We start from the raw sequence: 71,239 nt of genomic DNA, 5'->3' as shown, positions 1-71,239 counted from the left end.
CTGAGCCTGGGCCTGCTCGCAAACACCAGCGACAACAGGACTGAATGTGTTAGTCTTAAGGGTGCAAATGTGTTTGGGAATACAGAGGCTCCTCTGTGGGCCCAGAAGGAAAAAAATGAGTCTGCAGATAGCACGATAAATCACTGAGCAACAACTCAGAACCCATAAAACAGGAACCCAGAGAGGCGGGCAGAGTCCTGGATCCATCTTGCACACCTCCCCAAGGGAGCTCAGAGATGCCTTCCCCACCTGCACTGTTCATCTCCTCCCATGTCCCCCTACCACAGTAAAAGACAGCATCTCCTCCCATGTCCCCCTACCACAGTAAAAGACAGCATCTCCTCCCATGTCCCCCTACCACAGTAAAAGACAGCATCTCCTCCCATGTCCCCTACCACAGTAAAAGACAGCATCTCCTCCCATGTCCCCCTACCACAGTAAAAGGCAGCATCTCCTCCCATGTCCCCTACCACAATAAAAGATGAGGAAGTGTTGACGAGAGAAAGGCCAAGTCTCGTGCTCTGCAGAGGCCCAGCCAGGCAGCAGGGGAAAGTTCAAGTGGCTGAGTTCTTCACCGCTTTCTCCCTTCCAAGCTGGAATCTCAGCAGATGATGTAAACCTCATGCTTTCTGTTTAATTGTTCAAGCATCCTGTGTTTAAATGCCGTCTGCCTGCCCTATACCTCACTGACATCAAGGACCCCTCAAAAGAACCTGCCTGCGGAGCAGAGCTGACATCCAGATGAGGAAGCGGTCATTCCGCTCTTTCCCAGACTAGAGGATATGTTAAAGACGCAGGGATCAGGAAGCCCTAGGTTCAAATCCTGCTTCCCCCCCCCCCGGCCCCCACCACTGCCCAGCAGAAAACATTTAGGAAAACTGAGTCTGGACTAAGTCTCAGTGTCCTCATCTGTGAAACAGGAGCGATAGAGTGCCTTTCAGGGTTGCTGGCACTGAAGGAGAGCTTGGCGTAAAACAGCACACAGCAGTGTCCTCCTCCGTCTGTGTTCTTTTCTCTCGTTGCTGTGACGGAAGAAACTTGAGGCAGGAAGAATTTGTTGTGGCTCTGAGTTTGTGAGGCCACTGTCCACCATGGCCCGGCACGCAAAGCTGAGGTCCTGGCGAGGGGAGCATGCTCCAAGCATGACCAAGCAAGAAACAGCAACAAGCTGGAAGCAGAGGGGCTTGGAACCCTGAAGTCCCATCCCTGTGGCCCTATACCCACAAGTCAGAGCCCTTGTCTGAAAGCCTCCCAAACACCACCACCTTCTGGGGTCCCAGTGTTCAGACACATGAGGCCATGGGGACATGTCACACTCCAACCATTAACAGTAACCAAGTGCCATATGCACGGCACTCAGAGAGAGGCCTAGGCTTCCCTAGTGTCAGATGCTGGAACCTTCTGATTCTCAGGCCAGGTGCTGCTCCTGAGGATGGAGGTGTGGCGGCTGATGAGGGATGGAGGTGAACGAGGTGAAAGCTCATTAACTTGTACCTGTGTGGCTTGATCCCTTTCTCTGGTCCTCAGTCCAAGTCTGCATGGCACGGACTGCCTGGCATTCCGCTGAGGATGATTAGAATTGCAGCCTCTCATGCATCCCCATAGGTTTCTGTTAAAGACCAGTGTGTGCAGAAATGCCTGGGGCAGCCTGGAGATTGAGGCAGGAGGATTAGGAGTTCAGGGCCATCTTTGGCTACAAATTGAGTTTGAGGCCAGCACGAGCTACATAGCAAAGATCTGAGAGAGGCAGAGACAGAGAGACAGAGAGAGACAGAGACAGAGAGACAAAGACAGAAAGACAGAGACAAGGAGACACAGTGAGAGATTGCCTAAGATGGACAGGATCTGAGGTGGGGGCAGTGTCTGAGTGGCCAGCAGGGTCTTAACGGACCCATTTAATGGAGATGAAGAGCTTCATCCACAGCTGCTTAGAGACTGCACACAGAGCACCAGACTGCCCTGCACAGTGAGGGTAGAACCAAACTTGAACTGTGCAGTAAGGCGGCAGGAGCCTCAGCCTGTGCCCAGGGGAAGGTGTGGGGACGGAAATGTCCTCTGCAGACACACAGGCAGGTGGCTTTCCAGACTGAACTGAGTGAGCCAGGCAGGAGACAGCTCCATGCACCTGGGGAGGCCCACCTGGGCCCCTCTGTGCCCTTCCTGTGCCAGACAGGAGCAGCGACAAGCACAGACACGACCTTGGATAAGCCGGCTGTGTACAGAAGAGGAGGTCGGGGACCACAGCCTGCAGGGACTGCCCTGGGAAGCTGTAACAGTGACTGCTGTCTGGAGATGGCTCTGGACACTGCTGGCTCCTTCACCAGGCAGGGATACACACACACTCACACACTCTCACACACTTACATTCTCACAGCATGCACATACTCACATTTTCACACACATTCTCACTCACACATACTCACGTGCACACTCTTACACACTCACATACACTCACTGTCACACACACTCTCTCACATATACACACTCATTCACACATGCTCCCATTCACATTCATTCCACACACTCACATCACACACTCACATGCTCACACACTCACATGCTCACACACTCACATGCTTACACACTCACATGCTCACACACTCACTCACATGCTCACACACACACATGCTCACACACTCACATGCTCACACACACATACATGCTCACACACTCACATGCTCACACACTCACATGCTCACACACACACATGCTCACACACTCACATGCTCACACACAGACTTTCTAGCTCTTTGCTGGCCCTCAGGATGTCGCCTTGGGCTGAGGAGATTTGATGTTAGCAATAAAGGGCCGGGGTGGGGCAGGAACGGCCTTTAGACTCTGGTCCTTCCTGCCTGGCACCTGTCAGGCTCTGCCCCAACCAGAACACTGACTGGATCATTTGTACCTACAGAACGTCACCTGAGCCTGCATCCTCAGGCTGTGGCTCACATGGCCCCTGGGATAAAGCCACTGTGGGGGCCGACTGCTGGGTCTCACGGCTGCTGGACTGTGCAGCCCCTCCGGGGTCATCTGACCCACTGCATGCCTCTCCTCCCAAACTCCACTCATCCCCCAGCTCAGCTGTCTCCCCAAACCACAGCTGCTCACTCTGCGGGCTTGGTGTTCTTCTCAGGTAGATGGAGCAACCCTATTAGGAGCCGGTCTCCAGGACTCGAAGGTTGGTGAGGGCTGAGGAGGTGGGAACAGAGGCCACCCTGGGGCTGTGTGGCAAGAGTGACGTCGCTTTCTGAGACGGGAAGACAAGTTGAGGAGCGGATGGGAGCAAGTCCCAGTTTTGAGTATGCTGCATTTGTCAGGCCTGTGGTGGCCTGTGGGGGATGTCCCGGAGGCCTTAGGGTTAGGGCTGGGGTGAACACCTCATCCTGTGTTCAGCACCTGCCTCAGGTGTCCAAAGCCACGGGAGACCTCAGTGCTCTGCCTCGGGTGTCCACAGCCATGGGAGACCTCGGTGCCCTGCCTCAGGTATCCACAGCCACAGGGGGGCCTCAGTGCCCTGCCTCGGGTGTCCACAGTCATGGGAGACCTCAGTGCCCTGCCTCAGGTATCCACAGCCACAGGGGGGCCTCAGTGCCCTGCCTCGGGTGTCCACAGCCATGGGAGACCTCGGTGCCCTGCCTCAGGTGTCCACAGCCATGAGAGGCCTCAGTGCCCTGCCTCGGGTGTCCACAGCCATGGGAGGCCTCGGTGCCCTGCCTCAGGTGTCCACAGCCACGGGGGGGGGGGGGCCTCAGTGCCCTGCCTCAGGTGTCCACAGCCATGGGAGGCCTCAGTGCTCTGCCTCAGGTGTCCACAGCCATGGGAGGCCTCGGTGCCCTTCCTCGGGTGTCCACAGCCACGGGAGGCCTCAGTGCCCTGCCTCGGGTGTCCACAGCCACAGGGGGGTCTCAGTGCCCTGCCTCAGATGTCCACAGCCACGGGAGACCTCAGTGCTCTGCCTCGGGTGTCCACAGCCATGGGAGGCCTCAGTGCCCTGCCTCGGGTGTCCACAGCCACGGGAGGCTTCGGTGCCCTTCCTCGGGTGTCCACAGCCACGCGAGGCCTCAGTGCCCTGCCTCGGGTGTCCACAGCCACGGGAGGCCTCGGTACTGCTGTGAGGCCCCTGCTTTCTTGCCCAGCACCGCACATGTCCACCAGACATCACCACGTGCTGGCTGAAGCTTATGCTGGTTGTATCCAGAGTTCCCCAAAGACTACCAAGAGACCAAATCCGATGCAAAAGCAAAGAGTCTTTGTATTGTTACTAGTTAACTTGGGACTCTCCATCTGTCTGACGCAGCAGCAGAGCAGGAGAGACCCCGAGTAGCAATGGGACAGGGTTTTTATAGCAAGGACAAGTTCCATCCAGGCTTTGCTCTTGAGCTGCCATGGAGGCTGGCTGGCCTAGCATGTACTGACCGTGGGGGTTGACTCAGTGGCCCAGGCTCTGTCCTTGACTCATGCACGTAGCTCTAAGTTGGTGAGGGGTCCCAGACAGTAAACAACTGGCTGAACCTTGAGCAGTCAGAGTACGTGCAGAAAGGGAGCTACTGCAAGGACTGTGTCTTTTGTTCATGGCCCTCCCAGAAACGGCTTGCTCAAGTCTCAGGAAACTGAAATTGAGGCCTGATCTCCGAGAGAAGACTGGTAGCCTGTTATGGCGTCTGCCTGGTCTTTTCAGTGCTGTGAGCCATCCCTCCCCGACTGCCATCGGCAGAAAGGCACAGGAAGGGACCCCACGTCTGCCGCAGTCTCTGGTCCTAATCTTCAGAGCCTGCCCTGCTGTCTGCCTCTGGTGCTGGGGCCTGAACTCTCCTCAGAACCCCACCATGCTGCTGTCTGCCTGCCCATGGCATTAATAACTCTTCTAATAAACTTACCCCCAACAATCTGCCCCAGTGTCCTTCTTGAACCCCCATCTGAGACCTCTCACTGAGGAGTGTAACACATCTTTCTCTGTCCCACCAGCCAGCTCCCAAATAATGACATGGAGACTTCTTATTAATTATGAAAGCTCAGTGGATAGCTTAGGCTTGTTCCACTAGCTCTTATAACTTAAATTAACCCATTTATATTAATCTACGTTCTGCCCTGTGGCATTACCTCTCTTCCGTCCCGTACCTCCTGTTTCCTCTCCGTGTCTGACTGGTAACTCCGCCTTTCTTCTTCCCAGAGTTCTCTCTTTGATCGGAAGTCCCGCCTACACCTCCTGCCTAGCTATTGGCCATTCAGCTTTTTATTACACAGATCACAGCAAATACATCCTCACACAGTGTACAAATGTCCCACAACAAAGGAGACACTTTCTGTCACCCCAGACAGGGAGGAAGGGCACCAGTCATCCAAAGAAACAATCCCATCAAGTCCAGCTTGGAGAACCAATTGGTTCCTGGGATCCTTTACCAGGAGCATTGGTGACTCAGAAGCTGAAAAGCCCATGGGGGGGGGAGTGAGGGGGTTCTCAGGAAAGCTGTCTCTCTGGGACTCCTGGCACAGCTCGCAAACAACGCCACCACAGAGAGTCTCCTCTCCCAGCTTGGATAACTGGGGGTAGGGGGCTGGCTCCTGGTGCCGTGAGTTTCTGGTGAGTCTCATGAGCCTTGTGAACCTCCCTGCTACAGGAGAGAATGCTTAAATCCAGGAAACAGCCACACAGCACCCACCCTGAGATGCATCTGACTGATACTTCCTGCCTCGTGCATCTACTCATCCCACCGGCAACTGGGAAGCCCTGGTCATGGAATCTGGATTTCTCCATCTCCTTTGTTGCTATGTTCCCACACCTGGAGCAGACAGGAAACACTCCAGGGCCTCAGGAAGCGTCTCCTTAATGAAAGATGAAAACACTTATGGACTGTTTTCCTAGGGAGAATTTTGAATCCTCTCGAAGGGACATGTACCATAAATTGATCAGGAACCACACAGATCAGCTGACCCCAGCATTTGGATTCCAAGGGCAAGGAGCATGTCCTCCTTCCTGTGACCCCAGTGCTGGGGAGTGAGGGAAGAGACAGAAGGATGCTGGGCTTGCTGACTGACAGCCTAGCTCGAGGCTCAGTGAGAAACCCTGTCTCAAGGGACAAGGAGGTGAATGATAGATCAGGAGGATACCCAACAACCTCTTCTGCCTTGAACACACATGCACAGGCATGCACATCCTCACATGCATGGCACATACACCACACACACACACACACACACACACACACACACACACACACAGGGCATATACACTCACATCAAAAAAAAAAAAAAAAAAAAAAAACTTTTTTTAACTTTATGATAGATGTTTCCTGAGGAACCACAGCCAAAGTTGGCCTCTGGCCTCCTCACACACACCCATAAACACATACCGAAGCAGAGAGTAGATTCACCAGACCCGTGTACTAGCACTGTGCATATAGCTGGGGTAGAGCCTGGATTTCTAATGAGTGGATTAGCGGGTGTGACTGGCAGCCGTGGAACTTGGGTGGGATGGGTCTCCATTCCTCTGGTGAGTCTGTTTAACTGGCTGGCTCAAAGCTTGACTTAAATCAACACAGCCATGGGTGTTTGGAAAAGTGGCTTGGCGTGACAAATGGACTACAGAGAGGCTCATCTCTGCTTGGGTGGCATCCGAGCCTGACCATGGTTATCAGCCAACATTTCCAAACCAAGTGGATTGATCTCCTCCAATTGGATAAACAGAGCAAGGTCTGCAGAAGTCTGCAAGCAGAAACCACTGCAAACTGGAGCTTGCCTCTCCTTCCTCCAGGCTGAGTTAGTTATTGAACGGGGTGATGGGAGGTGTTGGGTGTCCCTGGGTGACTGTCCGCTGATGGCTTCCTGGGATCACTAACAAAGTCAGCTCAGAAAACATGCAGAAACGCCACCACCTCCCCATCTCCCGTCACCTTTGGTAGATGCTTTCTGTGCAAGTTTTTACCCTGAGGTTCCAACAGTTCCTTGTGGGTGGCTCCAGATGCCTCGGGAGTGGGCAGATAAAGGCTTCCAGTGGACTCCCCACTGTTTTAATTTTCTCTTGCAGGTGAGAGGGAAGAAGAAGAAGGAGGAGGAGGAGAAGAAGGAGAAGGAGAAGGAGAGGCACGGAAACAAAACGGAATCTAGTTTCTGGTTCTGACTATTGGTTGGTACTGCTGTTCCGATGGCTTTACTTCTCCTGGTCCTGTTAGAACAGTGTTTCTCAACTTGTGGGTTCTGACCCCTTTAGGGTTGACTGGCCTTTTCACAGGGGTCGCCTAAGACCACTGGAAAACACAGATATTTACATTATGATTCTTAACAGTAGCAAAATTACAGTTATGAAGTAGCAACAAAATTAATTTTATGGTTGGGGGTCAGCACAACATGAGGAATTGTTTTTTTTTGTTTTTTGTTTTTTGTTTTTTGTTTTTTGCTTTTTGTTTTTCAAGACAGGGTTTCTCTGTGTAGCTTTGCGCCTTTCCTGGAACTCACTTTGGAGACCAGGCTGGCCTCGAACTCACAGAGATCCGCCTGCCTCTGCCTCCCGAGTGCTGGGATTAAAGGCGTGCGCCACCACCGCCCGGCAGCACAACATGAGGAATTGTACTAAAGGGTCGTAGCATTAGGCTGGTTGAGAACCACTGGGGTAGAGAGTGAGGTCTATCAGAAACCTTTGATGACCCCCAAAGGAGCCATGTGCCATCAGACACGTCCTCTTCCAGTTGAGTTGACCCCCATCTGCTTTTCTGTGTCAGAAAACTGCAGTAGAAAAGGCCTCTTCCCGGGGAGGGACCAAAGACAACCTCATGAGTGTCCATGCAGAAACAGCCACTTGGACACACATTCTCACTGCCCATCACCGTGGTCCTGCAGCTAGGGACAAACACTACCACCAGCAGTGTGGGCTTGCTGACCTTTTACCTCTGAGCTGTTTGTTTTCTAAACAAAGCAAGTGGTGGCAGCCTCCTTAATGGCATCCACTCAGGTGACATCAGATCATTGACTACAAAGTAGAAGAGTTCTCGATAGAACGAACCAAAGCTATCGAATTTATCAAGGAGGTAAGAGAGACATGAACGCTTCACGTGGCTGTTCCCAGAGAGAGGTACTTACAAAGGGAAAAGTGGTTCACTCAGAATGTAGCTGGGGCGTCTCAGGACAAGGTTTCCCCCAAGGTCCTTTGTTTTGTTTTTCAAGACAGGTTTTTTTCTGTGTAGTCCTGGCTGTCTTGGAACTCTCTCTGTAGACCAGGCTAGCCTCAAACTCAGAGATCTGCCTGCCTCTGCCTCCTGAGTGATTAAAGGTGTGTGCCACCCTCAGGAAAGCTAGCCTTGCCTGGCCAGTGTGAGAGAGCTGACTCGGCAGGCTGACCAACTCAGCCACCACGCAGGCCCAGACCCAGGGCTTTGAGTCAGCCCACCCCAACATCTACCCCATCTATGAGCTGCTGGGAAGCATGAAGGGGCCGATCCTGTGGAACCACAGCTGCAGATCTCCATGACTCGGGACAGCAGCAGGATACCAGAGAGGAGTCTGGGTGAGGGTCCAGGATTGATGGGAAGCAGAATCCAAAGACCTCAAACCAGACCAATGACCCATTGCAATGAACATTTGCAAGTAAAAATTTGGGGCTTTTGTTTTTATTTTCTTGCAGGAGGAGAGTTACAAGGGTGGAGGGCAGACAAGGAAAGACCGAGAAGTGAGTGGGATTGGGGTACACGACACGAAATTTCCAAAGAATCAATTTTTAAAATTATGTTAAAAAAAAAAAGGTATGTGCCACCATGCCTGGCACCTAGGTGTCTTCACAGTGGCTAAATATAGGATTGTGTGTGAAATTACAGTGCTCGGAGGGCATAATTTACAGCAAGGCTTAAAGATTAGGCAAAGTTTTTTAACTAAGTACAAAAATACAAGCTAGTTTCCTTTTCTTAAATTAATTTTTATTTTATGTATGTGGGTGTTTTGTCTGCATGTATGTCTGTGCACCGTGTGTGTGCATTCCCTACAGAGGCCAGAAGAAAACCATAGATTCCCTGAAACTCAAGTTACAGGTGGTTGTAAGCTATCGTGTGTGTGTGTGTGTGTGTGTGTGTGTTAGAAATTGAACCTGGGTCCTCTGGAAGAGCAGCCAGGGCTCTTAATCTGAGCTACCCCCAACACACACACACACACACACACACACACACACACACACACACACTCATGCACACACACACACCTTTTGTGAGACAAGGTCTTGGGTAGTCCAGGATGGCCTTGAACTCATGACATAGCTGAAGATGACTTGAAGCTGCCTCAGTCTCCTGAGTGCTGGAATTACAGGTGTGCACACCACACTCAGTTTGTCCGATGCAACCTAGTACTTCACGCATGTTAGGCAAGCACTCTACCAACCGAGCTACATTCAGCCCTGTATTTTTCTTATGTTAAGAACTTTTTGTAGGAGGTTTGTTAATCCAGTTCAGGGAAGGCTGTCAACACTCTACCCCTAAACAAACACAGTTAGCTGGTCACCTTGAATGGGCTTCTGAAAGACATCTTTAGGAAAATGTGCAGTATCTCTCCATGTAGTTTTTGGCTTTCTCAGCTGTCTGGAAGTTTCTTCACTCTGGGCCAGCAGAAAATGCCAAATAGATCCCAGGGTGAGGGCCTTTCCCTTTCCACACCCCCTCATCTTACCCATCCCTCTACCCTCCGCAGCCCCTGAGGCAGCCAGCAGCTGCCCATGCGCAGACCCGGAACTGAAGCCCAGAGACTCTCTCATCACCAGGACGCTCTGACTCCCACCCTCCCAGCAGCTGCTACCTCTGAGGACAGTGACCTGAGAGCTTTGCCCTCCAAAAGTCTCCAGGGATTGGGGAACACAGATTAGAATCTTCTCTTAGGAGCATCCCACTGCCAGAGGGAAATCCTTCCGATGGACTACGAGCAGAAAACAGCCCTGTCAGCATTTGGGGATTTCATTCCACGAAAATCAAAACGTGTACTGAGATAACAAAACTGTTTTCAAATCAACATGCCATGCCATGCCATGCCATGCCATGCTGTGGCATGCATTCTTCCACACACAAAAGAATTAAATAATTGTAGTGTAAAATATTCATTGCACAATTACTGTTGTTGATTTGAAAACAGTTTTGTTATCTCAGTGTACGTTTTGATTTTCGTGGAATGAAATCCCCAAATGCTGACAGGGCTGTTTTCTGCTTGTAGTCCATCGGAAGGCACAGCACGGTGTGGAGGCATGGGGTAACTTGCCAGAGTGCGTTTTTCCTTCTACTGTAGGTCCTCAGGATCGAACCCGGGTCATCCACCAGGCTTGGTGGCAAGTACCTTTACCCACGGACCATCTTGGTGACCACATGCGATATATTTTGAATACATAAATATATAAACACCACCAGATATTAAGCAGCACAATGAATATGAAAACTGTAAGTAATAAATGGAAAGTGTTTGATATGAATTAAGTTATATAAAAGTAATAAAACATTACACGAAGAACAAATTCAAAACTGAGCAGAAATAAATTCTTTTTGAAAGTTTCTACATTTTTATTACTGAGCAAACCAATTAGCTTGTGTGGAACAGATAATAGCACATCAGACCCCCAACTTACACAACCAAGTCTCCAGCAGTTAAAAAATGTTCAGCTGCATCTGGTAGGATCGAGGACCATGGTTCAGCATAAACCCTCTGTCACGCCATTGTGTGACTCCTTACAGACCGGCCTCCCTCTCCTGCGGTGGCCCTCTTGGAGTTGTCCCTGACTTTGTTACCAAATTCCATCTGAATCCATTGAGGAATAGGATGGGGTTTCTTGGCCAGGAATCACTCGACTGTAAAAATCTTGTGAGAAAACATGGCAAGAAGCCAAATCAAGACTATGGTGCACAATGGTGAGGAACAGAAACAAAACTTTAAATAAGAAAAAATGTTAATAATTTTTTTATGGAAAGGAGGGGGGGAAACAATGGCTGAGAGGTGCCTTGAGGATCAAGGATTTAAGGGTTTAGGGGAAGGGAGCTGTTTGGAACAGGATCTCTTGTAGCCCAGGCTGGCCTTGAATTCTTTATTTAGCCAAGGATAACCCTAAACTGTTTTTTGGTCATTTGTTTTATTTTTTTAAGTAGCAAGATGCTGCGGGATATCCTTCTGTATGCTGTGATTGTATGTTGTTCCCATGGGTTAATAAATAAGCTGCTCTGGCCTATGGCAAGGCAGCTTAGAGGCAGGTGGGAAATCCAAGCAGAGACACAGGAAAGAGACAGGTGGGAAGAGGAGACACCAGCCCACCGCCCAAGGAGAAACAAGATGCCAGCAGACAGGTAATGCCATGGCTACGTGGCAACATATAGATTAATAGAAGTGCGTTAATTTAAGATGAGCTAGCAAGAAGTCTGAGCCATAGGCCACACAGCTTGTAATTAATTAAGCTTCTGTGTGTTTACTTGGGACCAAGTGGCTGCAGGACCGGGTGGGACACAGGAAAACTTCCAACTACAGCAAGATGTTTTATTTAAAGAAAAAGTATAGGACACACTGTAAGGGAGGGGTGGGCTGCTTGGGCTAGACCTTGAGCTTCTGAATCTCCTGCCTCCACATCCTGATCTCTGAGATCACAGGTGTGCACAGCATCAGGTTTATGCAGTGCTGGGGACGGAAGCCAGGACATCCGGTAAATTCAGTGATCACTTTACATACATGCCCCCGTCCCACAACAGTATTTGATTCTCAGATAAAATTGTGTATCAATGGAGAGGTAAATGTGAGCAAAGTAAAACAGCATATGCATAAATATACACATACATGCATATATGTATACATACATAAAGCTGTGATGAGACCCAGTGTTTTACATGTCAACAAAAAGAAGCTCATTGATTTTAAAAGTGTGTGTTGATGATGTCATAGATGAATCCCAAGTATCTTCCAGTGCAAATTTTTTCAACTGTTAAAAAAATATGGGCCTGCCGGGTGGTGGTGGCACACGCCTTTAATCCCAGCACTCGGGAGGCAGAGGCAGGCAGATCTCTGTGAGTTCAAGACCAGCCTGGGCTAGAGTGAGTTCCAGGAAAGGTGCAAAGCTACCCAGAGAAACCTTGACTCAAAACACACACACACACACACACACACACACACACACACACACACACACACATACACAGAAAAAAAACAAACAAACTATGGGCCATAACCAGGTGGTGGTGGCTCATGCCTTTAGTCCCAGCACTCGGGAGGCAGAGACGATCAGATCTCTGTGACTTCCAGCCTAGCTTGATCTACATATCAAGTCCCAGGGCAGCCAGAGCTACATAGTGAAACTGTCTAAATCAAAACAAAACAACTATGGGCCATCAAGAGGGTTCAGCAGACAAAAGGAGCTTGCCTCTAAGCCTGATAACCTGAGTTCGATCCCTGGGCCACATGTGGTGGAGGGGAGAACTGACTCCTAGTCCAGTGGTTGGGAGTGCATACTGCTCTTGCTGGGGTGTAGTGTAGTGGTGCACAGATGTCAGAGGCAGCTGGATCCTGAGGCCATCCTGGTCAACATAGTGAGCTTCAGGACAGCCAGGGCTTCATGGAGAGACCTTGTCTCAAAAGAGAAAACAAACAAACAAAAGGAATATTCTCCAAGAGAACCCAAGCTGGGTTCCCAGCGCCCACTTCAGGCAGCCCTAGCATTTTGTGACTCTGCTACCGGTTTCTCACCAAGACACCTCTGTCTCAAACCGCTTCCGAGACAGCCCACGTACAGAGAACTTTTACCAGACTCATGACTGAAGCACAAGCTTGGTTCCAGCGCATATAATTCTCCCCTTAGGATAATGAAGGTGAGAAAGGTGTTTTCCAAACAAGACATACTTTGTTCAGTTTGAATTTTTAATGCAACCTGAAACACTCCTGGGGTACCTCAAGATGGAGATGACTCAGCTCTCAGACTTTGGAAGATGCTAAAATAACAGTACTATATTTTTTTAAAGTTAAAAAAAAAACACAACAGTATTTTGGTGCTTAAAAATAGCCTAGTGTACCAGAATACCAAAAAGAGGAAATTTCACTGCAATCATTAGCCCAGTTGCTAGGAGACCTGTGCACAAGCCTGGAGCTAGGGCACAGGTAAGGAAGGGGAATTCACTTCAGCAGCCTCAGGTGACAGAGGGCGGCAGGCAATGTCATGGCAATGTCCTTAAGAGTTTGTATCTTAGAAAGAGGTCTGAACTCCATCAGATACTGGGTGTCCAGACACTAATCTCTAGTGATGGCTATATGACCTAATGCTGTGTGCATTCTGCAACCTCACATGGAGAGACTCCTTGTCAGTGGGAAGACAGGTCTATCATCCCAGCTACTCAGGAAGCTGAGGCAGGAGGATTGAACAAACACTGAAAGCCAGCCTGGGCAATAAAGTGAAGCTGTCTTAAAAGAAATAAACAAAAACAGGGCTAGAGATGTAAAATCCTTGTCTAGAATGATTGGGGTCCGGTTCCATTCCTCCCACCTGAGCATGTGTGCTCTTGCATATATGCACACACACACACACACACACACACACACACACACACACACACACATTCTCTCTCTCTCTCTCTCTCTCTCTCTCTCTCTCTCTCTCTCTCTCTCTCTCTGCCCCCACCCCATGGGCCAGGAAACAGTGACCTAAATTGTAAGTTCCAGCCTTACACATACCAACCAACAAATCTGACAAATGAAACGGAGTTGGTTCTTGATGAAAATGGAAAGAGCGTGTGTGTGTGTGTGTGTGTGTGTGTGTGTGTGTGTGTGTGTGTGTTATGTGTGCTGTGTGTCTGTACACATTTGTGTGTATTTGGAAAGGTCAAAAGTTGGCCAGATCTGTTCTAATTGCTCTCTACCATTTCTTCCTTACTATGTTTCTCAAGTCAGGGTCTCACTCTATACCCCTGGCTGGCCTGGAACTCACTATGTAAACCAGGCTGACTTCCTGAGCGATGTGAATTGAAGTCACCCTGCCTGTCAGCCAGGGCTTTATAGTGAGACCCTATCTCAAAAATTAAGTAAGTAAAATCTTAAAATAATAATAATAAAAAAAAAAAACCTGCATCAAGACACCACACACGCTGCTCCATCGGATCAGCAGTGTGGAGGTGTGCTACCCACCTCTGCTAGTAAAGCTGTGGAGAAACAGACCCTCCAGACATTTAGAGAGATCTAACATCCTGGCCCCGAGAAAGGAGTGGGCACAGCTCAGACGCCACACGCAGTCACTCTGACTCAGCGATCCTGCCTTTAGTGACACACACTGTTCCACAAACAGCAAAAACAAGTGTTTGCAGCAGCAGCAGTGAAAACAGAATCCAGAGGCTCCTAAACACCCATACCCAAACGCACGGGTTCATATGAGCAAGTCCCCAGGACTCACAGTCCAGGAGCAGAGTAAGCTACAAAAAACTGTAGAGTGTGTGTCTGCTGTGAACATGCACGTGAGTGCAAATGTGTGTGTCTGTGTGTTTGTTCAAGTATATGGGCATGTGTGCATGCATGTGTTGCTAAAATTCCTTCTCTGGGGGAGATATAAACAAGGTCTACCCTGCATTCTAAGGTCCTAACAATAAACTAAGGTGTAATTCCACCAAGGTTCCCCCAGGGAGCCAACGTGTTGATCAGGCTTCCTTATAGCATGGGTGAGGGGTACAGGCAGAGCATGGGTGAGCTTAAAGCGGCCACAGTGGAAGGTCTGTACGCAGAGGGATGTCAGCTTCCCCAGCACTGTGTAGAAGGAGCTCTGCACCCTGACCCTTCCTAGAGCCCCGCCACACACATTTAGAGCAGAGTTGCATACAGGTGTTTGGGAGGGGCAGCTGGATACACAGGTAAGGCTGCCATAACCCTTCCCTCTCCCTCCATCCACGGGGGAAAGTCACCAGTCAATAGGTCCAGCTGTGAGGATCTTTTGCAAGCAGACCCAGCCAAATTCCTGAAGATGATGGCAGTTTGGCTCAGAGAACAGCAGGTATGACAATGTGGTGTGTGAGTGCATTGTGGGGTGTGAGCATATATGTACAAGTGTGTGCATCTATGAATACGTATGTGTGTGGCTTTGTATGTGCTGGTGTCTGTGCTTGTATGTGTGTGATAGGTCCTTATAGCATGATGCACAGGAAGAATAAACCAGAAAGTAATGTAAAGTTTTTGTGGGAGCATGTGGGAGGCAGCAGGAAATGGAAGGGGACCCTGAAGGCCACCTTTCTATACAGTTTTTGGGTTGAACCATGTAAATTAAATAAGAGAAGGGGAAAAGCCACCCCAAGACTAAGAGTAAACAGAAATAGGTCTGCCCAGCCCAGCTGCAAATACGGACTTTCTGTTCAATAGAATCACTACATCAGAATTAATTTTTGAGCATGATAATTGTGTGTGTTATGTAAGAATGTTCTTGCTTTTAGAAGCCCTGAGACTGAGGTATTTATAGGTAAAAGGATACAGTGTCTTCACGCTGCTTTCAAACACTTTGGAAAAATACAAAATGTCAAATGCCAAATGGTGAGCCCAGATGAAGGCACAGAGCGGTCATTAGACCATCTTCTGACCTTTTCAGCACATTTGAAATGTGTCAGAATAAGCGTTGGGGGATAATGAGTTGAGTGTGCAAAGCCAATTGCAGACAAGGCTTAGGGCCTCCCGAGGTGAGGGGTGAGCTTTCTAGAACACACGCTGTACTGAGTGCTGTTCATGGTTCTGCTGTGGAAGTGAGACTTCTCACAGCATCTTGGAAGCACGGCACTCTTTTATCCACTTAAACCAGGGCTGGAGGTGCAGAAAGCAATCCACAAACAAGTGATGCTAGTGAATGAAACCCAGCCCACCCTGATCCGGAGAAGCCACTCGGCAGAACTTTTCAAAGCCTGTCAGTGATCACTTGCCCTTGCCCATGTGCCCAGCTGACACATAAAGGCCATCTGTACCGTTAAGCTGCAATAAGTAGCCTAGGCACAGCACGGAGAATAAAGTTGCTTGTGCACATGACTGCTTCTCTGTACTCATAGCTGGAAAGGATTAGAGAAGTTGATGCTTTTTTTCCTAGGAAGGAAAATCAAGTTGCCACAGTCTTGGACTTACCTCTAATCCTTTTGCTCTACTTTGATTTCTTCCACAGGAATGTGTTAACTATACAAAATGTGTTTCATAAATATTGATGAATAGTAGGTGAGTGGATGAATTGGTGAGTGAATGGACAGATAGATGAATGGGTGGATGGTTAGGTAGGTAAATGGAAGCACAGATGGATATGTGGGTGGGTAAATGGATGGATGGATGGATGGATGGATGGATGGATGGATGGATGATGGATGAACAGATGGGTAGGTGGATAGATGGATGAGTCTGTGGATGGATTGATGGATAGATAGACAGATGGACAGATGGATGGGTGGGTAAGTGGATGGATGTTAAGACAGATGAGTGAGTAGGTAGATGGGTGAATAGGTAGGTAGATGGATTGATGGATAGATGAATGAGTGGGTGGGTGAATGGATGTATAGACTGATGTACAGACAAATGGATGAATGGATAAACTGATGGACAGATGGATAGACAGACAGATAGATATACATACATACATGATGGATAGATGGACAGATGAATGGGTGGAGGGATGGGTGAATGGGTAGGGAGAAGGATAGATGCTGTGGTGGTTTGAATGAGAATAACCCCCATAGGTTCATATACTTGATGCTTAGTCACCAGAGAGTGTGGAACTGCTTGATAGGATTACAAGGATTAGGAGGTGTGTCCTTGTTGGAGGAAGTGTGTCACTGAGGATAGGTTTTGAGGTTTCAAAAGCTTATACCAGGCCTAGTCTCTCTCTCTCTCTCTCTCTCTCTCTCTCTCTCTCTCTCTCTCTCTCTCTCTCTGTTTGTCTGTCTGCTTGCAGTTCAGGATGTAGTTCTCAGCTATTTCTCCAGCACCACGCCTGCCTGCCAACATGCTATCTGCCATGATAATTGATTAAGTCTCTAAAATGGTAAGCAAGCCTCCAATTAAATGTTTTCTTTTATAAGAGTTGTCATGGTCATAGTGTCTCTTCACAGCAGTAGAATAGTAACTAAGAAAGATGTTCAGGTGAATGGGTGAGTAAATGAACAGATAGTGGATGGACAGATGGATGGGTGAATGGATGGATAGACAGATAGATGGATGGGTGAGTGGGTGGATGGATGGATGGATGGATGGATGGATGGATGGGCAGGAAGATGGATGTTCAGACAGATGGTGAGTAAATGGAGGGATGGGTGAATGAGTAGGTAGATAGATGGACAGATGGATGGGTAGATTGATGAATATGTCAATAGGTGGATGGACAGATGGATGGGTCAGTGGATGGTAGATAGAAAAAACAAATTTACACCCAATTTCCATCCCAGCCATTTGCTCTTCAATGCCTTATCCTGTTGTAGAATATTATTTTAAGGTGTGTTACATTTGTTTATGCCGTGGAACATTTGTTTAATGATGCAAAGATGTGTTGCATTCTTTTATGTTGCATTTGTTTAACTCTGTGAAGCTGTGTTACTTTGCCTGCCTAAAACACCTGATGGTCTAAAAAGGAGGTGAATGGCCAATAGCAAGGCAGGAAAGAGGATAGGTGGGGCTGGCAGGCAGGGAGAATAACTAGAAGGAGAAATCTGGGAGGAAAAGAAGATGGAGCAAGAGAACAAGGAGAGGAGGATGCTAGGGGCCAGCCACCCAGCCACAAGGCTAGCCATGGAGTAAAGATGAAAGTAAGATATACAGAAGTAAGAAAAGGAAAAAGGCCAGAGGCAAAAAGTAGATGGGATAATTTAAAGTTAAGAAAAACTGGCAAGAAACAAGCCAAGCTAAGGCCAGGCATTTATAATTAAGAATAAGCCTCACGTGTGATTTATTTGGGAGCTGGGCTCCAGGTCCCTCAAAAGAGCCAAAGGAGCAAAAACAACAAACAACGCCGTCCCCTCTTCCAGTGACCAGAACCAGCTGCTCCGAGCTGCTCCTGCTGACCTAAGGCCACAGGCTGGCTCTGGGCCCCGCTCAGGTCTTCACTTTACAACTGGAAGCTTCTCTCTATTCTCCCCTCCTTGGATTTCAGGGACCTCCTCCTCCCACCCCTGCCCTGAGATGCTTGTAGCTCACTGTCCTGCGGCCCAAGCCAAAGGGACTTGTCTGCCGACTCAAACGCCCATTCCCCTTATCTGCAGAGCCAGAGCCAGGCTGCAGCAGATCTCTGGGGTGACTGAAGTGGCTCAACCCCCAGCAAAGAACAGGCTTCCGTTCACACCCCTGGCAAGTCTTCCGGCGAGCTGACACAGCCTCACCGTTCCCCCCAGAGACTGCCTGCTGACAAACTCTGTGTCTCTGTGGTGATGTGCTTTATATGGCAGTTCTTCCACGTCACAGCCCCAAGGCCCTCAGCTCTGGCTGTGGCCCAGGCAATGCTTTCCCATCCATCACTCCTGCAGAAGATGGAGAGCAGAGTGCAGAGGCTTAGGGCCTCTTACCTCTGTGGCGTGACCCCACCAGGGCTGGGAGACTCAACTCTGGGGAGGCACACTGTTCAGAGGGCTATTATAACCAGGTTAGCCTCTACCCTGGCGTGGGCCTCACCCCAGAATACAGTGCAGAGAAATAAAAGCCAGGAGGGCTACAGAGACGGCTCTGCAGATACCGTGTTTGTGGTACAAGTGGGAAGACCAGATTTCAGAGCCCTAGAGCCCACGCAAATGCCAGGCAGACGCGGCAGCCCACCTGAAATTCCACAGCGTGGGAGGCAGAGATGGAATTCCTGGTGTTCCAAGATGGCTAGCCTGGGAGCTTTGGTTGAATTCAGAGACCTTGTCACAGTGAATAAAGTTGAGATCAATCAGGGAAGGCTCTGAAGTTAAGCTCTGACCTCCACACATGTGCACACACAGCCATACACATACATGCACCCAGACACCCACATCCACACATGAACACGTAATACTCTTAAACATGCACAGAAGAAAGGAAAAATGGAAGGAAGGAAGGAAGGAAGGAAGGAAGGAAGGAAGGAAGGAAGGAAGGAAGGAAGGAAGGAAGGAAGGACAAATGAACGAGAGAGAGAGAGAGAGAGAGAGAGAGAGAGAGAGAGAGAGAGAGAGAGAGAGAGAGAGCAGTGAGGAACCTGGCTTTCTCTCTCAGAATAGTAGGACAGGTGCAGGACTATCAGTGCCCACACTGGTTACTTTTCTCACCCTGTGAGCACAGCCCCTGACAGAAGTAGCCACAGGAAGAAAGGTCTGTTTAGGTTCAGAGATGTGGGTCCCTCATGGAACGAAGGGTGTGGTAGCCCACATCACGGCAGGCCAAGATCCAGAAAAGGGGCCATGAGGGTAGCTTAGCTGGCAGAGAGCCTGCCTAACACAAAGCCCTGGGTTGATCCTCGGCACAGAATGAAACCAGAAGTCACGGCATTCACCTGTAATCTCCCAGCACTGGTGAGGAGGAGGCAGGAAGATCAGAAGTCCGTGATCACTCTCATCCACACAGTCAGTTAGAGATCAAACTGAAATATCAAGATCCTTTCTCAAAAAAAAAAAAAAAAAACCAAAACAGAAAAAGATCCAGGCCGAGGTGACACACGCGTTTAGTCCCAGCACTCAGGAGGCAGAGGCAGGTGGATCTCTGTGAGTTTAAGGCCAGCCTGGTGTACAGAGTGAAGTCCAGGATTGCCAGGGCTACACAGAGAAACCCTGTCTCAAAAAATGGAAACAGAAAAAGAAATCCAGGAAAGGATGAGGGTGAGGTCCATCCCCAAGGACACACTCTAGTGACCCACTCCCCGAAGTGGGTCCAGCCTCCCGCAGGTCCACCTCCTCCTAGTGGGTCATTTGAGTCTACTGGGGACAGAGCTAGGTTGGCAGAGTGCTCACCTAGCATGCTTGAGACCCTGGGCTGCAACTCCAAGGCCACATACTCCAGGTGTGGTGGCACACTTCTGTTAGTCCCAGAACTCAGAAGGTGGAGGTTGGAGGATAGGAGTTCAAGGTCAGCCTCAGCTGTATGGCAAGTTCAAAGCCGTCCTAGAATACAGGAGACCTTGTAGTAGTAGTAGTAGTAATGATAGTAGTAGTAGTGATGATGATGATGGTGATGATGACAAATACTTGAGCATTTTTCTAAGTCTCAAATTCCTGTGCATGCACTATACTCACAGCATATTGACTCTGAACCAGCTCTTGGCGGCCTCCCATAGTTCGTCACTACTGGGTAACAATGTTCAATTTAACGGGAAGGACCGCTGTGGTTTGGATGTCCTTTCAAAAATTTAGGGAAATCCAGAATTGGTGGTTCACACCTGTAATCCCAGCATTCAGGAGGTGGAGGCAGGAGGATCAGAAGTGCAAAGTCATCCTCAACTACGTAGCCAGTTGAGGCCAGCCTGGGCTACCAGAAAGCCTGTCTCAGAAAACAAATAAATAAATGTGGAATTCAAATTTGAATCCTTAGTTAGAAGAAACCATTGATTGGGTCGGACCTGTCCTGCTCTACCTTGAGCATCCTCAAGGATAGACTGGGGGATGCACTTTCCTAACCTTCCAGACACCTGCCAATCTAATCAAGCAGGCAAGATTAATCATGGTGCCTCATTACCACTGATTAGTGTGATTACCACTGTCCTCATGGGAAATGAGCAATGCTGAGGAGTCTGACTTTCTGGGAACCCCACAGTGGTGTTCCTGGGAGGAAGCCTGGCTTCTGGGACAGGCAGGGTAAACTCTGGGGTGATCTTTCTGGTCTTAGAGCTTGCTCTCTCCCTCCGCACTGTCTCTGCTGGCATCGATATTTTACTAACTTCGGAGTGCCTCGGTGTATGAGGGCAGACATCTTTAGGGCAACAGAACCCCTGAACAAATATGTATGATAAAAAGAATTCTGAAACAGGAGCTGGGTGGCCCAACAATGTCCACCTGCGTGCGGGAGAACCTGACAACCCAGCAGTTTGCTCAGTTCACTAGGCTGACGCCTCAGCAGTTTCAATCTGGCAATGACGGGCTGCCTTCCTGGAGAGCTACTGGTCTTTGGTGCGTGCTGGAAGCTGAAGGAGCTGGAGGCTGAAGGAGCTGGAGGCTGAAGGAGTTGCTTCTGGTGGCTGCAGCAGCGGTGGCGACATGTGAACACACTCTCCAGCTAGGCAGGAAGGCAGGCAAGCTGCTTCCTCTCAGGTCTCTGGGCCACAGAAGGTGCCACCTACTGTGAGGAAGGTCTTTCCCCCTCATCAGTAAATCCTTTCTGGAAAGGCCCCCACTGCCCTGCCCAGAGTTGGATATCTTAGTTGACTCCACCCCACTTGAAGATTCTTCCATTTGACATACAGGTTGAAACCAAGGCTCAACAAACCCCATAACCTGCCAAAGACCAGAGACAGAAACTGGCCCCAGGGGCAGTCTGGCCCCCACTCCCCAGTCTATGGCCCTCTGGTCCTGAAAGGCGGTGATGGTAATCTCCATTGTCTACTTGACAAGGTTTAGAGTGGAAACACACCTCTGGGGGTGTCTGTGAGGGAATTTCCAGAGAGATTCGTGGAGGAGAGAAGAGCGACCCTGCATGTGACTGGCACCATCTCATACACTGGAGTCCTGGGCTGAATCAGAAGGAAAAAGCCAGCCGAGCACCTGCCTTCCTCTCTATGCTTCCCAGTTGTGGATGCAATGTGACCAGCCGCCGCCACATGCTCTGCCGCCTGGCTTTCCCATCCCGATCAACAGTGGCCTCCAACTGGGGCCCCAAATAAACCCTTTCTTCTTTAAGTTGCTTTTGAATTGGGTAGTTTTGTCACAGCAAAGAGAAAAGAAACAGACCCCCCCCCCAACCCCGAGCATTGTCCAGGTCTGCATAGCAGATGACCGGAAGCCCCTGGAGGCTGAGGAGAGGGAATGGAAGACAGAGATTCTGTCCACAATGAGTATGCACCTCTCAGCTCAAGAAGCAGGCGCCTCCCACCCGGCCTGCAGGAACATAAGGGATGCAGCCAGAGTGCAGGCTGCTTGCAAGCCTGTCCGCTTTTTCCACGTGAAGAGAAGGAGACCAGAGGGAGGGAGACTGTTTTCATGGGTTTTGTTTCATTTTGTTTTTTGTTTTGTTTTTTGTTTTCTAGAAGACACTGGTGGGTGTTCCTGCCCCTGTTGGAGATAAACTCAGGGCCTAGCTGAGCTATCTCTACAGCACTCATTTGCTGAGATTTTTACACTATTATTTTAATTAGATTTTCTTGTGCATGTTTGTGTGTGTGTGTGTGTGTGTGTGTGTGTGCGTGCGTGCATGCGTGCGTGCGTGCGTGCGTGCACACACGAGTTCAGGTGCCCATGGAGGCCAGAAGCATCAGATTCCCTGGAATGCTCCAGAGTTGCAGTTACAGGCAATGGTTAAACTGACTGATGTGGATACTGGGAACCGAACTTGGATCCTCTTCAAGAGCAATGTGAGCTCTTAACCACTGAGTCAGCTCTTCAGCCCCTCTCTGCTGATTTTTAGTCACATCTTGTTGAAGGGAATGCTGGGAGGTCTTTACATAGTCAGATTGTGAACTCCTATCAGTGATTTGTAGGTCTCTCCTCTCTTTCACAGCTTGCCTGATGCTCCACACAGGAGAGAACCTTGCCGTTTGGTCACACTGGCCCTCAATCCTTTGTCTCCAGCCTGGACCAGCACTGCCTCATTGCAAGCCCTCTTCCCTGGACGCTGGCACCGAGGGTGTGTGGGTGGGTTCCTCTCAACAGCTCTTGCCTCCTACCACAGCCTCATCTGCCGATCACAAAGCCATACAAGGCTGATATCCTCCCAGAACCTGAGCAATCCGGCTCAGGTTTATTCCAGGGCACTTCGTTATACATGCATTTCCCACATCGTATGTGCGTTGGACATGGGTGGAGGATGAGCTTTTTGTCAACGATCTGAAAAGTGTTGAGTCTTGCTATGCATTTTGCATGAAACTTCAGCATAAAGAATGTCTGGAACAGGAAAAAGAGTTTAGGGCTGAGGAGACGGCTCAGTCAGTAACCGGCTTGCCAGGCAAGTACGAGGACCTGAGTTCAATCCCAAGGACCCACCTAAAAAGGAGCCCAGGGGGCTGAGAGGTGGCTTGGTAGTTAAGAGTGCTTGCTGCTCTTGCAAAGACCAAGGACCCTAGTTCAGGTCCCAGCTCCACAATTGGCAGCTCATAGCCACCTATAACTCCAGCTCGCGGGATTGGACCACTGAGGGCATCTGCACACATGTGGCACACAATAAATAAATAAATAAATAAATAAATAAATAAATAAATAAATAAATAAATAAATAAATATCTTAATCTTTAAAAAGGAGAAGAAACCCATAGTTGTGCTGGGGAGGCAGAAACAGGCAGAACCGTGGGCCTCACTGACCAGCCAGTGAGCTAATCTAATGTTACAGGACAGCAAGAGACTCTGTCCCCAAACCAAGCGGAATGGCTCCTGAGGAATGACAGCTGAGGTGACCCTCTGTCACACACACACACACACACACACACACACACACACACACACAGTGCACACAGTGTCTTGTTTCTATATTTTCGGATCTAGTCAAGTTGAGTTAGTAACACTGCTTTTTCAGGAAGTCTACAGCCTACGAAAGTTCAATAAATAAGAATTCAGCGCAGAGTGAATTAGCATTGAAGAGCATGATTGGTTCTGAGAGCCACAATGAAGTATCCTGGGGATTTTGACAAAGAAGTTAATAAAGAGGGAAAATTGCAAAGCAGAAGCCCACACTACAATTCAAATGAACTTTCCAGTAAGTACGATGAGCTGCTGGGGTGATGGAGGATAATAATCCCATTATTTATGTCTGACCTCTCTGTGGACTCAGCGTTTCACTGACGGGTCTGAAGAAGCTTTTAAACATGAAGGTTTCTCCAGAAGATCATCATCCCAGTTTGTTCCAGTTGGCTTTCTGCTGCCGTGATAAACACCGCGACCAAAAGCGACTTAGGCGAAGGAAAAAGAGTTTGCTTCGTCTTACAGGTCACAGTTCACTCTTGAGGGGAAGCCAAGGCAGGAACCTGGAGGCAGGAATTGAAACAGAGATGAGGAACTCGCTTGCTCAGCCACCTGCCGGGGATGGTACTGCCCACAGTGGGCTGAGTCCTCCTACACCAACCAGCCACTGAGAAAATACCTCACAGAGGGGGCCACAGGCCAATCTGACGGAAGCAATTCTTCAGTGAAGGTTCCGTCTTGGCAGGTACGTCAAGGAGACAACAAAATTTACAAGGACAACCCTTAACTATCTACAGGGATCAGGTGCAACTCTGGATTGTGTGCTGATTTGAAGGAGAGTGGCCCCCATAGGCTCCTATGTTTGAATGTCATCCCAGTTAGCGGAACTGAGGTGCGGCCTTGTTGGAGGAGGTGGGTCAGTGGAGGTGGGCTTTAAAGTTTCAACAGCCTGTGCCAAGTCTAGTCTCTCTCTGTCTCTCTGTCTCTGTCTCTCTCTGTCTCCCCCTCCCTGCTCTCTCAGGTAATGCTCCAGGGACAAGCCTCTCTACTCCTGCGGTGATAATGGACTAAACCTCTAAAACTGTGAGCAAATCCCCTATTAAATACTTTCCTTTACAAAGGTTGCTGTGGACATGGTGTCTCTTCACAGCCATGGGACAGTATTGACTAAGACGGAAGCACACAATGGCACCAGCGACAGATCAAAAAACAAACAATTCTGCCCGCGTCTAGCTCAGTGAGCCAGCATGGGTGAGCCAGCATGGGAGCGTATCTCCCTCCCGACTCCAGAGGGGTGTGCTTCCTTCCATTCAGAGGAAGTGGGCCGCGCTGCCTTTGATGACTGTGGAATCTCAGGTCTGACTCTGCTTCCACCGCTTTGCTTACACCCAGTGGGCTGGCTTGACCCTGTGTCCCCAAACTGACTTTTCCCCCAGCTGGTAGGTCCCGTCACTGAGAGGGGACTGCATCTTGAGGCTCTGAGAACATCTGTGGGTCCAGTCTTCGGCGCCCTTGTAGTCTGCCTGCATGGCTGGAGGTGGGGCTCTCACGGAGGAAGCAGGTTGTGGGGGAGTGTGTTCTTGTGAGCAGCCCCCCAACCGGCTCCTCCAGCTGCTATTGAGGTGTTAACTCCGTCACACCACCCCCTGCCTGCTGTGAGGACTTTCCTTAGCCAGGAGTCTGTAAGCCATGGAGTCAGCCCACCATGAACTGAGACCTGAGCCACAATCCGCCTTTCGCCTAACCTGTTCCTCTAAGGTATTTGCCAAAGCCACAAAAGATTGGCACACTCTGACCAATTTTCATCTACCTTAATCACATCAAACTGCTTTTTTGGGGGAGCAGGGAGGTGTTTTTTGTTTTGCTTTTGTTTTTTTTTTGTTTTTGTTTTTTTTTTGAGACAAGGTTTTTCTGTGTAACAGCTCTGGCTGTCTTGAACTCACTCTGTAGACCAGGCTGGCCTCAAACTCACAGAGATCTGCCAGCCTCCACCTCCTGAATGCTGGGATTAAAGGTGTGTGCCACTATTGCCAAGCCAAATTCCTTTTTTAAATATTTGTTTTATCTTTTGTTATGTATGGTGGCACATAGCTTTAATCCCAGTACTCTGGCAGGTACATCTCTGTGAGTTCAAGGCCAGCCTACTCTACCTAGCAAGTTCCAGGACACCAAAGATATATATGTGAGGGCTTATCTCAAAAAAATTAATAAATATTTGTTCCTGTGCTTTTTCCAATCATGGTGTCGATATCTCTTGCTCATGTAATCCTCCTCTCTCTCACCGGGTGGACTCCTGGAGCTCCACCTGGGGTTTGGCCGTGGATCTCTGCATCTGCTTCACCAGTCACTGGAATGAGAGTTCTATCATGACAGTTAGGGTGTTCGACCATCCGATCACCAGAGTAGGTCAGCTCAGGCACATCTCTCGACCATTGCCAGTAGTCTATATTGGAGGTATCTTTGTGGATTTCTGGGACCTCTCTAGCACTCTGCTCCTTCCTATTCCATGGGGTCTTCATTTATCACTTGTTCTCCCACTCTGTTCCTGATCCAGCTGGGATCTCCCGCTCCCCTAAGCTCGCTTTCTCCCAAATAGCCAAACTAGCAGAAACACATGAACTGTGAACCAATGGCTGAGGAGCCCCCATGGAACTGGAACCTTCTGGATAAGTGAGACAGTTGATGAGCCTGAACTGTTTAGGAGACCCCCAGGCAGTGGGACCCAGACCTGTCCGTGGTGCATGAGCCGGCCTTTTGGAACCTAGGGCCTATGTTGAGACACTTTGCTCAGCCTTGGTGGCAGGGAGGAAGGGACTGGACCTGCCTCAACTGAATCTACCAGGCTGGGCTGAATCCCCAGGGAGGACCTTGCCTTGGAGGAGGTGGGAATGGGGGGTGGGTTGAGGGAAGGCTGGGGGTGGGAGGAGGGGAAACAGGGGAATCCATGGCTGATATGTAAAATTGAATTAATTATAAAATAAAAATATTTATTAAAAAAGGAGAAAACATAAAATTAAATAAATAAAAGTTTATTTTTAACTCTGTGTATGGGTGTGGTGGGAGTGTGGCTGCCCACAGAAGCCAGAAGAGCATCATGTCCCCTGGAGCTGGAGTCACAGGCAGTGGTGAGCTGATCAACACAGGTGCTGGAACCAAACCAAAGAGTCACAAGTGCTCTTAACCGCTGAGCCATCTCTCCAGCCCTAAGACTCTTTCTGGAGTAAATCTATTTAAAACAAAACAGACTGGTTTAAGAAACCTTTAAGTTGCTGCTCAGGGAACCAGATTAGTCGGGACAAAGACAAAATGCAGAAAGCTGAAGTTTGCAGATTGTCCTAAGAGAATCTTGACGGAACTTAGTAGAAACTGCCTTGGGTATTATTTCCCTTTAATTGAATTCCTCTGAAACCCATCTACATTTCCAGTATCTCATCACGGCAGGCACTAATACATATTTGCTGGATAATTGAGGAAATAATCAATCAACAGAAGGCGCTTACCGTAAGACCTGCCATCCTCCCTCTAATTAATCCCGTTCATGGCAACAAAAGTATCACACCACATAACTGAGTGTTTGTCACAGGCCACGCCCAGCCTGCCTGTCCCCGTCTAAGGTGAAACGCACCCCACAGGCTCGTGGTGGGTTCCAACACTTGGTCCCTAGCCGGTGGTGCTGTTTCGGGAGTCATGTAACCCTTGGGATGTGAGGCTGAGCTGGCAGAAGTGTGTCACCGGGGTGGGGGTGGGGGACGCTTGAAGGCTGAAATAACCTCTGCTTTCTGTCCCAGCTCTCTGCTTCCTGATTGGCCAAGAAAGAGAGGACTCAGACATTCTCCTGTTGCTATGAACTCTGCCAAAGGTGGGCTGAAAGCCTGGGCTAAGCCTTCCTTTTTTTTTTTTTTTTTTTTCCTAAGTTTTTCAAGACAGGGTTTCTCTGTGTAGCCCTGGCTGTCCTAGAACTCTATTTGTAGACCAGGCTAGCCTCGATCTCTCAGAGATCTGCCTACCTCTGCCTCCTGAGTGCTGGGATTAAAGGTGTGCACCACCACCATCTGGCCTTTCCTCTCTTAAACGCTTCTGTCATGGATTTGTCGTGGTGATGGGAAAAGAATCAGCTAGACCACTTGAAAGAAGCTGAGACCACGTCAGCCACAGCTGAGCATTGTCATCCACTACAAAACCTGTGCTATAATAGACTGTTGAGTAAGCAGGATGCAGTGTGGGTGCCCAGCACCACCATGAAGTGGGAAAGCCACCAGTGGAAGCCTTGAAGTCCAGACTGAAGAGAAGCATGCTGCCCGGCCCTTCTAGCGCTTCAGTGGGGGAATCAGTCCCTTGCCAGCTTTCACACGCTCTTGGAGGCACCCTTATTGCTCGGCTTATGGCTGCTCCTCCATCCCCAGAGGCAACTGTGTGCTAGCTCCCCTCTCCTGCTGGGCCTCAGCTTCTACATTTCCATTTTCCCTCTGGCTCTGACCTCCCTGACTCCCTCTGTCAAGAATGTGCTTGAGATGGTTGCAGAGGTGGGGGTGTTCGAGTGCAGTGGAGCTTAATCCCGAGAACCAGAACCCTGGAAACTCAAGGGCCACTCAAGTCACTCCCGGGCCATCAGCTCCCAGGTTCATTGTCTTGGGACCAGTGAGGACAAAGACGAAGGAAACTTTGCTGAGGTAGAGAAGCATTCCTGGGAGGGAGAGGCTAAGTCCTGGCCTGGGCTTTGAGGTCACGGGTTCTGTTGATAAAGACCAGGATCAGCAAGGATGGCACCCCCAAATCAAGACCCCTGACTCTGGTGCATCAGAGGGGGCCCTCTGGGTGGTGAAGGCCGTCCTTCAGCCATGCAGAAACTGTGCAAACACTCCACACACACGTATGAATGAACTTAAATTGTTTAAGAGCAATGTCTCAACCTGGGCCTGGTGTCTCCGGCCTGTCATCCCGGCTACTTGGGAAAGTGAGGTGGAAGTTCTGATGAACTTCCAGTCTAGCCTGGGCTGCAGAGTGAACTGAAGGCCAGCTAGAGCAAATGAATCAGTCTATCTCAGCGTACGAAGTAAAAGAAGGCTGGGGATAGAGGTCAGTGGCAGAGCGCTCGCTAAGCTTGAAGGAGGACCTAGGGTCAACTCCCAGGACCCACTACATACACATCACACATGTGAAAAGCCATGTTTGAGAAATGGAGAGCAAGTAACACGGTAGGTGAGGTCTTGAGTTGAGAGAAAGCCCTGCAGACAGGAGGGTCTGTGTGACTTTAAACTCAAATCTTCAAGGCTGGAGAGATGCCTCCGCCGTTAAGATAACTGCTCTTGCAGAGGAACCAGGTTGGATTCCCAACACCCACGTGATGGTTCACAGCAACCTGTAACTCCAGTTCCAGGGGACCCAATGCCCTCTTCTGTCCTCTTCGGGCACTCACATATGTGATACACAGACATGCAAACAAGCCAAACACCCATACACATAAAACAATAAAATAAATAAATTCAGATATTCAACCACCATCATCTGAAGGACAAGAAGAAGGCGCTAACCACTGTCAGGCCAAAGGAAACTCCATCTCCCCAAACTCCAAAAGGCAAAACTCTACCCATTACCAAAAGGAGCCATTTCCCTCTGGCAGAAGGGAAACACGGTGTCTATTAGCTCACCAAAGCTCATGCTGGCCTTCAGGCCCCCCCAGTACCACAAGTACCTGCTACACATTTCAAAGTCCATGCTAGCCTCCTAGCCCTTCTCGCCTCCTCCCTACCCTAGACCCCTTGAGTCATGGCTTCTCTCCCACTAACTCATGCTTCTCATAACCCTGCTATTGCTGTGTTCCCGCCCCCCCCCCTCTACTCCTGCTTCTCACAGTTTTCTCTATCCCCACCCCCACCCCACTGTTCTCTCCTCTCTTGCAGATAGCTCTAGCCAGGCCTAGTCTGCTGGCCATGCCCAGTCTACTTCTTTCTCTCCCTGCTCTGGACTCTTCCAGATGCCTCTGGCTGTTCTCTCCCTCGCTATCTACAATCAAAACCTTCCCCTTGATCATGCCATGGAGTGGTCATCAGTTTATATAACCACAACCTGTGTCCACAGCAAGATTCTGAGTCTAAGGTGTGCGTGCCATGCGCACTCGTGTGTGTGTGTGTGTGTGTGTGTGTGTGTGTGTGTGTGTGTGTGTGTGTGTCTACAAAGAAGCTGAGCAATTTTAAGTGTTTGTTAATGAGACAGTGTAGAAGAAATGAGGCCAATGATACCCTGTGGCTCTGAATTTAAAGTATGAAATCATGATTAATTTTATGCATTTATTAAAAACATGTATTCCTGTCGGGCCTGGTAGTTCACACTTTTAATCCCAGAACAAAGGAAGGAAAGGCAGGTGGATTTCTGTGAGTTCGAGTCCAGCCTGATCATGAGTTCCAAGCCATCCAGAGTTACACAGTGAGACCCTGTCTCATTCATATACAGACATGCCTAAGTCTGTCCTCAGGAAAGACCTGGAAACAATAGCTGCTTTGTAGCCTTCAGCCCTGGTACCAAAATCATGGTCACTAGATGTCACAGTCACAAAGGATGCCAAGGTTCCAGGTCTAAGATGGAGAGGGGATTCAGGAATCTGAGACCAAGAAAGCTTTCCCAAAGGACAGCCACCAGGGGCGACTCTTCAGGGGAGGGGGCTTTTGAGAGATGGCGTGGGAAAGATGCACTGTGAGGTAATAGAGGTGGGGGTAAGAGGGGAAAGGGGCTTGAACTGAGGGACAGAGACAGGACCGGCAGGCAGAGGGACAGCTATCCACCTGGAGAGGAATCTGGATTCCCTTTCTAAAAGGCAGCGGGAGGGTATGAAGCAGCCACCTGGTGTGACCAGAGCTTTCAAAAGATCCCTTCAGCTGCTGAGAGAACCGGATTTGTAAGAGGCAAGGGTGACTGGGCTGGCAACATGGCTCAGCGGTTTAAAGGGCTTGCTGTCAAACCTGACGACCTGAGTTCGATCCCCAGGCCCCACAGAGTAGAGGGAGAGACAACTCCTTCAGGTGATCCTCTGACCTCCACTTGTGCACTATGGAGCACTCGCAAACACACACACACACACACACACACACACACACACACACACACACACAAAACAAATACAATGCACTTCTGAAAAAGAAAAAGGCATTTTCCTTTTCCTGTGTCCAGTCAGGCCCGCTGAGCCCTGCTCTTGTCTCCAGGGGTGGCTGCAGTTCTTTCACAGTCCTCTCAGAACCCCACAGCCCTGCCTGTCCTCCACACCACCCCTCTCCTTCCTCTTCCAGGAAAAATACCCCCGGCTGTACTGAGGGAAGGGTGGGGAGGGCAGATCAGCACCTTGGGAAGCCTCGGATACGCTGGGGTCCGAGCCTCATCCCAGCTAGAGCTGAGTTCTGGGTCCTGGAGAGGAACAAAACTGTCATTCAGGTCACATCCCCAAGATCCAGTAGGAAGGTTGGCACACGCTAAGTGTTCAATGAACCCTTAAAAAGGAATGTGTGGAAGGGTCAAAGAATGCCCAGACTACTAGCAGCACTGACAGCTAACATTTTTCTTTCCTTCAAAAAAGTGTGCTTTCCATTCCCAGAAAAAAAAAGAGAAAGCCACAAGCTTGACCGCTGGGGAGAAAGCATGTGAGGCAGGCTGGAGTCAACAACCCACTTGCACACAATAGGTGTAATAGGATAAGCCCTAGAAGTGGCTAGAGATGCAGCTTGACGTGCTGCAGAGCCAGGAGGCGAGATCCCAGCGTCCTGGATCCCTGTCTCTCCCACATTAAGACTCTTCCTCACTAAGTCAGCGGGCTCCACGCTGTGTGGAAGAGAACTAAATTTGTCTCTGCAGAAATGAAAGGAGGAACTGATAAGATTACCGCTTTCATGTTTTCCCTTACTTCAAAAGGAAGCACTTGGCAATAACTGGAAGATCCAGAGGGCGGCAAAGGATGCCGCTAACACAGTGAGGATGGGATGAAAAGCGAGTGTGGAAATTGCTAGAGACTCAGCCTGGGTGAGGAGGAGGTCAGAGGTCTGCCACACTGGACACTGAAGGGGCCAGGCATGAGAGAGCCCGACCACCACACCCGCCTCTGCAAGGCTCTTTGCAGCCAGCTGCTGCAGATCTCCCAGGGTCACACACAGGGTGGCAATCACTTAACACCAGGGCTGCTTGGAGCATGAAATGAACCACTGTGCAATCTCTTGTCAACAACAGGAGACGCGCTCAAGTTCAACCCTCCTGGCTGCCAGCGGCAGAAGCCACAGCACAAGATCCATCTGGGACTGCTCAGCCAGTGACAGAGTCTATATAGCCTGTTCCACAGAGCCCCAGTCACTGGGACCCTCTGCTAGGGGATCACTATGTAAGAGAGGGACCAGAGCTGTCCTCCAAACCACTGTGACAGTAGGCCAGGCTGTCTGCTCTAGAAGGTGAGTTCTTATGGAAGAGATGGTGTGTTGGAGCCCACTAGGTTTCCTAGGGGCTGTACCCAGGAGGACTGCATAAGAGGATGATTGGACCACGGGCCTGAGTATCAGGTGTTTGTGAGGGTCTACACTTGACTATAACCAGCAACGGGGAGGTCTTTTGCTCCACCCCTTGGCACTGTTATAAATAGACCTTTGGACTAAAGTTCTGGGCCGGTGGATAAGGATCGGGGTCCACTCGAGTCTATCCTGTGTTTTCTCTGTGTCTCTCCCCTCTTCTATCTAAGTCTCTTACCCCTCATTCCTCAAGAGTCCCTGGGATAAATAAATGTGGGGGCTGGTCCCCCACAGTCGTGGAATGGGGACAGTGGGGGACCAGGGCAGCGGGCAATCACTCATTCATCCTACAGCACTATTATCATTATCCTTGCATTGGTGGAGACTGAGCCCTGGGCGCCTTGCATGTTAGGCAATTCTCTACCACTGGGATGTGGTCCCACCTCCAATGGTTTAAACAAAGTGTTCCCTGTAGGCTCATGTGTTTGAAAACTTGGTCCCCAGCTGGCAACACTGTTTGGGGAGGTTATGGAGATGTTAGGAGGCAGAGCCTTGCTGAAAGAAGTACATCACTGGGGGTAGGCTTTGGGTTTTATAGCCCCACCCAATTCCTGTTCTGACTGCCCAGCCACCCACACCCCACTGCCCGCCATGATGGGCTGTATCCATCGGGAGTGTAAGCAGAAAAATCACATTTTCCCAAAGTTCCTCTTGGCCATAACATTTTATCACAGCCACAGAAAAGTATCTGCTACATCGGCCTCTTTTTCTCCAGTATTTTTTCATCTCAGACAGTCTCAAGATGTTGCCCAGGTTGGCCTTGAACCTGCAATCCCTCCTGCCCCAGCCTCTGAAGTAGCTAGGATAACAGACAGGCCGGTCCGCCAGGCTTAGCCGTTCCTGCCAGCAGTGATGGAGCTTCTAAGTTCCCAGCACCGTACTAGACCCGGGATGCGACGGTGAGCAGCTGGTCGTCGCTGGAAGCTGCAGAGGCCGAGAGCAGCCCTGAGTGCCAGCACTGGCCTGCACTGGCTCAGGGAGAGGGAACGGGGAAGACTGCAAGAGACAGAAGCAGGATGATGATAACACAACAGTGCGTGTGACTAGAAACTCGGAGCAGTTGTGAGAGCATGCACAAAGACCTGCTCAAGCTCAAAACGGACAGACATCATGGCGGGCGTGCGTGCGTGCGTGCGTGCGTGCGTGCGTGCGTGCGTGCGTGCGTGCGTGCGTGCGGAGGTGAGCGCATGCTCACACCCCCAGCTGAGGAGCAATCAGCATTTAACAGCTGCTGGGAGAGGGGCAGTCAGTTTTCTTTAATCCTGTGATGCCTGGTAGGTGGATCACACATCAGGATAGACCCTGCTCCCAAGTATCTGCAGCTAGGCAAAAACTGGACTCAATTTAGAGGGGAGAGGGGAACCCCAAAGGTCTCTCCCTGACCTAGAACTCACTATAAGTAGGTTAGGCTGGCCGGAGATCTGCTGGTCTCTGCCTCCCCAGTACTGGGATTACAATCAAAGGCAATCAGGCCTGTTTTTTTGTTTTTGTTTAGTGTGGGTTCTAGGGATCAAACAGGTAACTTTACCAACTGAGTCACCCCCAGATTCCCTTAGCAGAATGTGCTCGACATTCACTCAGGTTCTTCCACGTTGTGACATGGTGAGAATCCTTCCTTCTGCAGACTGACCAATACCCAAGGCCAAACCATCCCCAAAAGACAGCAACCACGGCTGCTCTTTGCTGTGGAAAGAGACGTTTCCACCTTCCAGGACATTCACCACAGAACATCCGCTAAGACACAGTCTATTACAGAACACCCTCTATTGGGTGGTAGCACAAGCCTTTAATCCCAGCAACTGGGAGACGGGCAAGTGGATCTCTGTGAGTTTGAGAGCAACCTAGTTTCAGGCAAGGTAGGACCACAAAAAGAAAGCCTGTCTCAAAGTAATTAATAATAATAGTAGTAGTAATAATAAAACAATAACAGCAATAAAATGCAGTCTAGAACAAAGGAGCTGCATTGTGGTCCACAAGTCACAGAGAACCAAGAGTCCCATGGAAGGCTATTTCCCAGTCCACCCAAAGAAGATTCCCTCCTCCACACTGTTATGTTCGGCGTGCATCCTTCCGTACTGTGAACCAGCTTCAAACCCACTGTTGCACATGAGTAAAGCCTTTGCTTCTGAGAGGCCAATGCTCGATGTCACAAACTTTAGAAGAGGAGCTACTGTGGCATTGTGACTGCAGACAGCAGATCTACTCCCAGAGTTTTCTCAACAAGATGAATGCCTATGTCCACAGAACACTGGTAAAGAGCATCCACTGTGACTCTGTGCACAATGGCCCTCATGGCAAAGATCCCCGCTATCCATCCACAGGAGAAGGACCAAGAAATAATCCCATCCTTGAAATACTACTCAGCAAAGAGGATGGTGGTGCATGCCTTTAATCCCAGCACTTGGGAGGCAGAGGCAGGTGAATCTCTATGAGTTCAAGGCCAGCCTGGTCTACAGAGCAAGATCCAGGACAGGCTCCAAAGCTACACAGAGAAACTCTGTCTCAGGAAAAGAAGGAGGAGAAGGAGGAGGAGGAGGAGAGGAGGAGGAGAAGGGGAGGAAGAAGAAGAAGAAGAAGAAGAAGAAGAAGAAGAAGAAGAAGAAGAAGAAGAAGAAGAAAAGAAGAAGAAGGAAAAAAGAAAGAAAAGAAAGAATGAACCACTGACTTGTGTGACACCATGAATGCTGAGCCTTGAACTACATACTGAGCATAAGAAGCCTGACACCAAAGAGCACGCTTGGAGGTTATCATTGCGGAGATGCTGGGAAGAGGCAAAGCCAATGTGCAGAGGAAGAAATGCAGCCTGGCCAGGGAAGGGGTTTTCAGAACTCATGGGAAGGGAAGGGGCACAAGGGAACTTCTGGAATGATGTAATAAGGTGTGAGCTGTGTGGGAGCATGCGTTCAACCAGGCTGACAAACAGCAGGAAGACTGGTGAATTTCGCTGTGAATAAGCTACATCTTTTCCAGTGTAGAATCTTAAGAGGATGGGCTCTGGAGTCAGGGGGGCCATGAGCCCCAGGTGAGCTGCTATAGCAAGTGAGAAGAAGTCAGGGCCAGCACAGTTTGTTGTCTGTGTCCAGATGTTACAGAATATAACTTCACTGTGTGAAGATGTCTTGTTGTGATTGGTATAATAAAAAGCAGGACAGCCAATAGCTGGACAGGAGGTATAGACAGGCCTTCCAGGGACTGAGAGAAAGGAAGAGGAAGAGAGGATCGAGGCGTCCAGTTGACTCCAGGAGATGCAGAGCAAGCAGGATGTGCAAGAGGAGAGGTAACAACCACGAGCCACATAGCAGGACATAGATTACAACAAATGGGTTAATTTAAGTTATAAACGCTGGTTGGGAACAAGCCTAAGCTATAGGCCGAACTTCCATAATAAATAAGAAGTCTCCGTGTCATTATTTGGGAGCTGGTGGGACAGAGAAAGACTCGTTACATCCAGAGTTATGTACAAGGCACAGTAAGACAAAGCTCAGCAGATACCTGCTAAATAAACACAATGAGAAAGTGGGGGGTTGAGCATGGGAGGACCTGGAGTGACATCTTTAAAGGGGAGCATTCCAACTGAAAGCCCAGAAGGAGACACAAGAGAACCCCCACACAGTACTGGCAGGCCCGTTCCAGAGGTTGGAGTGGAGGGAATAGATCCTTGGTGCTCAGCTTGCAGAGATTCTAAAAAAAGACAACCAGTCTAATAATCTGGGAGCTGTCAGCTCTGCCTCTGCCAGTCGCCTGCTGTGCAAGCCTTACAAGTGTCTGGACCTCTCTGGACTTCATTTCATCATTTGAACATGAGAAACCAATCTAGAAGCTGGTCCAACTATGGCATCTGGGAGAGGGGGGACTTTGACAGGCCACACACCTTCGGGGTTTTTGAGACTTAAGGGACAAATCGCCCGCCGAGGAACAGAGCCCAGGAGGCAGTCCCCGGGGAGTGGGGGGGGGAGAGAACCCAGGCAACAAAAACACAAGTCCAGCTGAGAGGATGAGAGCAGAGGCTGTGATGCTCTGGCAGTCTTGTGGCTGCCAGATGAAGATGTTCTGTGCCTCCCTCCCGTCTGCAGGAACAAAACAAGGTGGCAAGCACCCAGAGTGCTCGCTCACCAGGCTGTCAGCAGCCCTCCGCCACTGCGGCCTCAGAAATAAATGGTCCCGTCAGCCACTGAGGAGGTGAACTCGGGCTCTGAGATGGAAATGAAATAAGAGGGAACGGAGCCCAGAAACGACGCAGGGGAACGAGGGAACCAAAATCTTCCACTGCAGCAAAGCAGATAATCAGGGTGGCGCCAGGCGGGAGGGAGCTGACCTTGGATGTGGGGACCTGGGAGCAGAGCTGGTGCCTGGGCCCAGAGGGGCTGCACCTCTGTCATCTGATCCACCCCTGTGGGAAGGAACCGCTGTCTTCTGTCCTCCCCATTCCCAGCCGGCAGTCCCCTGCCTCATATGCCTGCTCCTTATCCACTGACTTGGATTGAAGAACCGGATTGAGGAAGGAGAGCCTCAAGCCTCTCCTGCACTGGGGAGGAAGGGAGACGGCAGCTCTGAAATAAACAAGGCTGAGAGCAGAACTCCCTTAATTCAGGGTTCAGGGAGAGGAACATGAATTCCCAGGTCCTCTTCACCTCCCAGCAACCACAGCTGGTTTTCTAGCTTTGCAAGCCTGACAATTACCTGAGGCCCCTGCCCTGCCCAGAAAACAAGGCGAATGATAAGAACTACCCTAGAAGAGGGTCAGTGAGATGATGAGTAATCGCCTGCTGCCAAGCCTGATGACCTGAGTTCGATCCTTGGGACCCACATGGCACAAAGAGAGAACTGATTCTTGAAGTCGTTCAACGGCCTCACAAGCACGATGTGGCACACGCATACCCAAAGGCACCCACGGGGACACAAAATAAGTAAATATAATCTAAATGTGTGAGTCTAAGGACGAAGAACAGCATCTGCCCCAATCAGGGCTCTCAGATTTTGTTTTGGGTTTGTTGTTTGTAAGATTTCTTTATTTTTTATTCTGTGTGTATATAGGTGTTTTGCCAGCATGTATGTCTGTGCACGATGTGTGTGCAGTGCGCATGGAGGCCAGAAGAGGTCATCATATCCCCTGGGACTGGAATTACGGATGGTTGCTAGCTGCCTTCTGGATGTTGGGAATTGAACCCAGGTCCTCTGTAAGAGCAGCCAGTACTCTTGACCTCTGAGCCATCTCTATATCCCTGTTGGTTTTTGAAACAAGGTTTTATTATGTAGCACAGGTTGACCTGGAACTCCTGGGCTCAAGTGATCCTCCTGCCTCAGCCTCCCAAGTAGATGGAAATCACGTCTTTCTTCAGTAAAGTACCTCTTTATATTCCAGTTACTTGCTGGGTGGTGGTGGTGCACCCCTTTAGTCCCAGCACTTGGGAGGCAAAGGCACCAGGTAGATTTCTGTGAGTTCGTGGTCTACAGAGCTAGTTCCAGGACAGCTAGAGCTGTTACACAAAGAAACCCTGTCTTGAAAAAAACAACAAAAAACAAAATAAACTATTCCAGTTACATAGTTATCGCTGCATAGAAAGGCAAGACCACATAACATCAGCTAAGATATACAGCCACCTGAGTTTACTGAGACTGTATATGTGGAGCAGGTTCAAAGCAAGCACCCTCATGCCCAGCTTCCTCCACCATCCTAACAGTTCTCCAGGCACCCACACTCTGCACAGGACACCACCTATTCAACAATGGATATTCATCTCCCTGTCTCAAATGCCACCAGTGTCTAATCACTGTCGGTGACTTTTCCAAAGCAGTCCCCTCCAGAGGCTGTATGTCAAAAGTCCAGTCTCTACCCTCCCCCATGTATTACTGAGGACCAGGCAGATAACTTTTGGGTGCAAAAGCCACAAACTCCCAGCTGAGCTGACACTCTGGGCAGATCATACCGAAGCATCCTGAAACATCTGCTGGTGATGATGGACTTGGGCTGGGCAGGTGGAGCCCTGAGGGCTGGAGCTGGGGAGGATGTGGGCTTCAGGAGTGGTGTTGACAGAGAGAAAGCATAACCCTAGGAGGAGACTGAGGGAAGCGGGGAGCTCATGGCTGGGTCCTGAGGGAGTGCCCCAAACTCAACCCAGCAGCACTCTCTGGAGGAGATTCTCTCGGGAAGGCTGCTGCATGGCATCTGGAGGCAGCACTGGAAAGGCCCACCTGTCACGGGCTCTAGAATGTCACATCTCACCTGCAAGCCATCTACTGGGCAGGCCACACTCAGCACAAGATCTCCCTGGGGCCGTCTGGACTCCCACAGCCACACGTCAGCACCCTTGGGGCTACAGATGTGGTCAAGTATTTGCTCAGTTCTTGCCGAGATAGAGGTCCCTAAGGGATGTCTGTCAGATGTCTCATGAGAGACACTCAGGGACAAAGAGCAGGACCATCCCACACCTCCCAAACTGGATGCTGCTGAGAGAGGGAAATGAATGGCGGCATGGGGTGACATCTCGTGTGGGGTGCCAGGAAAAAAATACAAGTGACACCCCTAAATGACTGTGGTCAGCAATACCCAGAGAGAGCCTCAGTGTATCTGTCAGAGCTCTAGTGGGCTGCTTGGATCATTCTAGAGCCAGAGTCAGAGGCTACCCTTCCCTGGAAGGCTCACAGTGTCGTCGTCGGCAGCTGTGTGTGAGGGCACAGTCTGAACCTAAACTTGCTCTCCCGAATCCAGCCCCGGCTTCCTTGCTTGTTTGTGTGTCTCAGTTTTGGGGAGAAGGTCTCTCTATGTAGTCCTGGTTAGCCTGGAACTCCGATGTAGATGAGGATGGCCTCCAACTCAGAGATCCTCCTGGCCCAGAACACCCAGTGCAGGGATTAAAAGCCTGACTACCACACCTGGAAATAGAGTTCCTTTCAAGGAACCCAGGCAGAGACTAGGGAGATGGCTCAGCTGCTCTTGCTGAGGGCCTGAACTTGTCACACCCACAATCAAGGAACTCGCAACTGCCTGTAATTCCAGCTCCAGGGATCTGACGCCCCCTTCTGGTCTTTGTGGGCACCTGCACTTACATGAACGTGTATACATACTCATAAATAAAAAGGAAAGCAGGTTTTTTTTTTTTTTTTTTTTTTTTTTTGGTTTTTCGAGACAGGGTTTCTCTGTGTAGCTTTGCGCCTTTCCTGGAGCTCACTTGGTAGCCCAGGCTGGCCTCGAACTCACAGAGATCCGCCTGGCTCTGCCTCCCGAGTGCTGGGATTAAAGGCGTGTGCCACCAACGCCCGGCTCGGAAAGCAGTTTTTTTAAGATTTACTTTTCTATGTACGGGTGGACCATGTGCATGCAGTACCTGCAGAGGCCTGAAGAAGGCGTCAGATTTCCCGAAACTGGAGTTACAGAAGATTGTGAGCCACCATGCAGTTGCTGGGAACTGAACCCAGGTCCTCTGCCAGAGCAGCTAGTGCTCTTGACCAATGAATCATCTCTTAAGAAAAGAAAAGGGAGACTGGGCGTGGTGGTCCACACCCTTTAATCCCAACACTCCAGAGGCTGAGGCAGGCAGATCTCTGTGAATGCCAGGACATGCTGGTCTACATAGGAAGTTCCACGCCAGCCAGGGCTCAAGAAAAAAAGAAAAAGACTCCAGGCTGGAGCTGGGATGAAGCAATGGGATAAAGTGACCTTGTAGGCTACTCGAAATTTAACTCATTAAGGAGAACCAATAGCATCTCGATACAATTTTTGTGTTTGCTTATTTTTTCCAAGGCAGGATCTCTCTGTGTAGCTCTGGCTGTCCTGGAACTCACTCTGTAGACCAGGCTGGCCTCGAACTCAGAGAGCTGGCTGCCTCTGCCTCCTGAGTACTGAGATTAAAGCTGTGCACCACCACTACCCAGTTCAATACAATTTTTTAAAATATCAAAATTAATGTCAAAAACTCCATAATGTACTAAATATCAAGTTTTCAAAAACTCAACAAAGGCATGTCCTTGAGTGGCTCATCCTCATACATTGCACATACCTACTCCTGGCCTGCATGAGGAGTCTTCAAGGTGACAAAGGAAATCTGCGGGTTGGTGGTTTAGGGTAGAGGAACAGGTCTGGCAAGAATCAGGGACACAGGAAGGGGACAGAGTGACCAGAAGACAGGGTCTCCTGGAGAGAAATATACCTTGCCCTCCTTCTCCCTCACTTGACTCATCAGACAGACCTTTCCTTATAGCAAGCTGCAGAATGAGATCCAGCCCCCCTCTAGCCTCTTAGGACTCACTAATCTAATCTAAGCCTTTTCCTCCCAGGCAGATAGATAGGAACCTCAGACAGCTGTAGATAACCCTTGCCGCCTTGGAAAAACAGCCCCAGACTTGGTGACTCGCTGACAGTGGCTAGTACTAAGAAGGAAAACATTCTTAACCCGTGGACAGCAGCTCCCTTTTAAGGATGTCCTGAGGCAGCCAGCATCTACTCCTGCTCAGAGGGGAATGGCATTTGGTTTTCAGTGTGAGTTTAAACTTCAGGGGTCAAATTGGCCTGGCTTCAGATCTGGCTTTGCCATCTACCATGTGACTCTAGGCGATTTGCCAAGATGACCCACACCAGCTCTGGCTCCTAGAGGTGGGACAGTAATTTAAATGCAGGCTGAGAAACAACCCACAGCCCTTTATTACTATACTATTATTGCTTCCTTAAAGATGCCGGCCAGGAAGGCAAGAAGGCCAAGAGTTCAAGTTCATCCTCAGACATGTATGGAGTTCAAGGTCAGCCTGGCCTTCAAGGAACCTGTCTCAAGAATCTTTTTATTAGTATTAAATTTAAAAAGCAAGCATTGTGATAGTGGTGCACACCTGTAACCCCAGCGCCTGGAAGGTGGTGACAGAAGTACCTGAAGTTCAAGGCCATCCTTAGCTACATTGCAAGTTCAAGGACAGCTTGGGTCACAAGAAACCCTTTCTCAAAGGAATAAAAATTTTTAAAAAAAATGCTAGTCAACTCTGCCAGCTTTTCAGAAGAAAAAAAAAATGTCATATAAAATCTGATTTTTTTTTAATGTTGGCAATCAATTTCAAAATTCTTAGAACTTAACTCAGTAGAGACCACTAAAATAGGGGTGTGTGGCATAGCTCACCTACTGTTCAAGTGTGTGCCCATTCCCTGCAGGCACACTGTGCTCGGCAAGCCTGAGACCCTCCTCATCTTTTCAGAAAGCCTTCTCCAGCACCGTCAGCATCCTTCTCCACAGGACAACTTGGGCAGGGATGCTTCCTGGGAGGGTGATGAAGATAGGAAGAGCCGAGGATCTGGAAGGCCCCACAGGAGGGAGGGACTGCAGAGAGGGAATCCTTAAAAGGATTTAGAAGGATTTTATTGGACATGGTGAAGCACAGCGAGGGATAAGATCATAAATTCACCCCTGAGAACAGCCGGGTCTGAGACTATGTGGGGGTGACAGGGAAGGAAGACCCTGCTCTCCTGGGTCTTCTCCAGAAGTCACCCGGCACCAGGCTCAGGTGCCTGGTGTTCTGACGGGCCCAGTCCACAGGCAGAATCCCTCTTCCTTCAGAGGTGGCCATGAGGTCCCCTGATCCTAAACATAAAGTAGCTAACTTGAGCCTCACAACCCATCTAAGTACTTCTGGAGAGCTCTCGGGTCAGGCAGGGCGGGCTTAGACTAAAGTCAAAATCTCAGACCAGGGAACTTGCTGGAAGGGCTGTAATGTAAGCAGGGTCTGCTGGGTTTGAAGGATTCTCCCAAGGACTCAGAACACAGGAAGACTTCGAGAATTTCTACTCACATCCTGGTCCTGTGATCCTCCCTCGGGACAGCAGTTGTGATCCTCCCTGGGGACTTTCTGAGGCGATCATTTCTGGGTCCCTCCAACAATCACAGAAGAGGCGTGTGGAAGCTGCGGACCAGAAGGAAGACAGCACAGCCCTTGCTCTGGTGGAGCCTGAGGCTCAGGGGAAAGCAAGAAAGAAGGAAGCACGGGTCCTCCTATGCAAGAAGGCAGGGGCCTGATACAGCACCAAGGATCCCCCACACTCTCAACACGGGACCCGGGACCACTGGCCACCAGGGTCCACATAGCCGGGGAACCCTTATGCTGGCCTCCTTATATTCCTCCAGCACACTGCCTCCAGGTTTCTCCGCAACTCAGAAACCTTCGTTTTGTCCCTCAGTGGGGTCTCTTTGCAAATCTTCCAAAGCTGCATTTCTCGGCTTGTGGCCCAGGGTTCTGGCTCCTTCTCAGGAGTCCTGTCCCTTGTTCATCTACAGAGTCTCTCCTCTCTGGACCTCTCCCTACTCCTGCGATCCCCAGCCCCGTCTCTCCTGGCGCGGCCTCTGCAGAAGCTGGGGAGTTCTTGGGGCAGGTCCTTGGCTTCCCCTCTGACTCTGCCATCTGTCTCCACCCACCGGCTGAGTGAACCCAAAGCTTACCGCCAGGGCCAAGCCTCACCCTCTCTGTAATGAAGGCCCAGAAGTAGGAGCCCCGCTCCTGAGCGTGGTCTCTGCGTCCCTCCTGTTTGCCTGACAGAGGAGAAAGGACATTACCAATCCAGTGGCCCCAGAAGCCTGCTCTGCATGCGGGTGGCTCTCCCTCCTCTCCCACCTAACCCCAATGCCTGGCCGAGCCTCTACCAACTCAGAGGCCTCTGGAGTCCACCCGGCCCTCCCCAGGCTACCGAGTACAGAACCCAGAGACTGCAGGACTGGGCCCCAACGCCAGAGTCCACCCCGGACAGTGGGCAACTAGAACATAGGGGTCACTCTGGGGCACAGGGCACCCATTCTATGGTGACACCGCAAAGATAGGGCAGGCCCTGGGGCCTCAGGGGCAGGAAGAGTCCAAGGTCACCAGTGGAGAAGGTACATGATATGGCTCATGTGGCCCCTGGAAGGCGATGTTTAGGTGGAGCGCATCATGGGGCTCTTGGCCAATCACGCATGAAGTACCCTGCGGACGTGACACTCACAGTGCCTGCGGCAGTTCAGCCAAGAGTCCACGGCCTCCCGCACGCTTGGACCTTATGAGGACCCGAGACGATCAAGACCCGCATGGGGAATGAGGCTCAGGTCCTGGCACTCACTGAGCTTAGGGTGGAAGGGCGGCTCGAATGTCCCACGATCACCGAGAAAATGCGGGACTGGAGAGGTGATTGCTCCACGGACTGGGAGCCCCGGGAGGAGGGGCGCAAGCACTTAAAGACCACCACGGGCAGGCAGGGGCCTGGGGGGGCGCAGGAGAGCGGGAAGAGGGCAGGATGAAGAGAGAGTGGCACTGCGTTCCGCCAGGACCCAACACCCAAGAGGCTCCGGGTCCGGCCAAGGTGCTGGGCATCTCCGCGGCGGGGTCCCACGGTGGCTCCATCCCCCGCCGCCCGCCCCTCTCTCCGCCCCGTGCACAGTCCCCTCCCTCCGTCCCGCCTCCTGCCTCGCCACCTCCCTCAGCCGCTGCCTTGCCGCGTTGCCGGTGCACTCGCAGCCCAGCGGACACCAGGAGGCGGAGGCGGGACAGCCTGGGGTCCGAGAGTGCAGTCTAGCGGCCCCAGGGCCAAAGTTTGCCAGCAGCCCCGGGAGGCCAAGCGGGCGCTACGCGTCGCCTGCAGCCCCCTCTCGCATCCTCACCCGGTCGTTGCTGCACCGGGGGACTGAGCTGCGGCCCGGCCAGCTCCAAGGCGGGGACGCCGCGACGGGAACTTAAGGTGGGAACTTCGCGGGCTGCTCCCTGGCGGGACCCTGCTCCTGCAAGCGGCGCTCCGGACTCTGCACGTGGCCGCGGCCCGGGTGCCTCCTGCGGATGCCTAGGATCCCGGGAGAGGCCGCCGGGCGGTGCGGGATGCTGTCGCGGTTTGGTCCAGCCCCGGATCCTCTCGAAGGGTCCCCGGGACGCGAAGTGCGCTCTCTGGCGGGGCACCCAGGAGCACCCTGACTTTGCATGCTGGGTTCTTGGGGTCCCCCGGGGGGAGTTGGGATGCATGGGCGCCTTTGACTTGCTGGTTCACTGTCTATAGGCATGGAATGCAGCACTCCCACCAGTGGGCCTTATTAAGTCATTCATTAATTACGAACTCAAAGAGGGCTTATGGACCGCCTACTTAGTCCGTCCTTGGCCCTTGGCAAGGTCCTGGGGACAGTTCAATGGTCGTGGGCCTCAGCGTCTAGTAGGGAAGTTAGAGGTCTCCTTAGCTTCAGGGTACCCTTGCCTGAGTGGCCCAGCTTTGCTTACAGTTTTGGGGTGTGGATGGAAAATTCGTTCGTTCCCTGAGTTGTACAAAAATTGGTTGAGCACCTACTGTGGGCAGCTCACTACACCAAGTACTCAATGTTCATTCATTCATTTCTTTTTTTCAACAAGGCTGTATTGAACAATGACCAAGGTGCAGACGGGACAAGATGGGGTCAGCCCTCCTAGGGTTTAGGTAGAGGTTGAGACTCAGGCCCTGCCTTGGAAGGTCACAGCCTGCCAGGGTGGCCAGCAGCAGCAGCCCATGTGTGTAGATATACGGTTGGTACATAATGCATTCGTTCTTAATGGGGGAGGGGTTCCTGGAAAGGAAGAGCTGGGCTTTTTAAAAGCTCTTGTGGTGGGGGGCAGTGATGGGGGCTGAAAAGGTTCATCTAATGCTGGGTGAACACAGCCTCCTAATGATGGGGTTCATGAGCTAAGCTGTCCGTTCAGCACGCATTTTCTCAACCACTTGCAATGGGGATGCTCTTAAGGGGTGCTAGGCACCAGAGTTCCCCGAGTGGATGATAGGTGGGAGGCAGACACATATTCATCCCTCTTCAATGACACCTGAGCTAAGTGCAGAGGGAGGTGAGAGAAGCGGGTAGAGACTGGTCTGATTCACTGGAGAAGGGAGAAAGTGCCTCTGTAAATCTGGGGAGATATTCACTGGGGTCTGTTTGACACCCCCTCCCACACACACACCTGTGACCACACTCTATGAGTCACCGTAGGGTGTCTCACCAGTAAATACACCTCCAGGTTAAGTGGTGCCCCTGGAGATTAAGGCGGTGCAGTGAGGTGAGCACATGGTGGGTTTTTCTTTCTGTGGTCTTTAAGCTTTTGTGACTTTGCCTAGGCACCTGCTAGGTGGAGGGGGAGGGAAGTCAGGCCAGGCTTGGAGACATGGCCCCAGGGGTTTGCTCTTACCAACCCAGCTCTGAGCCAACCCATTCCAGTGGAAAAATGTCTGCCATGGGACACACTCCAAACCCACAGGGGACCAGTACACTGAAAACAAGACACTCTGAGCCTTTTCCCAGAGATGGAGGACCCAGGCTGTGAGTGCCCTGCAGCCTGATAAGACAGACCTAGGAACCATGTTGAGTTCTCTGCCCCAGGGGACAGAAAGGCCAAGATGGTTCCTGAACACCGGGGGCTCACAGAGGCTGCCCTTCTCCAAGAATCCACCTGGGCTGGTTGTCTAAACTCAGAAAAGGAGCCCCCTCCCCTCACTCCCACCGGGGAAATGGTGGACGGTAATGTGACCTAAATAGAACTAATAAGAAACGTAAGGGGATGAAGGAAGTCATCGAAAGCCCTGGTCTGTTTACCTGGCAGACAGTCCTTAGTGAATCTGCCACAGGATCTGAACTGTGCCTAAAGTTACCCCCATCTGAGGCCTGCACTGCCCCAGCAGATGACAGGTACGACATGCCCTCCTTCCCACTGAGCCTGTGAGCAACTTCCTGTCTGGTACTTCACCAGCTCCCCATCACGCCTCTGTTTTAGTCCATGTTCCCCAATGTCTAACCACAAAGAAACAAAAATGACACATGGCTAGGTCAGTGGGTAAGCCTGGGGACCTGACTTTGATCCCCAAAACCAAAATCAAGAACGGCAACAAAAACAGGCAGAGGTCCCAGGACTGGGGAGGCAGGGACCAAAGACAGATGATCTCTGAGGCTCAGATGTCTGCCAGCCCAGAGAGAGGCCCTGCCTCAAAAACAAGTAGATGGTGACAGAAACAGTACCCAAGATTGTCCCCTGGGTACAACACACACACACACACACACACACACACACAACACACACACACACACACACACGAAGAGGCTAATGGAAAAGGTGCCCTGGCCTCAGTTCTAAAAAGCTCCTGGTAGAAGACAGGCGTGCACCGGGAACCATTTTGCCAGCAGCAAAGCCTGGTGCCTAAACAGACAGCCTGCCTGCTTGATATCGGGGAGACAAGCCTTGCCTTATTTTGGTTCAGGTGAGAGATGGAGAAAGGAACCCACATCCCAGCTTGTAATCCCCTAGGGACTGTGAACCCCCTCCCCCGCCCCCCCCAAGCAAAGCTGAGATCTGTGGGGACAATGGATGGCAAGTGTCAAAGACAGACTTCCACACGCAGCATTGCTGAGGGGAGCGGGCAGCGTGCAAGGACCGGGGCAGGCTAATAGCTGGATCTATTATAATTAACGATTTAATTGGGGGTGAACACAGCATGACCAGCCCCTGAGTCAGCCCAGCCAGGAGCCCTAATCCTGACAGATGAGGCTCACAGGAGAGCCAGGGAAGAGATGGAACCGCGCCTCAAGTCCCTTCTCACAGTCCAGAAGCCAAAACCAAGACAGCGGAAGCTTAAGAAACAAACACTCTAACTTGTCGAAATTTGCCGAAGGGTCTGTGTTGTTAGGCTCTGCTTTCGTACGTTAGCGTTTATCAACAAAGAGTTCGGGGAAGGTAAGCAGTCCAAAGTGTGTCTCACTGAGTAAAATGAATGCATCTTCTGGGGAGAATCTACTCCCCATACCTTCTCCAGCTCCTAGAGGCCTCCTGCATTCCTTGGCCAATGACTGGGCCTCCCTGTAACCCCTGCAATCATGGCCACTTCTCTGGAGGCCACAGTGGTGACCCAGAGCTCAACAAAAACAGGGACTCTATTGGTTTCCTGACCTGATCTAGTGTAAATACTAAGATAATGCCATTGTCAGCCTACACTCACCTGCTTCCCCTACGCCTCAGACCCTTCTGAAAGCTCGTCCTATAAAAACAGGTCCAGTCCCCAGCCCCCGGCAGCTGGTGGAAATGACAGCTGTCCCCGTCCCCACAAGGACAGTAGAACACAGGGATCCAAGGTGCCCAGTCTATAGTCCCACCAACTATCGCTTCCTTACTGTCAGTCATGTGTGCTTGTTTCACTGAGCCTCAGTTTCCCCATCTTGCCGTTTAGTATTGAATGCAAACGTCTGAAGTTAGGGCTCCAGCGTCACCCCTTAGTGCTTAGTGAGCCTGCTGTAGTGGAAAGCCTAGAGTGCCAATGTTTGGGTCCAGGTGAGGTTTAGCACTCTGTCTGCACCTGCCCTGAAAAACTGCCAAGAGCTCCTCAGAAAGGCCGAGCTACAGAGGCAGAGAACAGCCCAGCAGCATCTGGAACAGCCCCAGGAGGGATCTTAGGGGTCACACAGCAGTTCATGGAACCCTTTCCTGTGAGGACCGTAGGGCAGGAGATCAGGTGAGGGCTACAGGAATCTCCACTCACCGGCAGCTCTGCCCAACACCATTGCTCTCATTATAAGGGGCAGGAGAAGGCCATGAGACACCAGTGCTCTAGTGTGGATGCCCGGTTGAGTGCAGGGTCCTTCACAAGAGCCCTGGCCATGGTTAGCCATCTTGTCCACTACTCCCTCCACAGATCCAGGCCTCACCCTTGACCTCATGCCCTGAGCCTGTGGTGGGCCAATTGCTACTTAGAAGCCTCCCTTTGAATGAATATTTATCTTTGGAAACCTTAGCTGGACCTCGGTCACAGCTCCCAGAGTGCTGTTTTTCTTCCAGGAGGAAAGACAAGAAACAGCCCCAGGCTTGCCATGGGTCTCTGGACTCCTGGAGGAGAACAGGATTGGGGTATCTTGAAGGGAAATGATTGACAGACAAAGGTTGGGGGGGCGGGGGGGGAACCTCTGCTTCTGCAGTGAATTCTTAGGATGTCCAGGGAACTGAAAGGCTGGGCAGGAGGGCTCCTTGCCACCCTGGGTTCCCCAGGCATTTATGGAGCCCTCCCTCCTACTTCTTTTGGGGACTTTAACAGGATGGTTGTTGCTGAAGCAGCCAGACAGGCTAGTTCCAGGGCCTAGGAAATCTTGGAGGGACACCATGCTCTGGTGTCCATGCTGAGCACCCAAGACCATCCCAAGCTGGAAGCTTTATGGGGCTTGTACTTTTTGTCTGTTGTAATGCAAGCAACCCCAAGTTGTGGGACCCAACTGCTCACCTCCTAGCATACTGGCCTGTCTTCTATTCCCTATTTTTCTCCTCCCTTCCAATCTCCAGGTTCAGTCTCCTTCCCACTCCCTCCAGGCACCTCCATGTAACACACGGATCCTTCTGTGTTTGCATCCTCGGCAAGATGTAATGTGTTCATTTACATAAATAGCATGATAGCATAACACTGGAAACTTCTGTTGCCTCTCTCACTCGGCTTATGTTTTAAAGACCCAGTTGTGCCCCCAATCCTACACAGACGACAGCCATTGCCTCTTCTGTCTTCCTCTACCAAGACTCACTTAACTGGTCCCTGGGGATGGATGCTGGGAACTTCCCGCTGCCACAAGTAAAGGGAGTGACATTCTTGTGTTGTTCGTGAGATCAGATTTCCGTGAAGCAGACCACCCCACACACATCGAAGATTTAAAGGTGAACAATTGGTTATGTCAGTGTCTCCAGTCACTCTGTGGCCCCCTGAAAACTGAGAAATAGATGCCGGAGCAGGGTTCTAGAGCCACAGGGGAACAGCATTGCTTAGTGTCTTAGCTGTGCAGGATCATCTCCCTCGAAGACTTGCCTTGGGCTATGGAGTCAGGTGGTGCTGAGTTTAAATCCTAGCAGGTCAGTTCAGGGGAGATGCCCTTGGCTGGTGGGTGGAGATGGGTGATAGACACTTGTCAGAACTAAGACGAAAACAGCAGGTGTCTGTTGACTGGGCACTGAGCCAAGCACACTCTTATGCCTTCGTTCTACCATAATTCAAGTGGGTAGGAACTGTTCGTGCCTCCATTTTATAGATGCAGAAGCCCAAAGCCATAGAGCAACCAGCCTCTTTCAAAGCTCATGGTCTCCCGCTCTCACCCCAACCCCTAGGAAGCAAATCAGCTGACTGGAGCCTGGAGAAGGAGGCCCCACCCAGACTCTGTCATCTCCTATATCTACTACCCCTCCTTCTCTTCCCCCCTCCACTTCCTCCCCCTCCTCTTCCTCTTCCTCCCTCTCCTCCTCCTCTTCTTCTCCTCTTCCTCTTCCTCTTTCTCCTTCTCCTCTTCCTCCCCTTCTCTTCCTTTTCCCCCTCCCCTCCTCCTCTTCCTCTCCCTCCCTCTCCTCTTCCTCCCTTCCTCTTCCTCTCCTTTTCGTCCTTTTCCTCCTCTTCTTCTTTGACAAGGTCTTACTGTGTAGATCTGGCTGGCCCAGAACTCACTAGGTTAGCCTTAAATTCACAGAGATCTGCCTGCCTCTGCCTCCTAAATGCTGGGATTGAAGGCACTCTCCACAATACCCAGCTATTTTATAGTATTAGTGCCTCAAACTGAATGGTTTAAGATAATCCACACTGATAGCCTTCTGGCTCTGTAAACCATATTTTAAAGGGGGTCTGGTGGCTAAAACTGGGGGGCCTGGCAAGATCATGGCCCTTTGTGATTGTTCAGAAAATACTTAACCTGACTGTCTTAACCTCTGGTGGCAGTCATCACTCATGGCTCCCAGCTCCTCCTCTGTCTTCAAAGCCGCTGGTCGCCTACAGGTTGGTACCCTTAGCAGACTTCTTCCATCTGTAGCCTCAGGCTCTCCTTGCTGTAGAGTGCTCACAGGTCCAGGAATCGGATGTGTGTGCCTGGGGTGGCCCTCATCCTCCCGATGTATGACCCCTGCGATGTCCATCTTCACTGACCTCTGAGGTCTGATGTGGGGGGCCTCTTCAATAGGGTGCTGGGCTCTGGGTACTGTACCCAGGTCAGGCTCCTACCTCTGCACTTCAAGATAACTCTGCTAGCCTGGCCTCGTCCTGCACTAGGGCCCGTTCATACACTCATCGGAGCACACACTGGTCAGGTCTGCTCTGGCGCTCTGGCACCTGCCTGTGAGAAACTGCATCTTGCTGTCTCCTTCACTTCAGTCACACACACACACCCGTCCATCATCCACACCGGTTTGTCAGAGGGGCTCACTCACTCCTGTCTCAGCGCCACCTACTGGTCGCCTCTGTAAATGTCGCCTCTGGCATCACCCTCCTCTCTAGTCTCTTCCCCCAGGCCCCACCCTTCAGTAAGTTCTGCCTGCTCTGCCTCCAAGCCCACTGAATCCATATCAGCCCAGCCCCACCCCGCCATCCTCCACTTATCCTAACCTTGCTCTTCCCATTGTGGTCTCTTGCCCCCAAGTCTACTCCTGACACTGCCCACAAAGCCCTGCCTCACACAGAAAAACCTAAGCTGCTCCCTGAGACCCACACGGCCTCTATACCTGCACCTGCTAACCTCCAAATGCATCTCCTGCCTCCCTGCCCCTTTTTTGTCCAGCCTCTCGGCCTGCCCTTCAGTCTTGACCATCTAAGCCCCCTTGCGAGACAGGGCAACCCTGGCTGTTCTCTGCACCCAGAGTAACCAACCCCGAGAATCATAAGACTGGCTGCTTCACACGCATAAGGCCCTGCCCTATGTCCCCTCCTCTGAGAAGCCCCCGCCACTCCTCCAGATAATGTTGCCACCCCACAGTCACCCTCCACCACCACCCCGCTCTGACTCATCACAGCTCTCGCTATATCCTGAAGTCACGGGTGCACTCATGTGGAAACTGTGTCTCTCTGTGGCCATCAGCTGCATGAGGACAGAGGAGAGTCTGGCTTGCTCCCTGATGTGTCCAAGGACCCAGAGTAGCATCTAATATATGGGAATGTTCGAGAAGGAATGCACGACTCCTTCACAGCCCCTTTCCAGCCAGCAGTCTCTCATGAGCCTCCATAGCCCCAGAAACAAAAGCCGCCACCCCACCCCCACCCCCACCCCACCCCCACCATCCTTGCAGGTGGCTTAACTAACTCAATGAAAGGACAGACTTGACCCTTGGGAAGGATTGGGCTGGAGAAAGCAGCGTTTGTGTCCAGGAAGCTGGCTGTAGGCCTATTTGATGAATGTGCTGAACTCTGAAGTCTAGAAATGCCCGCTGTCCTCCCGTGCCCATCAGATCAGGCATCGGTGGAACCACAACCTGGAGAAGCGTGGTCGGCCCCTCCTTCAGCGGTTCAGCCCTTTGACCCTCCTCCCAGTGAGCTCTGGCACTGAGGAGACTGATCTCCAGCACTCACCCACCACCCTCTGCTCCAAATAGCCTGCTGGGACAGATAACTCCATGTGGGAATACCTACCTCTAAGAGCCGGGGACCTGGGCAGATGCTAATGGGGAGCCTCAGTCAGAAAGCGGGTGGGGTGTGCAAGGGAGACTCCTGGGGAAAAGAGGGCTCGTGAGTGAGCCTCGGAGGAAGCTCCTCTGCTTCCAGGCTGTTCTAGCCAAGTAGAACACAGCTTTCCTCTCGTCTGCGGTGGCACCATGAAGTGGCAGAGCGGAGAAGCACGGCACTACTGAAGCACCTGAAAGCGATTGTTCCCACGCTCTGAGGGATCCCGGCAGGCTGAGCCCGAGGACATGGGTTCCAATTTTAGGAGAAGTGAAAAGCTCCCAGCCGCTCTAAAAGGCAGGCATTTGACTTCAAACAGGTGTAGCCTAGTTTCCCAAATCCCATCTGTGAAGCTACAGCCTTCCCCGAGATGGGAGAGTGGAGAGGTGCTGAGCCCTGTCAAACTCCCGTGGGTCCGAGGCTCCTTGAAGTGAGCTCCCTCCCTGCTTGGGCTCCTGCTCTGAATCCGTGCAGGGGAAGGGAGCTTCCTAAGCATCCCTACCCTCATGATACCCTCTGATACTGGAAATGATCGTCTCCACCGGCACCGTTTGCTTCCTTCAGGAATAGGAGGGAGCGATGAATAGATTCGGTTTGGTTTTGAGATGAGTCCTCTGGTAGCCCAGACTGGCCTCTATTTTGCTATGTAGTGCCAGCACAAAATCACTGTTCTTGCTGGGCAGTGGTGGCACACGCCTTTAATCCCAGTACTCAGGAGGCAGAGGCCAGTGGATCTCTGTGAGTTCAAGGCCAGCCTGATCTACAGAGAGAGTTCCAGGACAACCAGGGCTACATAGAGAAACCCTGTATCAAAACAGCAAACAAACAAAACAAAACAAACAAACAAAAACAACTGCTCTTGCCTCCAAAAGGAAGAAGAGACAGTTTATCTGGAGCCAAATCTTAGTGGTCATGGCCAGGAAAACATATTCCCCAAATAGCATGTTCCACTATGGAAGTGGTTATGTGAGCTCTTAATAGTTACAGGACAAAGAAATCAAATATTTACCTAGGATAATTTTTACCAAATGTTTTACCAATGACAAATCAAAGTATTTACAAAAGGCAGTAGTGGGGACCACAGTTGATGGGTCACAACAGATCTAGTGATCTGGTAGGAATATATTCTAAGGGCTCCTAGTCACGAGGAGATTAGATCAGACACAGGTGAGGGCAATGGATGGCTTTCAAAGAGACTAAAAATAACCCAAGATAATTTGGTTCTGGTCTGCAACTTTTTAATGATCCATAATCTTCCAAGTTCAGTCATTTGGCCTCATAGAATATTTAACACAGGTACAGCCTCCACCCCCTCAATCCCTGTTTCTGTCTCTCTGTCTTGTTCTCTCCCTCTAGGAACTCCAGTTCATTTTGGCAAAGAACAATGTCAAACTTACAACTCTCTGACTCCACCTCCCAAGTGCCGGGTTATCGGGGTATGCCACCATGCCCGGTTTCTTCAGTGCTGGGCATAACCCAGGGCCTCCTTCATGCTAGGCAGGCTCTCTACCAACTGAGCTACACCCCAGCTGTTTGGTTTTGTTTGTTAAGACAGTGTCTCTGTGGACTGGGAGGTGGCTCAGCAGTTAAAAGCACTGGCTGATCTTTCAGACAGCCGGGGTTCAATTCCCAGCACCCACATGGCAGCTCACAACCATCTGTAACTCCAGTTCTAGGGGATTTCACACTTTCCAGGCACTCATGTACATACATGCAGGCAGAACACCCATACACGTAAAATAAAATTTTTAAAAATATGTATTTTTAAAAACCACAAATAGTGACACACCCCTTTAATCCCAGCACTTGCAAGGCCGATCTTTGAGTTCAAGACCAGCAAGTCTCAGGACAGCTAGGGCTATACAGACAGACCCTGCCTTAAAAAAAAAAAAAAAAAAGCAAAACAATAAAAAACCACAATGTCTCTAGGCTAGAGAGATAGTTCAGCTCTTGAGAGCGCTGGCTGTTCTTCCAGGGAACCCAGGTTCAATTTCTAGCACCCACACGGCAGCTCACAAACCGTCCATAATCCCAGCCCTCCAGGGACACCGCACACTTGCGGTGTAGACATACATGCAGACAAACACCCATGTGTGTTAAAATAAATGTTTTTAAAGAACACATCTCACTGCATAGCCCATTCTGGCCTTCAACTCAGTAATGTGCTGGGATTACAGACATGCTCTACCAAGCCCAGCTATGGATGGTAATCTTAAAAAGCCAAGTGTTCCCTAAGCATTATAGTACAGTCCTATAATTCCAGCACTCCTGAGACTAAGGCCGGGGAATCACAGTTCTGAGGACAACCTGGGCTACATAGTGAAACTGGGAGAGGGCCAAAATACAAAACTTATGCTACTTTCCTATGCATCCCTTTAGTTCTAGAAAGGCCTCTAGCCAGGCCTAAATGGCTGTAGTACAGGGAGGAAACGTGAGTGGAGTAGACCGGTGTAATGGAGACAGTGGGGAGTATGGGAGACCAGCTCCCACATTTATTGAGTACCCCAGGGACTCTTGAGGAATGAGGGATAAGAGACTTAGGTAGAAGTAAGGAGGGGAGAGAAACAGAGAGAAAAACAGGATAGACTCGGGTGGGCCTGGATCCTTATCCACTGGCCCAGAACTTTAGTCCAAAGGTCTATTTATAACAATGCCAAGGGGCGGGGCAAAGGACCTCCCCCTTCCTAGTTACAGCCAAGTGTAGACCCTCACAAACACCTGGTACCCAGGCCCATGGTCCAATCATCCTCTTATGCAGTCATGCTGGGTACAGTCACTAGGAAACCTAGTGGCTACAACAGGGGAGTAACTGGGACTGCAGTAGACCAGAGCTGACCTAAAAGGCAAAGGCATTTCTCAACTGGAATTCAGGCCATGAATACATATTACATGAAATTTCTTAATTATCAGCGGTATCATGAACCAAGCTGAGCCCACGAGCTAGAGACGGTTAGCCACCTCATTCACTGGGTGCAGACCTAGTGCAGATAATCGTAAAACTGGGTACACAGTGGGGCTAAGAAGGTGACTCAGCAGGGAAGGTGCCCGTCACTTCAGCATGAGGACCTGAGTTCGATCCCCAGGACCGGTACTAAGCAGGCATGGTGGCAGGCATGGTGGTGTGTGATTGTAATCCCAGCACTGGGAAAGTGGAGACAGGCAGACCCCGGGGCTAGTCAGCTGGCCTGGGTTAAAAACAGCAAGTCTCAGGTCCCAGTGAGAACCCATCTCCAAAAAAAGGGTGGATGGCTCCTGAGAAAGGACACCCAAAGTTGACCTCTGACCTCCACAATACGTACACACACCTGCACATTACAGTACATGGTGCGCACACCCGTGTCCATGCACACACACACACAGGCAGGCGGCGCACACACACAATGTATTTGAAAAGGGAAGAGCATGGGCTATGAGTGTGACTCAGTAAGACTGCTTGCTCTGCAAACATGAGAACCTGAGTTCAAATCCCACCTCCTACGTGAAAAGCCAGACACAGATGGATGTGTCTGTAGCCCCAACACTGGAGGATGGAGAAAAGCAGATCACAGGAGCTCACAGACCTGACAGCCGACGAAGCAGCAAGCTTCAGTTCACTGAGAGACCCTGCCTCAAGGCAACAAGGCAGAGAGCCTTAGAGGGTCCTCCAGGCGACATCTGCCAACAGTCAAGCAAACCAGGCCCAGTCAGACATTTCTTTGTCCATTAACGCTTATGTACCTGCTTCCTGTTTGTGGACGTGATACAGGTGTTAAGATAAACATTCATGCAATAACCAGCCAGGATTGAGCCCCTGGCCCTTGTCCAGGACTTTGTCCTTCCTGATCCCCTGGAGTGGGTCATATGATTAAACTCATTTCACAAGTAAGTGACTTACCTGGCTGTCTGGCTCTGAAATCTGTCGCCTCAATACCAGGACTTTTCTCCTCAGCGTGAAGGATCTTCTCAGCCAGATGACTGGCAGGGTTGTCATGGACTGCCTCCCTGGCCCCTCCGCTGGAAGCTAGAACTCCCCAACATGTCAGTCAAAACTACCTCAGACATGGCCGAATGTCCCGTGTGGATTAAGTCCACGCCACTTGAGAGCAACGGCCTGTGCCCAGCCATCCTTCTCAGCTAAGCCAATCTGATAAAAGCTGGCTGGGCTAGGGATGCCTGCCACTCTGACAGAGTGCCTACCCAACATGCACCTGGGCTCAGTCTCCACCACCTCACAGGTGAAACTAACCCAACGCCAGGACCACTCTGACCCTCATGGACCCCAGTTATCTCAGAGGCCCGCCTCCAAGTCCCAACACCAAGAAGTCAGAGCCCCAGGCTGGTGAGATGGCTCAGCAGGTAAAGCACTTGTCAAGCACGCTGTGACCGAGTTCCCTCCCCAGAGCCCATGTGAAACTGCATGGAGAGAACCAGCTCCACAAAGCTGTCCTCTGGCTTCCACACCCATACATGCACGCGTGCACACACATCTGCCACACAGACACATCCACTACCACACCCACAATAATAATAGTCTTTTATATGTTATATGTTATTACATATATTGGGGGAGTTAGAACGATAGCTCGGTCTTAAGAGCACTGGTTTCTTTGGCAGAGGACCAAGATTCAATCCGCAACACCCACATGACAATTTACAGCCACCTGTAACTCCATTTCCGGGGACCCCTACATCCTCTTCTGGCCGCCTTAGGCACCTGCACACATGTAATATATACAGACAAGTAGGCACACACACATACACACAAACAAAAATATTCAGAACCCACAGTGGCATTTTTAAATAAAATAAAAATGCATATTCTTTTTTCCAAAGTCAAGGGTTTCAACCTGTGGCCTTTGGGACCCAGACCAGGCAAGTGTCTTTAGAATCCACAGTCAGAGAGGGACCTCCGCTAAGACTCGGGGTTCACCAGGGGTCTCTCTTCCTTCTCCTCCCCAGGCCCAAGAGGGATGTGAAGCCCCAAAATGACCCTGTTACCGGGAGACAACTCGGATTACGATTACAGTGCCCTGAGCTGCACCTCAGACACCTCCTTGCACCCCGCCTTCTTCCCACAGCGCCAGGCCATCAAAGGGGTCTTCTACCGCAGGGCCCAGCGGTTGCACCCGGAGGACGACCTGCACCAGGGCAGCTCACTCGGGGACCGCCGGCGCCAGATCATCATCAATGTGGGTGGCATCAAATACTCGCTGCCTTGGACCACGCTGGATGAGTTCCCGCTGACGCGGCTGGGCCAGCTCAAAGCCTGCACCAACTTCGATGACATCCTGAGCGTGTGTGACGACTATGATGTGACCTGCAATGAGTTCTTCTTCGACCGCAACCCTGGAGCCTTCGGCACCATCCTCACCTTCCTGCGGGCTGGCAAGCTGCGGCTGCTGCGGGAGATGTGCGCCCTGTCCTTCCAGGAGGAGCTGCTCTACTGGGGTATCGCCGAGGACCACCTGGACGGCTGCTGCAAGCGCCGATACCTGCAGAAAATCGAGGAGTTCGCCGAGATGATGGAGCGCGAGGACGAGGAGGAGCCTCTGGACAGCGAGGACCAAGACACTGAGGGTCCGTCCACCGGTGAGGGCCGCCTGGGCCGCTGCATGAGGAGGCTGCGGGACATGGTGGAGAGGCCACACTCGGGGCTGCCTGGCAAGGTGTTTGCCTGCCTGTCCGTTCTGTTTGTCACCGTCACCGCCGTCAACCTGTCCGTTAGCACCCTGCCCAGCCTGCGGGAGGAGGAAGAACAGGTAAGCCATTCTGGGACTCCAGAGACTGGCTATAACTTCATTCGCCATTACCACCTGCCCTGGGCAGCCTTCCCTCACCGCACTGGTTGAGTAGCCTCCGTGGTACTCGACATCAAACTGTGTGGATGTGTTTGCGTCCATCTTCTCTGCCTCCCCCCTGGAGTCAGTGGCTGTGACTAAGGAGTCAGTGTCCTGGTCTCTACTGTGTCCCCAGTCTCCCATCCTGTGAGATCTAGAACCGAACCCAAGAAAGAGGAGACTCTCCGCCTCTTCTGCAGACTGTACGAGTGAGTGAGTGTGTGTGATCCGACATGCCTGCCTCTGAACTGGGCACATTCCAGAGGCCATCAAAACTGACCTGAGTCCTCTCTCCCCTTCCTATCCCCCTTCTATAGTAATATCCCAAGCACCTTTTCTTAGTCATAAAAATAATTTTTATCCATAGACCTGTGTGTTCGTGCATGTGCCCACTGGGTTTGCATGTCTCTGTGCACAGTAGGAAATTGTATATAAGACATTTACTCCCAGACTGACACAGGCTGTGTGACCCCAAAAACCATGGGAGAGGGGGGAGAAGGGGGCTCTGCCCTCTGCCTCCATCTTGCCTTCCCTCCAGGTCCTCCTGTGACACTATAGGGGATATGTTTCTCACATCCACCCAGCAGTTGAGGATGCTGGGGCAGGCAGAGAGCAGTTTGCCAAGTCTAGGTTCATGGAACCCACAGTCTCTATGCCCCATACAGCAGCTGGGGACCCAGGATAACCCCACAAAAGTACACAACTGCCCTACATAGCACCTCCCCCAAAGTGGACTTGGTTGAAATCTTCAGAACTACGGTGTTTGCCATATAAAAATACACACTAGGCTTTTCTTACAGATGACAGAGAAAGGCCTTTGGTGAGAGCTGGGTACAGGGGGGTAGGTTGCCCAGTGACTCTCCTTACCTACAAGACCCCTGGGCCTGTGAGTTGTGACTCCTGCCCCCACGCATACAGCAACAAGGCACACACTGTATAGGCATTTGAGAGATAGGTTTGATGACATGAAGTGAACATAAATGTCATGCCAGCCAGCATTTATTGAGCACCAACTGGACCCCTCACCCTGCATGTGCTAAGCATTTTATGCTGTTTGACTTAGCCTTTTCTTACCAGGGAAAAGTCCTTCTATCTACAGATATCATGGAGGATGTGATCATCACTACTGTATTTTCAACCCAGAGGGGATTGCTGGCATGGTCTTACACACTGAAGCTTTTAAAGGATCTTAAGAAAACATGTGACTAATAAAATTAACTTTTGATGACCATAGGGACTGGGGACAAGGAGGGAGGGCTAGAGCCTGAACCTGAATCCCATCTCACCCACTCTGGCAGCACAGCTGTGGGACAGTTACTAGACTACTCTGTGGCTCAGCCCCCCCCCACCTGTCCAGGGGACTATGACCACTCTCAGTGAGTAAGGGGATCAGAACAGAACATGTTATCTAGTACCTGGATTGGTGGCCCCCTACTCCATAACAATACAAGGGGGCCTTGTGTAAGAGACCTCCTATACATCTGGGGCTACTTAGGTGGGGTGCACTCCAGGAAGGCTTCCTGGAGCAGGAGGGATTCCCATCTCAGGTTAGAGACATCAGAGTCCCCAGGTCAGATCACGTCCCCAGGCTGGAGGGCATTTTCAGAAAGACAGACTACACAGGTCCTCTGAGAACCTAGCCATGACCAAGACCCTTTAGAAAGTCTCCGGCTGGGACATCTGTAGCTTTCCAGGGCTCCAGCCTCTTGGGGACTGTGTGCTAGTAGGATGCTGGCTGGGCAGGTGGGTGAGGGGATGCAGGCTGCCTGAGTTTCGTGGACTGCATCATCTGAGCACCTGTATAAATATTCTGATGTAGAAAGAAAGACTGGCAGAAAAGGAAAGGAGGGAGGGCCAGGCAGTGGTGGCGCACACCTTTAATCCCAGCACTCGGGAGGTAGAGGCAGGTGGATCTCTGTGAGTTCAAGGTCAGCCTAGTCTACAGAGTAGATGCCAGGACTGTTACACAGAGAAATCCTATCTCGCAAAACCAAAATAAAGGGGGGGTAAAGGAAGGGAGGGGGGGAGGGAGGGAGGGAGACACATACAAGGCACGGGAGCACCAGCCACTGGAGGGGTGGGATTGCCTAAGCTGAGGAAAGGGAAAGGCCCAGAAAACAGGAACCTGGGTGGCAGCTGCAGAGGAGTCTGTCTGGAGATCAGAATCAGCAGCTGGAACGGTGCCCCCAGGGCCTGGTGGCATGGAGAGACAGGGAAGAAGGGTGCCCAACCCAGGCTAGAGCTCCTTCCCTGCTGGCTTGCTGGTGTGACCCCTGCCCTGTCTCTCCGCAGGGCCAGTGTTCCCAAATGTGTCACAACGTCTTCATCGTGGAGTCCGTGTGTGTCGGTTGGTTCTCCCTTGAGTTCCTGCTCCGCTTCATCCAGGCGCCCAGCAAGTTCGCCTTCCTGCGGAGTCCACTGACCCTCATCGACCTGGTGGCCATCCTCCCGTACTATGTCACACTGCTGGTGGATGGCGCTGCCTCCAGCCGCCGCAAGCCAAGCACCGGGAACAGCTACCTGGACAAAGTTGGGCTGGTGCTGCGCGTGCTGCGGGCACTGCGCATCCTCTATGTGATGCGCCTGGCCCGGCACTCCCTGGGGCTGCAGACGCTGGGGCTCACAGCCCGCCGCTGCACACGTGAGTTCGGACTGCTGCTGCTTTTCCTGTGTGTGGCCATTGCCCTCTTTGCCCCACTGCTCTACGTCATCGAGAACGAAATGGCCGACAGCCCCGAATTCACCAGCATCCCTGCCTGCTACTGGTGGGCCGTCATCACCATGACAACCGTGGGCTACGGAGACATGGTACCTAGGAGCACGCCTGGCCAGGTGGTGGCTCTGAGCAGCATCCTCAGCGGGATCCTGCTCATGGCCTTCCCTGTCACCTCCATCTTCCACACCTTCTCCCGCTCTTATCTGGAGCTCAAGCAGGAACAAGAGAGGGTGCTGATCCGCAGGGCCCAGTACCTCATCAAAACCAAGTCGCAGCTCAGTGGCATGTCCCAGGACAGTGACATCTTGTTTGGAAGTGCCTCTTCAGACACCAGGGATAACAACTGAGGCCAGAAGACATCCCTGCCCTGCCTGCCAGCTGCGGCTTCGTGCAACCACCGTCACTATTGAAGCCTGGAGAAGGACGTTACCGCTTTCAAGGCCAGCCCTAGCCCGGGACTGACCTGAGTGAGCCACGCCACAAGAAGGATATGTGCCATATCACCGAGAGTCCCTGCCCTCCCTCAGAGCCCAGAAGCAAAAGGGAAGCGAGCTGAGGCCAGCACCTCACCCACCCTAGCCTCACATCTGTTTCCCACCCTCAGGAGCCGACTGGCTGCTTTCCACATGTAAAGAACACACAGGGGACTGTATGGAGAGAAGTCCAGACAGCAGGCAGCCACACATGACTTTAATGCGTCCACTGAAAAGGGAAAAGCCCTCCCCTGGGGCTCTCGAGGAAGGAGCCGTGTCTCTAAGTGAAGCCAGCAGCGGGGTAGCAGAAGTGAAAGGGCCATGTTGCTGGGGTCTCGGGGCTGGTGAGACCCCGGTGGGATGGGAGCAAAGGGAACAGACAGACCTTTAGGGAGACCACCATGGATGCTGTGTTCAGCCTCCTGCTGCTCCGGACTCCCAAGCCTGTCCTTCATCCTGCTTCCTGCTCACCTCTGCCCTGTCCTCTTTCACGCCTTGAGAGCCCCTTCCCAGAATCCCCTCATCCCAGTGGGGGACACCATAAGCCAGTCAGCGCTACTGACTTTAAAGGTGAAGTCACCTCATTTTATGGCTTAAATAAGTGAGATTTTAGCCTACTCCAATTTATTTTAATATTACCAAAAAAAAAAAGCACTTTATACCCCTTACCAGATCCTCAGTCTAAACCCACCGTGGGCCAGTGCTTCCTGCAGATGCAGCCCTGGGAAGTCTTGGGAGTGTGTGGAACCTCCTCTGTGCCCTAAAGGGAGTCACTCCCTGGTCTCAAAAGCGTAGTTTGTGCACAAGAGAGACCCCAGGCCAAGCTAGAAGACTCCATCTCAGCTCACTGTCTGAGTCCTGGGTGCCTGGCACTGAGAGGAAGTCACACATGCACATGTGTACACACATGCACATGTACACACATGCACTGTACACACATGCACATGTACACACATGCACATGTACACACATGCACTGTACACACATGCACATGTACACACATGCACATGTACACACATGCACTGTACACACATGCACTGTACACACATGCACACACACTTGTCCCCAGCCTCACAGGTGCAACAGCTTCCCTGACTGCTTTATCCCACATCCCAGCTGCCTTCTCTCTGTTCAGCAGCAGAAATTGCGCATTGAGACACGTCTGGTTCTGACTGTGGGCTGTGCAGCTCAAATCCCTGCCTGCTGCCACAGTCTCCAGCTTTTCCCACACCTCCACACCTGTCCACACAGTCCACCGGCCCCTCCCACACCTCCACACCTGTCCAGACAGTCCACTAGCTCCCCCCACCTCCACACCTGTCCAGACAGTCCACCGGCCCCTCCCACACCTCCACACCTGTCCAGACAGTCCACTAGCTCCCCCCACCTCCACACCTGTCCAGACAGTCCACCGGCCCATCCCACACCTCCACACCTGTCCAGACAGCCACGGCCCCCACACCCACCCTGTCCCAGTCACCTCCACACTGTCCAGACAGTCCACCGTCCCTCCCACACCTCCACACCTGTCCAGACAGTCCACCGGCCCCTCCCACACCTCCACACCTGTCCACACAGTCCACCGGCCCCTCCCACACCTCCACACCTGTCCAGACAGTCCACCAGCCCCTCCCACACCTCCACACCTGTCCACACAGTCCACCGGTCCCTCCCACACCTCCACACCTGTCCAGACAATCCACCGGCCCCTCCCACACCTCCACACCTGTCCAGACAGTCCACCGGCCCCTCCCACACCTCCACACCTGTCCAGACAGTCCACTGACCCCTCAAGCCTCCCTTCAGACACCAGCCCACCCCATCTCATTGCGGGCCTTCACCCCTGCAGCGCCATCTGCTGGAATGCCCTCCCTACGGAACACTGCATGGCTGACTCACTCCTTCCGCTGCCTCCCTGTCCTGAGCACCCACTCCTGCAGTTTCCCCATCTTCTCCTTTCTCTGATGGATCTTCGCCGGGTGAAACTCACTTCTCAGCTCCTGCACTCTGGTTCGTCTCCCACAGGACCAGCTCAGTCTATCCTGGCAGGGTCTCTAAAGCGGTTCCCTCCCTGCTGCCTCCCAGGACCTCGGGCAGGTTAGCACCTAAGAGGTGCTCAGAAAACACTTTTGAAAGGCAGAATAAAGGGGAAACAGCAAATAGGAACAGAGACGGAAAATGTATCCATTACAGCTTGGATCTGAACTGTCCCTGACTATCTAGAGCCATACCACCCCAAATGTGCCTGATCTCATGTGAAATGTCACCCAGAAGCTCACATGTCAAAGACTTGGTTCCCCATGCAGAGGTGGGACCTCTGGTAATGGGGTCACAAGGGCTCTGACCCCATCAATGGATCAACCCATGATAAATCCACAGCTTTCAACGCCTGCTGGGAAGCGGTAGAAACAGAGAGGGTGGGGCCTGGTTGGAGGAAGTAGATCGTCAGAGAGCTGCCCTTGAAGGGTATGTTGCTCCAGATAACTTCCTCTTGGTTTTCTCTCTGCTTCTGGCTCCAGTGAGGGGAGCAGCTGAGTACCACAACAATACCCCTAGTGGGATGCTGCACCTTGAAGTGGACCAGAAACAATGGAGACGAATGACCATGGACTGAGACCAGAAACCAAAGTAAACCTTCCCTCCTTCAAGCTGCTATCCTCTGGTGTTTTGTCATAGCAATGGTAGCTGTCTGTCAGAGTTTATTTTTAACACTGGAGCCTGGGTCCCTGGAGCACCCACACACACACACACATCTTTTCCTTACCTTACGGAAAGACATAGCCATCTCTGCCCGGCAGAGTGGAAATACCATCCAAACCCCAAGGGCCTCCTTTAAAGTTCCTCTGACGCCTGCTCCAGTGACTCAGCTCTGCCAAGAAAGTTTTCCTACTAATTAGCATCACCTTCCCCGGCCCAGCAGATTTCACAGCCCAGCCACTTCAGGGTGGCACCTCAGAGTGGTGGGATACCCTTTCCCCCTCAAAGGTGGCTGTGAGAAACAGTCTATGAATGCATTAAGCAGGGTGTAGAGGGAGCCTTCTGAAGGCGGAGTGTGGAAAGAAATGCCACTTGTGGGGGAGGGGACCCTCACACTGAAAACAGGGCCTGGAGTGTGTGGAGAAGCTGTAGGTTCTGTGGCCGGGGTCTCTAACCTTACCTTGCAGGTTTAGCTCTGCCCTGGTGAGTAAGGCTGAAACATAGATTGGCCACCACCCAGGACCTCACCTAGGGATGAGAGGCTCCATATTCCACCAACATATCGAAGAGAACTCAGACCCAAACTAAGAAACAGGACACCTAGGACACCCAGCAAACTGTTCTAGAACAGAGGGCAATCTCTAGGCCAGGCATTTTGTCCTCATAGCCAGGGACTCACTGTCCGTGGGCCATCTGAGGCTGCAAGACAGCTGTGGTCAGACCCAGATGAGAGATGCATTGGTCTGGTGTGACCTGGTGACCTTGCCTCACCTGGCCAGACCCCTATGCTGACTCTGTTGGCCTTGTGTGCAAACCTTGGCTCCAGAAGAATTTAGGAGGCTTGGCAGTGTCCGTCTGTAAGTCACGTGACTGTCCCTACCCAGGACCTGTCAGATACTTCAGAGTCACAGTGGACAGGAGCAGAATCCCAGCCCTGCCTCTGGAGTGGCCCGAAACCAAAGTGCGGTGACTGGGTACCTGTCTTTGACACCAAAGAGAGGGGAAGGACCAGAAGACTCAGGTACCTCAACACTTCCAGCTTCAGAATCCAAACACTGCCAAAACTACACAATGAGGAACATGTCAAGATTTCACATGAAAACAAGCCTGACTCCGACCTTCACACTTGGTCCCATCCTGTCCCAATGCCTCAATGTACCCAGGTGAGACACTGTTATGTAACCAGAGCCTGTCTCCATGGGGGAGCTAATGGCTGTCAACGCCTAGCTGTGGGCACGGCATCCGTCCACATCCTTTTAGAAGGATCAGGGACTCATCAGCAACACCCTCTGCTCAGCCAACCCTGGGGACCAAGGCCTGATCCTTGTGCGGTCCACACAGTGATAGGGAGAGAAATCGTGATATGCGAATTTGGCAGAAAAGAAACTGACAGTGGGTGATGCTGGTGACTTCGCAGAGAGTGACAGGGTCGGAGGAGGCAGAACACAGCCCCTTATGTGGAGGCCGGTGAAGTCTGTGACCCCGGCCACTCCAGAGGCCAAAGCAGAAGCACTGTCTACTCAGTGCCTGCCTGGGCTCCCGGGGGACCTCAGGGCCAACCTGGGCAACTCTGGGAGATTCTGTCTCAAAGTAAAAAGTGCAAAGAGGGTCGTGGGCTAGTATTCAGGGACACAGCATTCCCGGGGCCTTAATACCTCAAAAGGTATTTTTAAATGTTTGTCCAGAGAAGGACTTGCAGAGGAGATGATTTTAAATACAGAGTGTGGTGATTCAAGCCCAGAGAAGGGCTGGCCTGCACGTTCAGAGGTGGGGGGGCCATTCCACCAGCCTTGGAGAGAGCTGAGGACAGGCACACACTGCTGGACCATTCGGGAACCCACTTATGCCGGCATCGGGGCCTGGCCCCTGACTCCCTCGGCTGCCCCCAGCTCTCACTGTCTCCCCTCATGCCTCTTCAGCTGCCCTGCCTGCCTACACCACCCTCTCCTGGCTCTGGGCTGCAGGTCCACCCCCCCACCTCCCAGCTGAGGGATCACGGGGGCCGCCTCCCTGTTTCTTCTTTCCTGCCCTCGGTCCTGCAGCCCAGGAACCCTGTCGGATCTCTCACCTCTGCTCAGAGCCCAGCCCTGCCTGGCACCCTCACCCCTGCCTGTGATACAGACAAACACAAACACAGTATCTCTGGGCGTTTCTTCCTTTTTGTCTTCACCAGCATCACCAAAGACCAAGGGCAGTTGCTACTTCCTGGATCTCAGTCCCTAGAGACAGTGGTTTTCAAACCCACCTCCAGAGCCCTGACCCAACCACTTCCCGGGTGGGGTGGCCACCCCAGCACACAGTTCCTGTGCCGTGTGCATTAGAACCAGGCACCAGGTGGCAAGGGATGGTCCCTGTGACCCGGAGACTGCTAAGATTCCTCAAACCAGCCAGTTCCATGCCTGCCCACTCACGTGTCCTCCCTCACACAGAAGCCACAGGGAAAGGCCCTGATACAGGCCGCCTAGCCTCCCTGGCATCTCCCTGTGCCCCTCCCCTGGAGTGACATGCTCTCTACCCCCGACACGCATGACAGGCTGACATACTGTCCTCACACGCTTCAGTAAGGAACAAGCCTTCACTCATTTATTTCATGGTGGAACCCATGGCCTCACACATGCCAGGCGGGGACTCTCTCTACCCCGAGCTTTGCTTCCAGACCTCTTTTTACTTTTCATCTTCAGACAGTCCAGGTGGGCCCTGAACTTGTGATCCCCCTGCCTCAGCCTCCAATGTCCCTGGAATTACAAGCCTGTATGACCAGGCCCAGCTTAAACCTGTATTTTAAACACCTCTTTACCCATCTCTAAAAGCCATACTACCAAATGATAGGTTACACAGCCGTTTGCTTGTGATCTTTCTGCCCCCCCCCCATGTGCAACCCTTTGAAAACAGGAAGCTTCCCAGAAGCACCCTGTCTGGGACAGAGTCAGGCCCACGCTGGCCCAAATGCACCAGCTGGATACCTGTGCACATAGCCTCTACTTTACCCTGGGGTTCTGCTTGGAAACAGATTCGTCCTGTGAGGATCGCTGTCCATCAACCTTCTTTTATGTTGAATCAAATGGACAAGCAGGTGCTGTGGGGCTCATGTCCCAACCATAGAACAGCCCCACGAAGTTTTTAACTTGCTTTTCAGAAAAAAAAAAAAACTCACCGTTTACCTGAATGACGTGTAAATATCCAGGCTTGGCTAGAAATATTTAAAGTCACCAACTAGCCTTGCTTAAAAGAAAAAAAAAAAAAGGAAGGTAGAGATGGAGGGGGGGGGAGACTGAGTACAGATGGGGGAGAGAAGAGGAGAAGGAAGAGGGGAGGGGGAGGGACTAGCTCCTGAGGCCACGTGACTGTGTAGCACCTACTGTCTGAGCACACTCCACACACGGGGCCCAGAAAGGAACACCTGTCACCTGTCCCCAGTGACAGGTCCAGTTAGCAGGTGGCTTGGGTTTGTCTAAAAAGAAAATACAGGCCGGGCGGTGGTGGCGCACGCCTTTAATCCCAGCACTTGGGAGGCAGAGGCAGGCGGATCTCTGTGAGTTCGAGGCCAGCCTGGGCTACCGAGTGAGTTCCAGGAAAGGCGCAAATCTACATAGAGAAACCCTGTCTCGAAAAACAAAAAAAAAAAAAAAAAAAGAAAAAAAAAGAAAATACAATAGGAAGCATCTTGCTTCAGAAGTTTAAGGCATAACACATGTGGGGTGGTAGTCATCCACCAAGGCACTGGGGACAGAATTCCAGGGGAGAGAGACCCCTGAGAACACAGCCAGACTTCCTTCCTCCGGCCTCAGCTGGTGATCTAACACCCGGCCCCCCCCCTTCCTCCCCCCCCCCCCCCGCAGAGCTCCCAGGGAGTGCTTTAGTTACTTTCCACAGGGAAAGAAAATGGAGGGGGCACCAGAAGCAGACCCCCAACACCCTGAATCTCATGTACAGAAGACCTGAGTGGCCCTACCCACCCTCCACAGTCCTCAACACAACAGCAGCCTTGTCATGGAAGTGCGGGCTGGGCCACTGATGGAGGGGCCTGCTGCAGAGCAATCCATCCATCCCCGATGAAGTTCTAACAGGAGCAGAATAGGCCGGGGTGGTGATAAGTCACCGTCACTTGTATTGGCTGAGCAGTGACTTTGACATTGCTCGCCACAGAACGCTGCTCTCCTCTGTCTCTCTGACAGCCCTGCTTGTTCATCTCAGGATCAGTTCTGGGGTTGGGACCCACTGAAGTAAATCCATCTCCCCTCACAAGTGAGTCCCCAGGAAGACACATGATCCTGTGGCCACTCAGAGAAAGCCAGCTCAGGACCATTGGGGGCACCCTGTGGAAAGGAGAAGCTCTCTGCCTCCTCTCTGCCTTGGATATGTCCCAGGCACATGGGGGATCGATGCTGCCAGTGGCTAGGCCAGGGGCCCACACCTCTGTGAGTTCAAGGCCGGCCTGATTTATATAGTGAGTTCCAGGCTAGCCAGGGCTGAGACCCTATTTCACAAATAAAATAAAAGGGGCTGGAGAGATGACTCAGGGGTTAAGAGCACATGTTGTGCCAGGCAGCAGTGGCACACCTTTAATCCCAGCACTCAGGAGGCAGAGCCAGGCAGATCTCTGTGAGTTCGAGGCCAGCCTGGTCTACAGAACAAGATCCAGGACAGGCACCAAAGCTACACAGAGAAACTCTGTCCAAAAAAAAAAAAAAAAAAAAAAAAAAAAAGCACCTGTTGCTCTTCCAGTGGACCCCGGTTCTGTCCCCAGCACCCACATGGTGCCTCATCATTTATTCCGGGGATCCCACCCCTTCTGGTACATATACAAATATGGAGGCAAACACACTCCTATAGAGATAAAATGTCTTAATTGTTTTCAATTTTATAAAAAGGAGAAGAGGAGGAACCAGGGCTTCCAACACTATATTCTCAAGAACATCACCTTCCCGGAATCTCTATAGGAGAGACCTCTGTACCCAGAGATGCCAGGGAGTGACTACACATCCTATCAGGGCAGCCCACAGTGAGACTAGTGGTCATGGGTCCCAGACTTGGCCCAAGGATGGAGCTTATTCTGGGGTGCCAGCTCTCTTCTAGGCTCCCAGCTTATTCTGGGCTTCAGATAAACCCCAGCCTCAGTGCCACTGCCATGCTCAACTGGGAGTGGATTGGTACCTTCAGTTTCTGCCGCTGAGGGAGACGCAGCACTCCAGTGTGCCCAGGACCCACAGGGTCCCCACAGTGCTTCATCGGGGTTCACTTCCTCAAGCTAACACCAGCAAAGCAGCAAGGAAACCAGAACGAGTGTGTTTGGCATCTCTTCCTGCAACCAGAACAGAAGCACTCCGGCTATTAGGCCAACTCCCTCCACAGGGGAGGTAACGAGGAAAGGGCTACTGGCACGTGATCTTTGGGGGTTATTTGGACTTTTTTTCTTTCAGATTTAAGTTTAGTTGATTGGTTGTGTTTTCCAGACAGGGTCTCATGTAGCCTTGAACTTGTTATGTTGGTGAACTCCTGATCCTCCTGCCTCACAGAGAGCCACCATACTCAGCTGAAGTCCAGTTCTTAAAAACAGACCCTGTCTGCCCGACATCGGTGACGCAATGAGGCAAATCATGTGACAGACCCAGCAATGTGGTCCTCAGGAAATGCTCACGGAGTAGCAGATCCCCCACTGTTCTTAACTGTCCATCAAGGAGCAGACAGCCACAGCGGAAGTTCTGCTCACCCAACAGCAAACAGGCAGGGAGGGGGAGGGGGGGGCCGGTTCTGCTTCAGCTGAGTTTTCATGGCGCCACCGCCACCGCCACCGCCGCCACCGTGAAGGCTTTCACACATGCTCCATCTGCCTGCGCCCCAGCTGCTAATTGCCAGTGCATGTTCGCACCTCAGTAGCAGACTTGGCAAAGCAGCTGGAGAGCTTTTCATTAGCCTTTAGGAGACAAGCTGCTCCGCCTCATTACTCAGCCCCCAGGCTCCATCCTCCTTTCCCCGTGCTGACAGTCAGAGTCCAGGCTCGGGTCACCTTCCAAGATGTTCCCTTCAGACCCGGGGAGACATGGATTCCTGGCTGTCTCTCCTCTATGAGGCAAAGCATGCTGGTATGAAAGGCTGGGTGGCTCTCTGTCTGCCACTCATGGCCTGGGTGGCCTTGAGCTGGTTATTTAACTCCTCTGAGCAGTTTTTTCTTGTGTGGAAAATGGAGATGATATTGGCTAGGTCTGTAGCTTGGTTGGCAGAGTGCTTGCCTAGTATGTATGAAGTTCTAGGTTCGATTCCCAGCGTTGCATAAACAGGATGTAGTGGTTAAGGTGTGCTTGTAATCTTAGCAATTGAGAGGTCAAGGTAGGAGATCTGGGGTCAGCCTGGGCTGATGAGATCCTGTCTGCCCTTCCCCTAAAAAAAGGAAAAGAAGGAAGGGGGCGCTGAGACTCTTTCCACCAAGGACCAAGAGAGGACATGAAGGAAAAGAAGTGAGATGCACAGGAAAGTGTCTAAGAAAGTATCGATTCTATTCAAAACTACCATTTTAGGAAGGACCACTGTGTTCCTAAGTATCCAAACCCCAACAACAACAACTGCTTTATGGGGACAAATTATGATGAGGGAAGTAACTGGGAGTGAAGCCGGTTTTAAGTTCATGAAATTGTAAAGACCAGGGTCATGCCAGCCTCACACAGACAGGCTGCACCATGCCGTGAAGAGTCCCTTTCTAGTTTACAGCTCCCATTATATCATCTCACTCCTGCATTCTCCGCGGTGATTACTGACAGCTCAAGACTCTCTTCATGGTGACAACATGGCTGCCGCAGGCCCAGACTCTCGTCATCTCAAGACCAAGTCCAACAGGAAAGCCCAAGAGCTAAAATCTGCTCTGACAGGAACAGCTTAACCATGTGCCCAGCCCTGAGCCAATGAGACCCCGGGGTTGTGGTCTGAAAGCAGGTAAGGGATAAAACCCAATGGAGCCCACAGTGTCTCTCTACCGCCCTCTGTGGAGAGAAGTGGATATAGCACTAAGTGTAAAGGCTGGGTGTTGAAAGGAATTCTGTTCTGGATCAGAATGAAGGCTTTAACTGCCTGCCTGGCAGGAGCTGCAGAGAGAAAACCATAGCTGCGGCCAGGAACAGAAGGAACCAGTAAGAAAGCCTTTAGCCCACCTTTGCCTGCCCTTCCGCCTTCACAGACGCGACAGAAACCACAGCAGGGGCACCTAAGCGATGCAATCCCCAAAGGTCAGTTCCCCTGGGGCAGAGAATTCTGTTTGGATGCATCTTATTTGCCAAGGACAGATGGGCAGGAAGCTGGGTCTTCAGAGTAACTATGTTGGGAAGCAATAGGACGTAGAAGGAAGGAAGGTCGTGGAATCTTCCCTTAGCAGAGATTACAGTAGTTCTCATGAGACCCCCATTTAGATCCAATGAGAGTGAATTGCTATAAAGAGCAGGCCTATGCCACCCCCACCCCCTACCTCCTCACCACATGATCTCCCCCTCTTCCACATACAACCAGCATGATGCCATCCACCCAAATGGGACCTAGCCAAGGAGATTTCTCCTCTGAGTACAGCCCGCAGTGGAACCATGCCCTTGAACCTCCACAACTATGAGTCAAATCATTTCTTTTCATGCCATGAGACCCAGCCTCAGGGAATTCTCTTATAGTGACAGAAAGCAGGCTCGTACACCCAGCTCTGTGGATACACCCATCATCCCTAGTTCCTAGACGTGGCCAGCACAGGCCTGTAGCCAGCACATGAGTGCATAGAGTCAGGCAACTAGAGGCAGGAAGCCATTGCTGAGGCTGAGGTGGGTCTCTTATGGCCAGACTGCTAGGTGCATAGGCCCAGTCTGGAATGTTCTTCCTGACTGTGTGAGTCAGCTTCCCACACCATGACCAAACACTTCAGATCGGCTTGGAAGAGGAAAGGTTTCTCTGGCCGTGATTTCAGAAGTTTCCATCGACGCTGCTTAGCCTGTCACTTTGAGCCTGTAGCAAAGCATGGCCAGAAAGGCGGGGTGGGGATGGGGGGGGGGGGGAGGGTTGGGGAGGATCTGCTCACTGCAAGGCAAAAAGAACAGGGAGAATGGAGGAAGACAATAGAGGGGAGAGAACAGAGACAGTCAAAGATGCGGAGGAGATTTCTGCCCGTGGTGGCATATGCCTAGATTCCCAGCACTCCTGAAGCTG

At 51.3% G+C, this 71,239-nt stretch overlaps 1 protein-coding gene and 1 long non-coding RNA gene across 2 annotated transcripts; one reads left to right on the top strand and one right to left on the bottom strand.

Annotated features, from left to right (window-relative positions):
• Window positions 1-23,925: 23,925 nt before the first annotated feature.
• On the bottom strand, window positions 23,926-42,554 carry LOC114684431. The gene is made up of 3 exons (XR_003733295.2): window positions 41,765-42,554; window positions 41,098-41,311; window positions 23,926-24,022 (listed from the first exon to the last, which is right to left on the bottom strand). It is a non-coding gene; the product is annotated as an uncharacterized LOC114684431 (long non-coding RNA).
• Window positions 42,555-43,403: 849 nt separating this feature from the next.
• On the top strand, window positions 43,404-61,021 carry Kcng1 (potassium voltage-gated channel modifier subfamily G member 1). The gene is made up of 3 exons (XM_028859022.2): window positions 43,404-43,673; window positions 56,304-57,103; window positions 59,474-61,021. Exons 2-3 carry the CDS (start codon window positions 56,330-56,332, stop codon window positions 60,242-60,244), a joined length of 1,545 nt encoding a protein of 514 aa, XP_028714855.1. The 5' UTR covers window positions 43,404-43,673; window positions 56,304-56,329; the 3' UTR covers window positions 60,245-61,021.
• The last annotated feature ends 10,218 nt before the right edge of the window (window positions 61,022-71,239 follow it).

The sequence above is a fragment of the Peromyscus leucopus genome, chromosome 1 (assembly GCF_004664715.2).
Source record: "Peromyscus leucopus breed LL Stock chromosome 1, UCI_PerLeu_2.1, whole genome shotgun sequence".
In the NCBI taxonomy this organism is placed as follows: domain Eukaryota; kingdom Metazoa; phylum Chordata; class Mammalia; order Rodentia; family Cricetidae; genus Peromyscus; species Peromyscus leucopus.
This window is presented reverse-complemented; position numbering and strand designations above follow the sequence as displayed.

What these genes read in the sequence shown, in the direction of transcription:
- Kcng1 (XM_028859022.2), top strand. Translation starts at nt 56,330, where the DNA reads ATGACCCTGTTACCGGGAGACAACTCGGATTACGATTACAGTGCCCTG. An exon ending in TGCGGGAGGAGGAAGAACAG is followed by an intron (nt 57,104 to 59,473) that starts GTAAGCCATTCT and finishes GTCTCTCCGCAG; the next exon opens with GGCCAGTGTTCCCAAATGTG.